Below are 72,089 nucleotides of genomic sequence, written 5' to 3'. Positions count from 1 at the left end.
CATCAGCTCACAGACGCCCTGTGCTGTGGACATCACTGTAGGAGTGATGTGGGGAGAGAGCGCCATCTACCCACCCAGAGGGAGCAGGGCCAATTTTGCTCCCTCTGACACCGGCAGCTTGATGGCAAAGCTGCATGAGCAGGGGTTCAAACCTGCGACCTCCCGCTTATAGTGGCAGCACCTTGGACAGCTGGACCACTCGGCGCTGTAGTAATCTATTTTAAATTTGGCCTAAATGTTTAAATAAGTTTTCATTCAAACCAGTTTATTGAATCAGATTTATCACATTCATTTTTGTCATGTATTTAAAGACAAGTCCAATGTGGGACTGTTATTCTGTGAACTTTTACCACAACAGGGCGGACCTCAGCTAAACACAGAGACAATTTGAGATAAGTGAATACTAATGTTCTTTAGTCCCTTGAAAATAAAACAGTGTGAATGTTGCGATGTCAAAGATGACAGGATGGGCAGTGAATCCCTGTAAATGTTAATAAATAGCTTAATATTTTATATACATAATTACATGGTTAATTTAAATGTACAATATCTCGAAAAAGTGAGTACACCCCTCATTGTTGTAAATATTGTATTATATATGTTATGTGTTATCATGGGACAATACTGAATATATGACACTTTGATACAATGTAAAGTAGTCAGTGTTCAGCTTGTATAATATGAACTCTCTTGGGCATAGAGTTCACTGTATATTCAGATTTTGCCACTAGAATCCTCTTGCACTCCTCCATGATAACATTACAGAGCTGGTGGATGTTAGAGACCTTTGAGGATGCCCCAGATGTGCTTAAAATTGGGCTTAGGTCTGGAGACATTCTTTTGCCAGTCCATCAACTTCCTCTACAGCTTTGTCTGCAATACATACATACATGTTGGACTTCAGCCCCAAAATTCCCAAGGACTTGTACAGCCCCAGACCATGATGCTACCACCACCATGACTGTAAGAAACAGACAGTTGCCTTGGTACTCCTTACCAGCACACCACCACACATGCTCAGCCAAACAAGTTTAGCTTGATCTCGTTAGAAGACAAAACACTGTAGGCTGAAATCCCACTTCCACAAGCTCTGCAGCAATGCTGGCAGTCTTCATGCATCTATTTTTTAAAGCCAACCTCTGAATATTACGCTGAACACTTGGAATAAACTTCTTTGGTCAACCCTTGGGAGGCCTGTTCTGAGTGGAACCCGTTCTGGAACACTGCTGTATGATCTAGGCCATCATGCTGTATCTCAGTTTTAGAGTGTTTGCAAACTTCTAATAGCTTATAGGCCATCTTTGTTTAGAGCAACAATTCAGTTGTGAAGTGCCATGTTGAATATTCAATGGCCAGTATAAGAGATTTGTACGCAAAACACCAAATTCAACAGTCCTACTCCCCTTTCACACCTGAGACCTTGTTATATTAAAAAGTCACATGACACTGAGGAGCGGTTTAGACACTAACCCTAGAACAGTAACGTTACAATTAGTAACACCATTGTTCGATATACACTATATGACAAGTTTTGAAACCTTTCTTTAATTTTACAACATACAACATCACATAAAATAATAAAGGTACCACGGATGACCCTATAAAAAAGCAGAAAAAAATAGGAAAATCTGGTAATCCTTAATAGGTACTAATCTTAAAAAAAAGATGCTGCTGGGAATTTGGTATTTGGTCCACCCATTCCTGATTTAAACACACAAACGTCACTAATCATTATCACTAACATCAACCGAATGTATACCTCTTAAAAATACATAAATGGAAGAAGGGAATCAACCTTAACATTAATGACATTGTAGCTACCCAAAATGCCATGCAACTCAGACAGCAGCAACACAATGAAAATCACATTAAAAATTTGTGTGGGTGAAAATTACCCAGCGTTAGCGTTCTAGGGTTAATGGCTGTGTGTGGAGTTATTTTAAAGGTGTTGTCCTATGAAAAGATACAAACATGTAAAGGGTTTACAATTTTTTGGGGATCCTGTACGTTTAGAAATGTGTTACTTAACCAGGCAGCACTGTGTCAAAAAACTAAAAAAATGAATTAAATTGTAGAAAATGTTCCTTAGAGAGAAGTTTATAATTCCTCAATATTTGTAACAATGTTTTAATTCAGAATGTAATATCACACAGTGTTTGTACGAAATGTAGCTAACTGTGATACAGACACAAAAGGCTGTGTATAGCAGTGGAGCCAGCAGTGAGTGGAGGATGTGTGTGTGGTCTTCAGTCTGTGGGAGACTGTGTGAGGTGCTATAGTGACCTCTTGTGTCTGAAGCTGATGTTTTCGGTGTGGTTTAGCTCAGTGTACTGGAGCTCAGGGGGTAGTAGCTTCAGAAGATGTTGAGTCCGGTACTGTTTGTGTAAATTATGCAGCTGGTGAGCTTCATTGTGAGCTCTCTTTGTCTGAGGACACGGTATAGCCCGCTCTTTGTGAGACATGGCGCTTCCTGTCACTCACTCACACAACGGCTCCTCTCCAGCTTGAGGACTTGGCCGTGTAAACCGATATGACTCTTTCCCATGACTCAAGCCTGGTTAAGCGATCTCGTAAATGTGCTGTAACTTAATCCGGGCCCGGTGATTAAATAAGAAAGGACCAGCACGGACTCCTGAACTCCTCGGACAGCCGGACTCTCTGTTGGTATGAAGAGGAGCTCTCTCAGAAACAGACAGCAGGTTTAAGAACAGGTCCTTCCTGAAGTTAGACAGGATTAGTGAACTCAGGAGAAAGTAGAGCATCCGGTCACCAGCAACTCCCCCACAGATATACATGATACAGGGTGAGTACTATTCTTTTATTACAATAAAATATCAAACTGGGGATGTAAATTTCACTAATATGCGTGTAAGGTAACGTTGCCACTTTTTTTCAGCTTCGATACGATTCTGATAAAAAAAAACGGCTCTATTAGTTTATCATTGGTACTATGATTAAGGTTACATAATGAGGCTGAAACAGACCACACAGCTCTTTGAAGAGTATACACTCTTTACATTTAATGTAAATGCTTACAAAGTCATTTATTTGACACATTTTATATACAAACACAGGGTTTCAAACTTTCATTTTTTTATATAAATAATATATATAAAAAATATAAAAAATATACATATTAAATATGTTAAATAAATACAGGGCTCTAGAGTAATCTTTCGACCGCACTGATTTTAACGCCGCATTTTTACAGGCTTTTTTTAGTACTGTTCACCTAGGCAATATTGACTTGTAAATAATTAACCAACAGTATGGTCAGCATAAAGTTCTTTATTTGAAACACAATTCTAGAAGAAAGGTAACATACTGAAAATGTGTTGGTGCTTAACTAAGCTTAAATATAAGCTTAAATCTCTCAAGATAATAAAAAAATAGAAAAAGTAAAAGTGTTTTAAGGGCTTCAAACTAAACATTTTATTAGCTCAATATCTTATGGATTCTCCTCTATAACCTAAGACCAGTTTCATAAAGTGTGATGCACCTTTATTCACCTAAATGACAAAGAATGTTGGCAAATTCTTGTAACCTTTGCTGGCACTATTCCTCATATATCACATTGAAGAGATAATAAATAACCAAAAATCTTTTTTTTTTATTCTTAATATCACACCATATGACATAGGGTCATGCCTTATGAAGAATCACACCACACAACAATCTGTATGCAAAAATGTGTATTAGCTGCATTCAGTAAACAAACAAACTTAGTTTGGCAAGTGATTGAATTCATTTTCATTTACAGCAGAATCACAACATTGTTGAAGAACAAGTGAATTCTACTCAACAAAGTGACGAATGTTTATAAGACATTAACTAATCCACTTACTGTATTCATTAGATGTTGCACTTTTTATTTTAATCTGTCAAATATTAGCTACAGGAATTTTAATAATCTTTAGTAAATCATTGAATTTTTTATATATTTAATACATCATTTCTTTTTAAAATAAGAATAAGCAAAACAATGATCTAAAGCTGATGATGTATTGTTAATAACAGTGTGCCAATAAACATCGTCAAACATTCGGCTTCTGTAACTGTCAGTTTCCTTCTAAAGGTGTTTTTCTTTCTCCTGAAAGAAGGAGGAACCCCACTCCCCAAACGTCTGTTTACATGGGATTAACAGTTCTGCAGTTCAATATGTTTAAAAGTCTTATTTTACTAAGACTTTTTTACTTTAAATAACTAGCTAACTATCTTTTGTTTTTTTATTTGTTGAGTTCAGGTTTTTATTATCTTAAATCTTCTGTCTACTTCAATCCTACCGTACCTAGTCTAGCTCCTAGCCTAGTGTTGTTTACTTTACAGGAAAAAAATGTGCCAGTGTAAATGTGGTTTTCCACATAAGTGCTCCATTGTGCTTATATTAACATTGTTGTTTACACTGTTGATTATTTTTAGAGTTTGTTTACAAAAACAGGCAAATGCTTTTTGTGTCTGTTTACCAGAGAGGAATTACGCCTATAGCCTATAGTCCTTTTATTGGGTAATCTCTATTCATAATGCTATTTAGTACAAGACTAGACTTACTGTTTAGGAAACTGCCCCTTCACATACAGCTTTAAAACAGTGTCTTCCGGGACTGGATGCCACCAGGCCAATAGGGGACAGCTGAATTTTTTTTTGTATCAACAGCATGTTAAAAAATAAATTATTTTTAGTGGGATCTTTAAAATAGTAAAATAAGTATTTAATACATATTTTTATACTGTAGTTTTGTATTGTTTTTAAGTCACAATAACAGTTAGGACATTTATTAAGTGGTAAAAAAAAAATGGTAAATCTGTTTTCAGCCAAATTTCGATATATGCCTAATTAATTAATTTCATTGTATATCAGCTGACCAGGCTCCAAATGACAAGCAAGGTGGCAGACGGCCGGCTGGAGGAGTTGCAGATCTACAGACTACTTCAATATGTTCAGGAAAGCAACAAGGGCCAGATAGAGAGACTGGTCAATATGGGTGTTGATGACCTCATCAATCTCACAGAGCCACTTGAGGGCAAGGGTGTCCTGTACTTGGCCTCCGTGGCCAACGACACTGATATGGTGGAGTTCCTCATAGGTCAGGGTGCCCGCCCTGATGTCCAGGACAAGCGAGGGCGAACACCAGTGATGTTGGCAGCAGAGCTCGGCCATGATGGTGTGGTTTCTCTTCTGGCCAAGAAGAATGCAGATATGAAGTTGGTAGATGTTGAAGGGAAAGGTAGAGTGACTCTATCTATTTTTGTTTCAAGTATGATGTGTATATCTATCTGTCTGTCTGTTTGAAGTCAGCAGCATTTCCATGGGGTTGGAGTATGATGCTTCTTTACTTGCACATGTTTCTGTATTGTGGATATTTAATTTTTTTTATAATTCTGCAAATTTAGAAATGTGTAGTTATGTGTAGTTTTCAAGCTAATTATACCTTATTTGGGATACATTACACTACAGTTACCAAAATACAACATTCAAAATGGAATGCTATAAATATAGTATGTATCGTATTAGTATAGTTGATATAAGAGTTAGAGTTTGTGGTGTATTCCAGCTCCAACCAATTTCACCTCAACACCACCCATTTCAAAAAAGTGTACACCTAGCAATTTATATATCATAACAGTTAGAAACATCCTGGTGGAAAGACTCATTTACTTCCCAAAAAATATATATTTAAAAGGAGATACCTAATTTCTTGATTTTATTGTTCTGTTAATGTGTTTAGTAACTGTTATTCTGAACATAAAAGTATCGATACTGTTAATGTTTGACTGCAATAGCACTGCAGGAAGTACTGTAATCAGTTGAATCATTGATGCTTCAAATACAGCAGCTCCACAGGGTTATACAGGGGTTGGACAATGAAACTGAAACACCTGGTTTCAGACCACAATAATTCATTGTTTCGACGGACAGTTCTGGTGGAAACAGGAGAGTTGAGGTGCACATTGAATTCTGCCGTGATTTGGGCAGCCGGGGTTTTATGTTTTTTGGATACAATCCGGGTTAGCACCAGAACATCCCTTTCAGACAGCTTCCTCTTGCGTCCACAGTTAATCCTGTTGGATGTGGTTCGTCCTTCTTGGTGGTATGCTCACATTACCCTGGATACCGTGGCTCTTGATACATCACAAAGACTTGCTGTCTTGGTCACAGATGCGCCAGCAAGACGTGCACCAACAATTTGTCCTCTGGTATGTCACTTATAATGTTGTGTGCATTGCAATATTTTGCACAACACTGTGCTCTTACCCTGCTGATTGAAGCTTCACACTCTGCTTTTACTGGTGCAATGTGCAATTAATGAAGATTGGCCACCAGGCTGCTCCAATTTAGCCATGAAACCTCCCACACTAAAATGACAGGTGTTTCAGTTTCATTGTCCAACCCCTGTACTTAATGCACCTTCAAACTCCACTGCTTGATGTCAAGCACTACCATAAGTGGAAAAGTAGTAAAGTAGATAGACTGTCAAAGGTAAAACCCCTGACATTTGACTTATTGAAATACATACTCTGTTCCACTGCTTAGATATTAATGAGGATTCAAGCACTCTTCATGAGACAGTAATTCTGTAGAGTAAGGAGCATTCCAAAATTTCTAATAGATCATCTGTCACATAATTTAAAGATTGCCATGCCATCTGCAGGGATCAGACCTGACAGCGTACAGCATCCTCCCTTTGTGCAGGAAGATGGGCTCTGTCTAATTACAGATCAGGGCAGGGCCCAGCAGAGCCTGTCTGTAATCCGATCTGAATTTGGCTGCTCTCCCAGGTGTACTCTTCTACTGCGTCTTTCCCACCAAGAGACACATGCGCTGCCTGCAGGCGGCGCTGAACAGCATGGCGGACGTAAACAATGTGTCTCAGGCGGGTGTGCCACTCCTCATGCAGGCCTGCGAGAATGCTCTGGAGTGTGAGGGCATGTGCCTCAGCCTACTGGAGAGGGGGGCTGACCCCAACGCCACCAATCAGGTAAAGAAGCCCTGGAGTGTGCGCTGTGCAGACCCAGTATGAGTAAGCAAATGGGAGAAGAAAGGGGGGGGTCTATGGGTTTTATCTCTATGGGTATGTAGGTCTTCTTGTTTTCATACAGAAAAAGCTTCAACTTTCAGAAAGGATAGAAAAAGGAACAGAGTTTTTAGAATGAGTTTAATAACATTGATCATATTAAATGTGTCATGTGAAGAAATACACAGTCTAGTCAGAATATGATAAAAAGAATAAGATTTCTGCTTTAATTTATATGTATTTACATCTGGATCTAATGTACAGTTCAGAAGATAGCAACATTTGTCTGGATCCACTCCACTTTTCCACAATCCACTTTTTTTGTGACCAAAATAATTTATTTCACTGTAATTAAGAGGCCATGCCCAAGTCCTGAAAAACACCAAACTTTAAACTTGGCACAGTGAAGTTAGACAAGTGCCATATACGTTTTCTTTCCCATTTCCCTTTTTTTTTTGTTGAAAAGCTATGTTTCTGAACCAAGTACTTAAAAGTAAAAGTACTAGGTTTACTAGTATCACCAACATCAACATTCCATTCAATGGAAATGTCAATATATATTGGTCTATACAATTTTAGTATTTTCATATTTATATTCAGATTCAAAAGTTTCTACAGTGTTTTGTTTGTGATTTGTTGAGATACAGTATAGATACAAAACATGTGATACTAAATTGCCAATACAGTCCATCACTGAATGGGGTCATGCCCAGTTTGAGATATTTTGTTGTGACAGCAAGTCACCTTACCAGATCATTTTTAAAAAATCTGACACACCGCATCAGACGTTGTGTTCTCAACAGTGCTGACAACATGTAACTGTCAAATTCCTGCCTGCAGAAAAATGTTGAGGGAAAGAGAGTAAGCAGAAATTGTACTTTGATAGCAGCAGGTGTGTGAAGATGGACTGTTGCTGTACTTTCTTATCAGGTGACAGGTTGCACTGCTCTGATGGAAGCGGTGAAGGCAGGAGCAGTAGGGCTGGTGAGAGCTATACTCAAACGAGGGGCGAACGTTAACGCATCAGACACAAAGAACTTCCAGGCAGTTCACTTTGCAGCTGAATTGGGCTACTTTGAAGTAAGTAAAAAACACTTTATTTTGTAGCGGTAATTATAAAAAACAAATATAGACAAACTCTTTTTGTGCAATTAGGCTTGAATTTTTTATATTTGTGTGAAAAAAATGATTACTTTTCAGGTAGAGAGACAGTAGGTACTTTGTAACATGCCTTATAGTCTGTTCTATTGTTTGTATATTTTTTAGCAACATATGCTAATGTTGGGTGTACTATCCCTCGGTACTTCTCTCCAGATCATCCGGGTGCTGTCTGCGTACGCAGCAGACATGGGAGGAATAACAGCAGAAGGGAACACGGCACTGCACTATGCTGCCCATGGTGGCTTTGCAAACTGCTGCAGATTTTTGGCTCAGAGAGGTGACCTGCTTTAATGATTTACAGCAAGTGATCATAAAAAAAATAAATAAATAAATAAATATATATATTTTTTGGTTAAAATTTATTATGAATATCTATGAATATCTATATAATCTATAACAGCAACAGTTCCTGCAAAATAACTTCTATTTTAGTCAATTTAAATTTCTCACAGACTAAGAAGTGAAACGAATTCATAGCTGATGTTCACGAAATATTAATAATAATAATATCAGGATAATCTACATGTATGTTAGTGCTGATTTCATTAGTTTCATTAGTTTTTGTTGTTGTTTCAGGTGCCATATATTTGTATAGCTTTAGCCTTTGGTTAGTTGTAGAAAATACACTTAATCGTTAATTACTTAATTGCTTAACCACTTACATATACACCTTTAACGCCACAACATAAGTTGTGTTTGAAACTATGCTCTGTTGCACTACATTGTGCTATTTTCTAGTGTTTGGGTGAGAAAAAAATAGTGCAGATTTTTTTTGTGCAATAGATATGTAGTGTAAAAACACGTAGACTATCAGGGATAGAATTGTTTTTTAAGATTTTAGAGCAGCTCTGAGAAAGACATTATTCAGATTATTTATGCAACACACTCTGCTGTATATGTTCGAGATCGTTCTCTAATACGGCTCTATATAATTAGATTTTTGCATGTAGGAGATAGTGAACAGCTTCGTACATGGATATAGATTTTTAATCTTGCCAAGAGTACTGGGAAATATGCAAATGAATCAGAGACTAAATTACATGAGATTTACCTTCTGAAGCAGAGCAAAATGAATAAACTGCGCTGAATTTTAAATTGAAATGACACTCATCTCTTTTACTTTAAATTAAAACCAGCTTATGTGCTAGATGATATTGACGATATAATGAGATGTACTTACTATTTGGTTGTATCCCTGCTAATAATGTGTTATTAACATACAGTGGTTCTCCACGGTTATTTGGCTGTAAAACAAAAGTATTACCAAACTGGAGTGTTAATCAGTAGTAATATTAGCTAGCCATGATGGTAAACATAGGGTAAGGTTTTGTGGTGCTCACATGTAGTAGTTCATAACTGACATCAATACATCACAATAATATTGTTCATTATGATATCAATATAAGCATACAATAATTGACGATACTTTACTATTCATTATTCTTAAAGCTTACTCTGTGGCTCTATGACAGTTTCAGCAATCACATTTTGCCTCTTTAAATTCCAAATTAACATAGCTAACTTGTTTTATCCCTCTAATTTTAGGATGCAACCCCAAACTAAAAAACTTAGAGGGTCTCTTGCCTCGTCAAATTGCTAAGGACTTGGGTCACAAGGCTTCATTGAAAGAGCTGAAAAGGGCGGAGCGATTGCATGGGAAGTTTTCAAAAGGCTCAGGTGGCACTAACGAACCATGGGCACTGACTCTCCATGACTGGTCTCATGAGCATGAAGCTGATCTCCGGAAAGCCTTCGATTCTGCTTCAGATGGAATTGTAGGCATAGAGGTGGTCTCCAGGCAGACGTTTGTCTCTGTTCTCAGAGGGCTCAAAGCACCAGTAGAGGATGAACATATCCAGAGAATCCTGATTGCTCACGACAGGCGAAGAGAAGGCCTGATTAACATCATTGACTTTCTCAAAGGTTTCAGATACCTGCCAAAGAGTTTTGTCATGGCCTCCTACGAACCAAGGAAGAAAAAAAGGGCTGCTAAGGGAGGAAAGACCAAGAAAATCAAGCTGAACCTTCCCCTACCGATTTGCGCTGTCCCTCCAGAGCTTCTCTACCGTCGCGATGATGGGGGACCACCGCATTTCATGATTGAGAACTATCACCTAATTACAGACCCTAACCGCTTTGACCGGGACCATCCACCAGGGCACCCTGTAGAGGATGACTCAGCATGGTATGTAGATGATCCAGGGAAAGTCTACGTAAACATTAGTTACTGTGTTAAGACAGGGGATATTGCCTCCCTGAAACTAGCCTTTAGTCAGAAAGTCCCTGGTGATGTGAAAGACCAGTACTACAAGACTCCGCTCATGACTGCATGCGGAAGTGGGAACTACGAAGTGGCCAAGTTTCTACTCGACCGCGGGTAAAGTTAACCATTACCATTCTTACAGTTAATATGCAACACTGAAGTTAAATTTTAAATCAAACCACAATATTCACTAATGTTGTTTTTTGGGGGATATAAACATGAAAAATATGTATCTCCAAAACAGCAATTTTACAGGAGAGAGATAAAACCTTCTTAACTTTAAATTGAGGTCAATGGAAAAAAGTTATTATGTATTTGCTTTTAAATTTGACACTGTTTTTTTAACAATGAAAGAATTTTTATTCTATTCATCAAAACATTTTTACATGGTATAAGGGAAAGTTTGTGTTTCCAAATTATGTAGTTAACTAAAAACATCATTGGATAGCAACGATATGTTTCTCATATGATAATTTTATTTTTACCTCTAGATACACAATGGTATGGAAATGACCTTTAATATAGGCAATTATATATCCTCCATGTACATATTTGCAAATACTAACTTTAATACATAAATTATTTATTATTAAAAAGAAAGCTAAAAAAACATCTGCCTGAATTTGACATACAGAGACATGTATCATTTATTTCTGTAGGGCAACAAATGCAGTAAAATTAATTAAATGCACATATTTTAGCATGATGGTCAATGTCACCTAAGATCTGAATATTCTAGAGAACCAAAAAAATCATTAAATGTTCATACAGTCTAATACCAGTATGATTCTGATATTATTATTTAAATCTTTACACTATGTAACTATTAAATACTGTATTTTTCACACAATAAGGCGCACTTAAAATCCTTTAATTTTCCCAGAAATCATCAGTGCTTATTATAATCCGGTGTGCCTTATACATGAATTTTACCAGTAGCAGTAAAACCACTCAGCTGAAGTACAGTTTAATAAAAGGCTAGCACTGCTGGAGCACCATTAGCAATAGGTGCTAGCTTTTTCACCATTCATAGGTGAGCCCTGCTGGAGCAGCATTAGCATTAGCCGCTAACTGCGCTAAACGGTAGCTTATTTGCTGGTCAGAGGTGAGTATTATCGGTAGTCTGCGTGTTTACCGCATTAAAACAAGCTACGTGGGACTGTAACACTCAGGGTCCCTCAGTGTAGCGCAGTGGCTGGCATTAGTGGAAATCTGGAAATCTAAGCTTACTGTAAATAAACAAAAGCACTTTACTCACCCAAACAAACAGTTAACTTAGTTTAGTTTTCACTACCCAGAGGCGAGACCTGCTGAATTAGAAGGAAAACGTGGCGACACCCCTGTTCCTTATTGGTGTCACATAATGCACCTTATAATCCAGGGCACCTTATAGTGTGAAAAATTTGGTATAAAGTTTCTCATATATTGTTCTATTATGTAAAGACCAGTTAACTGAAATTAAAGTGATTGACAGGGCTGATGTAAATGCACGTGATCAGTTCAGCTGGACCCCACTACATCACGCTTGTCACGCCGGACAACTTGATATCATTGAACTGCTGGTGGAAGCCGGAGCTGCTGTGGACGCACCAGCTCTCAGTGGGGCCACACCTTTAATGAGGGCTATTGAGAGCTGTAGGCCCTGCTGTGTGGATTACCTCCTCAAGGCTGGAGCCACTGTCACTGTGGAGAACAAGACAGGTAGAAAAACCCTTTACCATAGACAGTCTGCATTACAGCCTCACATACACTGTTTTTAATGTCACACAGTTCTAATGTAAAAGTTCTAATGTAAAAGTTTTATTTAACCTGAAGTCAGCATCACATGAGCACCACATCCCTATCACAGTATTGACCTTAAATAACCGTATCACCACATCCTCCTTCTACTGCCTTTACTGCAGTGACGCAGCAAGAAACCCCCTCTGCTTTATAATCTCCCTACACGAGCAAACTCAGTGCAGACAAAAACCATATATCACTGTTTCACTATCGAATCACTGCTACCTCATCCCAGTGAGGGGAAGCCACTCGGAGCTCCTGGAACTGTGATGTATTAAATCATTGAGATTGATCAACTTTAAGCTCAGCTGCTGTTGAAGTCAGGAACTTTTAATCTTTTAATTGCAGAGCAAAATTGCTTGGATATTGCCCGTGCTTACGCAGACCAGAGGATCGTGGAGTTGATCCAGGCTAAAATGAATAGCCTGTACAAAGCAAGGGACAAGAAGGACAAGGCTGCCAAACCACAGACCAGACCCAGACCACTAACCTCCATGTCCTCAAAGGAGAAGGTATAAAACAGCACAAATTTCAATCTCAGTATAATAGCTGAGTCATTTTCATTGTTTTACTCATAGAAGCTTTCGGTTATAAAATAAAATAGAAAATGCAATCCTAATCTAAAAATTCTAATCCAAAAATAAATATTGTAAATAAAGATAAATAAATAAAAAAAGTAAAGTAACATTTGCTGCACATTTTTTACTTTTAGATCTAATTTTGGTTAACAGAACATTTTAAGTTGAGCCACTTTTACTAAACATTTGTAAATGTGTTGCAGCTAAAACTATTTAGACAGTCTTTTGACAAACAGGCAGTAAATTTACAGAGAACCATTTTTTAAAGAGTATAAATAAACATCAAAAGTGAAAGAGCAGGCTAACTGTCTGCTTATCATAAGTTTAAATTCTAGCAACAGCTCAGGGTTCCATCATGAGAGCCTCCCAGTCTGGGAAGAGAGTTAGGGTGAGAAAATGAACAGTAAACAAATTGAGAGACGGAATAAAGACTGGACATGTTACAAAATACAGTGTATAAGCAATTTATGAAACTCAAGTGCTAATGTTGTTGAGACAAGGCTAAATATGTATGTACTGTTGCACAAACTATATAATAATAAAAAATATATGACTAAACTAACTCAAGAAATGTACTGTAATTAGTTTCTTTTTCATTTTAAGTTTACCTGACACAATAAGTAAGGTAAAGTAAAATTGTAAAGTATACTTTTATAATAAAGGCAAAATTTCCTGCTTAGTCATGTTATGATGCTGTTGCTTTGTAGCATTCATCTGTGGTTTCTTAAAGTAATTAAGATTAGAAGACTGGAGCCTGATTAGGCCTAATGTTAATAAAATGTTGGCCAGTGATTACTTATTATGAATTTTATATAAATTATTTAATATAAAAAAGTTGATGATTAATTTGTCGTTTATTTGTAGAGTTTGTAATATAAGCATAGTAATAATATAAAAATAGTGTTTTTCATTTGCATATTTAAATGACATTATTTTCACAGTTTATGTAGTTCAGATACTTCCCTACAGTGTCTGGCTGCATAATTGCTACAATGTAAACATATAATAAAACCTTATAATTGTGCAGAATATTTCACAATCAGCTCAAACAACAGGTCTAAATCTGACATGGGGGTTAGCAGATCAACAGGATCTGTTCCTTGACATGAACTCTATAAACACAGCACTCATTTACTGTAGATGTACTCTAGGTGGTTTGTTACTTGATACACAAGTTGTAATTGATCTGTCTCAGTGTAGCCACAGCCATACTACCATCCAACTATTCACTCTGACAGTGGAAAGAACAGAAGTAGGCTAAGTGTAAGCAAATGAGAACGAAAGTGTCAGATTACCACACACGCACACAGACACACACTCACACACACACACACACACACTACAAGGCAGCAGTGGTGCCTGTCTCATCATTGTCACTGTGCCTGGGGGAGCCCGTATAGAGCCCCTCATTAAATCCCACGCTGCGTCTATAGACGTTTCAGTGCAGCCTGACGCCATCTTGACTCCACGTCTTCCCAGTATCTTGATTCAGCATCTTCACAGCAGGGGGCGAGCTCAACAGCTAAGACGACAGTGAAGGCGGACAGCGTGATCCTCCACAGCACTCAGATTACCAGTGGAACCCTTAACAAAGTGGACATCAGCTTTCAGCCTAGAACGGTGGGTTGGTTAGCTATCAGATCACTGACACTGACTGTCTTTTTACAGCACAAAAAAAGTTTCCCACATTGAATTTGTTTTGAATTTATGCATTATTTAAAAAAAAAAACTTTTAGGGTGGTTTCAAACACCAATGTAGCAGGTGTGAAAGAGGCAACAAACCACAAAAAACCACTGTTCTGTCTGACCAAAAAAAGATGGTCTCAGTCCGGATCTACTGGACACATTTCTGCATAGTTCGAACTATGTATCCTGAAATGTATGGACACAAACGTTTAGACTGGAAATTCAAGTATTGACTGTAACAGTAGGCTAACCCCTATTTATAAACAGAAATAAAAGAAATCTAAAGACAATCTTTTACTCATTCTGCTTCTGAGTGCAAATGTATGCCGAGGGTAGTCTGATTCTGACAGAGAGCTAGAATTGATCACAACACCTGGCTAAACAACTTGCAAACCTCATAACTAACATTTTACAAACAGTTAATATGAAGAGACGAAGCCCATGTAGCTGAAGACGACAGGAGGTAGTAAAATATGTAGTCCGCTTACTGAAGTGGAGTGTGAAGCTAAAACCAACTAACCAAACCAAAGAAATGCAGTGTAACAAAGACATACAGACTTTGTACAGACTCCTAGTCAAATTTTACAGTGGATTTTAGTAGAATATATATAGAACGTAACAGGACATTTGTGTCCTTTTGAGGAGTTTTGTTTGCAGTGTATAAATTCTGCAAACTTTATTTGGGCCGGCCCAAAGATAACTTTGTGCATTTAAATCAGGTTGTAATGACAGGCACGTCATGATATAAAAATGGCAAAAATGTAACTATAATTACAGAAAATATCTCTCAATAGATAAAAAAAAAAACCTCTGCCACAATGAATGAAAAATAAGAACTTTGAATAAACTTCAAATAATCTAACTTTTTTGCACAGGATAATTAGGAGAATAAAACATACATGAAATGTCAATTACATCATTTTATCTTTGCTGCCTTGTATTCCCTTCTACACTTTATTTTGGTTTTAGCCGTTAATAGTTTCCTGTACAAATGCAGGTTGAGCTAACACTTGATTATCTTCATTGATGATTGGTTTATTGGAACAGTCACGCTATGGAAACTTACTATTTCCGTGATCAACATCACTAACGCCAATTTTATGTTTACATTAACGTATTAAAAATTATTCTGGTCATTCTGTTAACTAAATAGCTTATATTGCCCAAATTTTAGAATCCCTAACAAAGCCAACAAATCAGTGAACTAAACTTAGGGCCACAGCATTGCAGAGTTATCATTCTGCCCTGTTCTGCTCATCAGCTAATTGCGATTGCAAAAGCCCTGGATTATGTAACAGAAGAAGGAAAACACTCATCTCTGTTGGGGGCTTTAGCAGAATTCACTCTTTGAATCATAGGAGTTAAGAACATAAGGGTACTCCTGGTTGCAGCGCTTTGCGTTATTCTTGCCTAATACAGTAGTTCTGTTGCCTGATTCTCTGTGCTGTTGATTATTTACAACATTTCTTCATTTATTGAGTTCAGGATGGGAGTTGCTGAATGTTTTAGACTTAGATTTTCTGACTGTGTTGCAGGTGTGGGGTAAACAGCTGACCACTAGACAGCTGATGGAAAAGAAAGAGGAAAGGAGACAGCGCTTTACGTCTGAAGTGGACTTTGAAGACTTCAGGATGCCTTTTAATAAAAACCTTCGTAAGAAGACAGTGGATCTGACTGAGACCTTTGAGTAGAGCCAAGAGAGCATCATCACTCATCATGTCCTACATTCACTCATAAATATAAGCTTATGTCCAATGTTTGTGATACTGAATCAATAATTAAACAAGCCATAAAAGCTCAATCTATAATGTGCATATCCTGTTGTGCTGAAATTAAGTTTGTGAAAGAATTTTCAAGTGATTATGAATGTCCCTGTCATAAATTGTTTTTTAAATATTTACCTCTTCAATAGCCATTATACCTCCAAATGTTACAGGAAAATTGGTACATAGCCATATTCTTGTTTTGGTGCTTGTTTATGTCATACCAGCTATAAAGATTTCTAGAAAAGGTTTGGTAAAAGTCATATAAACATATTTTATTTAATTTTATAACATAGTATATGATAACTACTGCAAATTATACTGACCATAAATGCTGAAAGTGCCATATAATATACAGACCTCTAAAAAAACGTACAAGTTATAAGTTAGTCAGCTTCAGAATTCTGGGCACAACTGTGTTTTTTTTGTACCATATTTGTATATACCATCTATTACAGTCAGTTTTCCTACTGTATTTTTGGACTGTTTTTAAATGTTTTTCTCTACCAAAGTTGTCTCTACTGAAACTTTATTATTAAAATAAAGTGAATATATTGACCTTTACACAAACTTCAATGTGTATGATTTATAAACATATATAAATGGAGTGTTTCCTCATAAAGTGCATAAAGTTGCTTAATTTCTTAGGTGATAAACAAAGTAATTTCTCAAAAAAAATAAAACATAAGACTTTATTGCTAATTCTATAGACATTTCAGTGTTATATTTGTGTTATATTACAAACGTAATTATCAAAATTGCAATTTAAACTTTAAACTACCTACCCAATGCTGTATAGGTTTTTCTTTTGCCACCAAACAGCTCTGATTTTCTGAAGGTCTCCTGTTGTATCTGGCACCTACACTTGAGTAGCAGATCTTTGCAACCCTGCTGGCACGTAACAGTTTTAAAAGTTATCCTGATGTAATTTTTTTGTTAGTTGACATCATGACCAACATTCAACATGAATTAATGTCTATTGTTGATGGTGGCCAGATGGAAATATGGAGCCTCTATAGATCACAATTGATTGTCCAACAAACTTTACAGATACTTAATTGGAAAAAGAGGTCAATTTACATTCCTCAGACCATTCCAAGATTTTTACAGTAAAACATGAGCATCACATTGTATCTATTCTCTTTAGTTCTTCCTGTGGTGCATTCAATGGCCATCACTCCCCAGAAAAGAAAACATAATTTCTGTGGTCCAGGTCTGATGCTCACATTCTCATTGTAGAAACATTTGAAAATGGACAGTTCTCACCGTGGGCATTCTGGTCTGTGGCTACTTAGCTCAATTTTCTGCAAGCTGTGCTACACTGTGTTCCGACACCTTTCTATTGTGCTACAGCAGCTCTTCAGTAGGATCAGACCAGACGGATTAGTCTTCACTCTCCATTTGCTTCATGGAGCCCTAGGGCGCATGACCCAGTTACCAATTGACTGGTAAATTACTTATGGTAGGTACTGATCACTGCATAGGAGGTACACACCAGACAATCTGAAGTTTTGAGTTTGTTGTGGTGCAGTCGTCTGGATATCACAAACTGGTCCTTTTCTTACTCAATTTTTCCTGCTTCCAAAACACCATCTTCAAGAACTGACTGTTTACTGACTAATATGTATGTCCCACCTCTTGATAGGTCCCAGTTTAACCAGTATAGCTATAATCCCCATGGGAGTGAAGATGTTGACTTTAGACTAAAACAGCCTTCTCTAGTATATAAATATCAGAAAACCACATGTGAATACAATGTGATTTCACACAGTCACACTTGTCACATAAGAAATAGTCAAAACACATTATCTATTTTTCATATGGAGATCCTCTTGTCTTTTTAGGAGTCAAAAACCCTGTAACCTATATAATGCTTGTGGACAGCTCTAATAAAACAGCTGATTAAACAGCTCACATTTCTCCTGACTGATTTAAGACTTGAGAAAAAACACATTCAGTAGGATTTGTTTGCATCCAGCATCAAGAGTGTTAGTGAGGTCAGGAGGTTGCAATAAGTTAAGTTTAACTGTGGCAAAGAGTTCTATTTAACAAGCATTACTTCTCGACAGGGACTTAATGGGTTCACCTTTAAAGTAGCTAAATGCATTTGTTAGAAGAGGTGTCCTCAAACATCATATAGTTTGATATTTGCTGACTCCTAAAAAGACTACTACTTTAAACTAAAAAGCCATTCTGACTTTTGCTCTTTCTCTCTCCCATTTTTTCACACTGTCATGCTCTTTCTCTCTCTCACCATTGCTTTGTTGATTGGAGGAGTCCAAACTCTTCAAAGGTGGTTTTGTAACCTTTTGCATCCTGATGAGCATCAACAACTCTTCTTCTGAGGTCCTCAGAATCTCCTTTGTTCATGCTATGATACACTTCCACAAACATTGTGTTGTGAAGAGCAGACTTTGGTAGATTCCTGTTCTTTAAATTTAACAGGTTCTTCCCACTCACACCTGATTGTCTTTCCATTGATTTAAAAACCCCTGACTCTAATTTTACCTTTAAATTAACTGCTGATCCTAGAGGTTCACATACCTGTGCCACTGACAAACATGAAATATTGGATCATCTACTTATGTGAAAATCTGATGATGTTTAAATTCATATTTATGCAGAAATATAGAAAATAAAGCGTTCACAAACTTCACCACTACTAAACAATCTGTGTCATGCCATAAATAAGATAACTAATATTAACTCTTATTTTGAATTATTTATTATGTATAATAAATGGAATATACTACATGTAAGTTAGGACTTGCAATGCTAGTGTGATTTTAGCAGTAGCATTTTGCCAGCGTTAAATCAACACTGAGTGTTAAAATTTTCCACACTGAAGGTGTATACGAAGGTGGGGCAAGATATGAGAGAAGAAATGCTGTGTGTGTGTGTGTGTCTTGGCACACAGTGTGTCTTGTGTCTGGCCTAGCGTCTGTTCTTTGCAGGCAGCTCTGCACACACCTCCCTTTCTTTATCCTGTTTACCTGAGAACACAGGCAGCTGTGAAAGCTTTATTGAGTCTTTCTGAAACTCCCAAAACGAGACACTGAGAAAACGAGAGTATTTGTCTTTCCTCAGCCAAGAAATACACTCTGAAAATCTCAACACTGTCCCAACAACAGCAGGGGAGCCTGTGATGTATCAGAGAATAATTCGGTTTGAGGTAGAGTATAATTATCACGCAGTTCTCTCTCAGTTAAAGCAGTAGTTTTGGGGCATGGCGATGTTTTGGGCTTGTTTTCAGCTCGTCACGTCCACGTGTGGTAAAATGCGCCATTCTGCAGCACTATATGAGGCGGCGGTTCCTGCGGACGGCCAGCAGGGGGAGCAGGTTGACACCAGAGTCCTGGCTTGTTTTGGAGATCCGGCCTGGCTCCTCTGGGGTTCTTGTCTTACAGCTAGCACACAGTATAGCAAAAATGGCAGCCAGCACAACAGGGATTGTTTAGAGCTGCTGTCTGACTGCTTAGTGAGGCTGCACACAAATGAAATCAAAACACTGGGCAATCCATATCATGCTCCACATTCGCCATTTTAAGTTGTGCACCATTTGCTGAAGGCCTCGTGCATTAATGGCGCTCCCTCCCCCTCAGAACAATCCATATACCAGAGGTCAAAAAATCAATAATGGTCCCCAGGCATCAGCAAACTGGCTTCTTGAAGACGACTAATTTACAGAGAGGCTGTCTCATGTCGCATTCAAGCAGTGTAAAATAACAAAGGATAAGGTATGTTTGAAATGTCAACAGTGCCATCTGAGAAACGGAGATAATGGTGTCATCGAGCCACACAGCCAGAATCCGATTAAACGCACCCCGGTCTACTGATGCAGGGCTCTGCCACTGAATTAGATTGTTAGATTGCAGAGTCTTCAAGGTCCACTGGGTATAGTTACATAATCAAACAAATGGATGAAACCAGCGGCCACAAATCAGCCCCCTCCGAGGTCCTGATTCTCAGGTGTTTGCTCTGCTGGTGTTCAGAGGGGTAATCTGCCTGGGTTTATGATCTTCAGTTTAACGACAGCCTACGTGGCAATTACAGGAGCTCCGCTTACTGTCAGAAGAGAGAGCCGAGGACGATAATGTGTGTGTGTATGTGTGTGTGGGGGGGGGTGTAGCACGAGTGAGGGTGTTTTGAGGCCATTTGCAATAAAGAGATGCAGGAAGTGAAGTGGTGGAAGAGGCTGGAACACAAAGAGAGACAGAGAGAGAAGAGGGTGAGAGAAAGGGCGGCTGAGGCGAGCGCATGCATGTGAGTGCGTCAGAGAGGCTGAGGGAAATAAAGAGAGTAGGCTGGGATGAATGAGAACACTAGTGTCAAAGCGAGCCCATTGGTGACACTCAGCCCTGTGGATGGGTCTAATGAGACGTAGAGAGCAGCACAGGGTGAGTCAGGGATGCGGAGCTAGAGAAAGAGCAGTGGAAGGAGAGGAGGGGTGAAATTTTAATGAAATCAATGCAGGGCTGCTTTAGTGTAAACAAGGGCTGTGGGCAGTGCTGAAAATGATCTGTTTGTTATCAGTGTGTGTGTGTGTGTGCGTGTTTAGGTGTTTGCTTCGGTTGCTTTAGTATATTATGGATTCCTCATGGTATAAATCTTCTTACGTAAGACATCACCAAGTCCTGTTGTGCTATAATGCTTGTGTTTTGCTCTTGATGACAAGTTCTGCCTGTCTGCACTGTTTTCTGATGAAAGTCTTTCCCCACAGCACTGCAGTGCCTCAGCTCTACACACACACACACACACCTACACCAAGCTTACTCAGCATTGCTGCTCCCCCCGGGGACTCACAGGAGAAGGAGTGCTCAGACCAGGCTGGACCCATCTCTCTTTCTCTCTCTCTCTCTCTTTCTCTGTCTCTTTCTCTCTCCCTCCCCATGCCCTCACGCTCTTTCTCAGCTGTGCTTTTTCAGCGTCTGAAGCAGCCCTGTCTCACTGCCAACTATATGAGAGCAGCTACGACAGAGAAAACCACTGGGATCTTTCTGTGCTAATGCAAATCCAACGCCTCTAACTGTAGAGAAGAACTGCGAAATTAAGCAACATCTAAGCATAATTGTATAGATTTTGACCATACATTGACTACAGTTTTTTCCAGGTTCATCCTAAAGAGAGTATTTTAATCACAAAACAATTAACCCTGCAGTGTGGGGGCTGTATTTCAGCATGGCCCATCTAAAATGCAGCCTTCACCCTGCAAGGTTAGTAAGAACATACAACTGTATTGAATTAAATTGTTTGCTATATTTGAACAGATTCTTTAGTAACTGTTACATCAAGCCAGACCTGCTATCTGTTGTAATTAACCCCACCTTTGGTCTAATTTGTATATTTGTATTTGAATTGCTTTCAACAAAATAATTGGTATAATATTATAATATAGGTGGAGGAGGTTACCAGTGTCATGTAGATAGTTATGAGTAGATGGAGCAGTGGAAGGAAAGGGAATGGGGCCCTATGCGTAACTGCAGATGTTAGGTGTAGGGTTTATCATCTTACTGTATTATGTTACTTATTTTTACTTATAATATGCTGACATACCAAAAGTCATGGCATAGCAGTACGTTAACCACTCATTATGTGCGATTTCTGGACTGCTTTGGTGACTGTGAGGTGTTATGAGTGTGCTCATAGCAAGGTGACATGAATAATCAGTTGATATTGAGTGAGATGGGATGGGACATTTAATTTCTGATGGTTTCTGACTGGATTTATTTATTTATTCTGACTGTAATTATTTATGGCTTAGCAGAAGAAGCTCAACTTTAGAGATTGTGTTAGTTAGAAAAGTGTTAGTTAATGTATATTGTAGGTTAAAATGCTTAAAGTAGTCAGAGAATGGATACATTTAGATTAAATGAGGATGCAACCACTTCTGAATTCTAAACCAATAGCAGTATCCGTGTACATATCTGCCACTAGCAATATATCAATTTATAAAATACAGAGAGGGGAACTAAATCAGCATGGATTTGCATTAATGAGAAACACTACTGAGAAAGATTTCTTCTGTACGGTTACAAATGTGATAAACACTAAAAAAAAACATTGTCAAATACGTGTTAAGATATTGGTATGGTCTAAAGGTCTTTCTAATGTTCTTTAAAAAATCTGAAAAATCTGAACGATCTGAAAAATAAATCCCTATTATCACCCTTCACTATGGGAGCCATTATAATGACTAAATAATAATAATGATTTAGCTTGTATTGTAGTAATCCATGTTAAAGTTTTATTTGTGCATTGGAGAAGATATGATTTATATTATTAATTTACATATGTGATGATGCTTAGAAAAGTAGGGCCCTGCAGTCTATACTTGCAAGAACAAGCAAATGTACCTGTTGTTTATGCACTGACCTTTTAAAGTATTTGAAGAAGATTTATCATTAGTTGTATAAATATATATAGAATTAAATAAAAAATGGATTCTAATCAGGCTGCTCTTACTGTTAGCAACACCTTCATGATCCCTGTGTTCTGTAAACAACCCAGCTGGCACACAACCGACCTTCAACGTTGAAATGTGGTTGAAATATGACTAAAGTAATGTCTGTTGTTGTTTCAACGTTAAAACAGTGTTGAATCAACATTTAATGTTCAATGGTTGTGCTAACATTGAAATGTTAACATTGAATCAACATAATGTCCTCAACCTTCTGCCTTTTGAATCAGCATTTTAAATTTCATCACCATATAATTCCTAAAAAAACGGTTGGATGGAGGAATTAACGTGTTTTACTTCTATTTGCAGTAACTGCTTTTTAATTTAACACCATGTTCATGTTCTAATAGTTTTACTGTTTTAGTGTTTCTGAGATCAGATGTTGAATCAGATTGGTAGTGGTGGGTAACTTTCTTTATACTCAGCTTTACTACAGTGATGTATGTTTATTTTTAAGACTTTGTTAACCATAGGATTTTCTAATTTTAGTGAGCTATGGTTTATTAAAGGTTGAACATATGACGTTGAAACAGCGTTGCTATATCAACACTGATTCACTTTTTAAAATCAATAATTGATTCAAAGTTGATTCAACCATAACATCTACGTTGATCAATGTTGATTCATTGTTTATTCAACGTTAAAATGCCAGCTGGGACATCTTGTTCCAGAACAGTTTATAGCGCTCTGAAAGCAAACTTGGAACGACTGCCCTGCTGATTTTCTTGCTATGACCGCTGCTAGCTAATGAAATCATGCTAGGGGTTTGAGCATGAGCCCGCGCTCCAGCCCCTGCTCTTGAGGGCCACTCCGAGCAAGGAGTTTCAGTCGATGAGAGGCAGATGGCCGCCGTTCAAGTCCCCTGCTGCTGGCCATCTTTCTGCAACTAGTGTTGCACAGCTTCTGCACTTGGCACTCTCGCTTTGCAGCATCGCCTCCTCCTGTCTCCTGCATTCCTCATGCTCTTTAGTCTACCTCAGATTGCAACCTAGAAAAACAAAACAAAATGAAACAGGGTACAACAGCGTAGCCGATGCAGTGGACCAATGAAAGCAGCTCTGGCTGAGGAAGCTGCTTAAATGGAATGAACATCTAAAAAACCATTACGTAAGTGCAGCTGGAGGACAGCGTCTGAGAGCTAACAATAAACGGCAGGATGAATGGGGTTACAGCAAATTAGTGCAAAGCTAGTTTGGCATTTGGACCAAATGAGTGTGCAGGCAAAGATCAACAGGGCCCATCTATCCCCGCGCTCTGTCCTGCTAAGACCATTCAACCTCTGCTGACTGATGGAGTCCTGACTCATGATGAGCACGTAATCAAGCATTCGTCTCATAACCTTTTACACGAGCCCTCAAGCAGAAGAACGCAAAGAGTGTCTCGCACAGCACATACGAATGTCATCTTGGTGCAAAAAGTTGATTATGTAGAGATAAAACATACAGTGCAATCTCTGTACAGTAGGCCTACCATAGCAACACTGTAAATCATTATCATTCCATTCTGTTATGTCAAAAATTGGGCCTAGAAGCTTCTGCTTTTCACTATAGGGGATATCTTTCTCAAAAGCTTTGTAATTAAAAGCTTTGAAAACAATACTTTCCTTAAAACCTCTGTAACTAAAATACAATAAGAATGTGCTCACAATTAGACATCTAACTTTACCTAGTCGCTTCTCACAGTGCTTCTCCAAATGGGTTTTCTGCAGTTCAGCACCTCCAGGGGCCACTAATTCTCATGGAGCAAAAAAAGGGATCAGCTTGTTCTGTAGGCAAGTGCAGGAATAATAACTATGAATATATGTCATATTTAACAAATAAAAAAAAATCCCTCATTAATATGAGCTATTATTATTACTATATTATGCAACATAGAATATATATCCAATAATTTATTCATTTAGTCTGTGTAATAAGTACTTTTAAAAATAGCATATTTACAGTCTAAATAAACATCCAAGCACCCTTAGTTAAACTACATGTGTATTTGTGGTCACATCTAAACAGACCACACTTCAGCACTTATAAAGCATAAAGCATAAGGTTTTATAGACTTGAGTCAATGCTAAAATATTTAGCATCTACACAAGTAATGGCACATACTGTTGTTCAGTTTTTATGTGACGTTTTATTATTTTTTTTCCCCACATAATTACTTATGTTTCTTTTCAAATAAAAATTGTCCAAAAATGAAACAAAAACAGAAATGAAATGTAGAAATGAAAATATATATTTTAAAGTGCTTAACGGATTATAGATTGGAAAAGAACTTTAAAGGACACTGCATTTGTGTGAGTTTGTCAGTCAACATTTGAAGCAAAATATTGCATTTTGTATGATCTGTAAAAGACATTATATTCATCCATGATGTAAGTGGGTAATAGTAAGTAAATTAAAGTAATTTACCAATTACTATTTTTACTCTCATAACAAGATTTTTTTTTATCATTAAATGACTTTAATTTTTGGTTTGCTTTCACACTATTCTTTTACTTATGTATTTTTCCCGGTATTTTCTGAGTGAAAAATACATGTTGGAAAGTGACAAGTGACTGTAGGTCAGAAGAGCTTTGCACTCTGATGGTCCAAAAAACAGTACTCTTAAAGCTGTCCATCAACTTTTTTTTGGTCCTTTCTGTTCCTGTCTTGTCTGTTTTTTTCTTGTCTGTTTCCCTGTCTTCCCTAGCCTGTTTTTTGTAGTCCCATGTGCTCTTTAAGAACATGGTTTTCTTTTATTGTTGTCTTGTGTCTGCTCTAGCCATGCCCTGTCAGCATTGTTCTCACCTGTCTCTAGTTTGTTACCCTGGCCCTTATGTTATCTTCCCCAGGTGTTTCTTGTTTCCTCAGTTCTACTTATACCCCATGTTTGACTCTCTGTGTAGCTCTTTTGTAGTGTTTGTTATCTTTATGCTCTTTGTTTGACTTTAGGGCTGCAACTAATGATTATTTTGGTAGTCGACTAATCTGCTGATTATTTTTTCGATGAGTCGATTAGTCAACAATTATTTCTGCCATTTCCTTCATCTCTAAAAACAATAGAAACAGCTTAACATGAGATTTAAAAGGCATTTAAATGTATAGATGTTGTTTAAACATGGAAAGTACTGAATATTTAGTGAGTAAATATGTAATCTGTTGTGTTTGGGCACTTTTGGGGACACAGACTAAGTTGAGTGTAAACTGTGTGAGTGATCCATTACCCTTAATTATCTCCCATTAAACTTCTGTTCACAGCACTTTGTGTAATGTGGTACTCTTAACCAAATTAACCATTAGTCGACAATAAAATTTGTAGTCGACAATTTTAAATGGTCAATATTGTCAACTAATTGTTGCAGCCATATTTGACTGTTATTTTTGTTAGTGTTTTATTGTCTAGCTAGTCCTTTATTGCTTGTATGTTCTATATGACTTCTATTAAAACCTCATTGCACTTGCATGCTGTCTCCAAATTTTGAATTTAAGTTGTTACACTTATATTTGAGTTCACACTGGAGTATTACAGCAGTAACTATGAGTGATTACATTGAATTCCATTGCAAAGCATGGGTGTGTGTGGCTGTTGCAGTGTTACAGCAAATATGGTAGCCAATCAGTCAGTGTGTGGTGGTGCTTGGGCTCCTTGTTAACATCGATCCACCAGAATGGCACTGGACTCAGTTTCACTGCAGTGGAGTCGTCTGCTGTCCCACCTTGAGTCTCTCTTTTTTTTCTTTTCTTTCTCTCCCTCTCTGTCTCCCTGTTTCTCCCACACCCACACATACAGGCCAACAGTCCCTAAGCAGCCTTAAGGACAGCTGTAAGGACAAAAACTTGCTGTCACTCACTCTGGTAAAAAATATGCAGCATCACCTCAACTAGAGGTAGGCTATGCTGCAGGCATCAATTGTGCAAAGCTCCTGCAGTGTGTGTGTGAGTGTGTGTGTGTGTGTGTGTAGGCTACATGTCTCGACAGCTGAGATAAAGCAGCAGGGCGAGGTATCATAAGTCTCAATCTGACTGTTGACATGACTTGTGCTGCTCTGTGATTCCTCGACTCTGAATGCTGAATGCTGAGGCGGTACCACGCTGCAGTTGAAGAGGTGTTGTGGTGTTTTCTGTGCTGTGAGTGGTTGCGTCTTCATGCGTGAGCAGGAATGAATTGCCAAATGAGGCTGCAGGTGACGCAGGATCAGAGGAACCCCGTGTTTCCATGGCAACCTGCAGGTGAAGGCATGGAGGGCTGAAGGGGTGCTCTGCCTGGAGAGCTGAAATGTTGTCGCACTGCTCTGTGTATACATTCACACATGCATGAACGAACACACACACACACACACACACAGATTTGATGTTGATGATTTTGGGGCAATAAGACAATTTTCCACCAATTTTCCCCTCACCCTAATTGTAGTAGACAAGACAGACATACACCGGACAACATGCCCCTTTTAACTGAATTTAACTGAACACTTTTAACTGAAGTCATCAGCAAAGATACCAGTTATAAGCATCTGATCCAAAACATCCATCTCATTGGTCAAGCACAGTGGAGGTAGTGTCATAGGTTAGATTTGTATGCTTGGGCTACTTTTGGAACAGTCTCTCTAAACTTAATACACAATAAAGGACGACATCAGGGAGAACATGTGGAAGACAAATTAATAATGTGTATTTCCAGATCTTAACCAAACTGAGCCATGCTGTGTTTTCATACAATTAACAAGTAAAAGAAAAAATTAAAGGGATGCAAATTGTATACAGTTCCATTATTTATTCTCAGGTCCTCTTTTTGCACAACATTTCCTGTAAAAAAGCACATGATCACATCATATAAATTGCATTCTTCTAAATCTATCACAGTTTTTCATAACATTAAATTAATATACAAGCTGATCATGTGTGAAGGGTCGGTTGGTGTGGTTAAGGTGCAAAAGAGGAGGATATTAAATAAACAGCTGTCCATTATAGATGATGGTGTGCACCCAACACACACCACCATTAAGATAATATAAGATAATCCTTTATTAATCCCACAATGGGGAAATTTACAATGTTACAGCAGTACAGAAGAAAGGACAGAGAAACAGGTCAGGAAAAATATAAACAAATAATGATGAATCTATATACACAAAAAAAAAACTATTACAGGAAATATATAAAAGATACTTAAAAAATGATATATAGTAAAGAAAAATTATATACATCCAGTGCACAGAGATATGATTATGGTATTATGGCCTCACTTACACATTGCACTCTCCTCTACCTCGATCTGTTTTTCCAGAGGAACACAGATACATTACAACTATGCTAGCAAAATGGCCGATAATCCATTTTATATCTATACTTCAAAAATATATTTTGGTGTGCAGATTAAAATATATGTTGTATATATTTATTATATGTATTTTGTACTTTAGGTCATAAGGAAACTAACATAATACGATCCAAAAAGCAACTTAGCAATTCTACAGAAAAAAGAAAGTCTCTTAAAATTTAATAGGAGTTCATTTAAAAATGGTACATTGCATGGTACCATAGTACAGTGCAATGCACAAACAGCTGTCCATTATGGATGATGGTGGGCACCCAATGCATACCACCATTATTGACAGTAGGAGCATGTTCAGAAGCAGGCTGCTCTCACAGAGCTGCACTACAGACAGACTGAGGGCCATCATGCTCTTCATCTCTTCCCAATATGGCCGGAGGAGAGAGGAAAACAGCTAAGGACACTTTACTGTACATCCTGTACATCTGCACTCTGGGGCGTTCTAGATACTTTACAAAATACCAATTTACATCTGTAAATATTTATATTTGCACATCTATGTATCTACCTACCCTTGTGTAAAAAAGTATACTTAAATTATGCTAAAATAGGACTGTACTTAAGTTATGTTATTTTGAAACCACTTATTTGTACTTAATTACTACTTGTTTGTAAATAAAATGATATAAATTTGCACAAAATTTACACTGAGTATACTAGTCATTTGTTATTTTCACCATCATTCATTACAATTTAAGTATATTTTTGTGAGCTGTGTTCAACCAAACATTAAAAGCATATTAAAGGTGTGATTAAAATATAATTTAACTTCACATTCATTTTGAGGAGTGATATATTGGAGGAGTGACAAATTTGACTGCAAAAATATTGGCTCCTAGGACACATTTATCATAAAAAAGCACAATTTCATAAGATAATACTAAGCATATATTTTTATTAAGTACATCATAAGTACAAAATGAGTACAGTCAATTAAAGTATACTTTTACAAAGTATATTTATATACTGATAAAATTATGTAAAAATGTAAATATAAGTAGAAAAAAAGTATACTGTATTTATTCCGCATATAGTTCAAGTACACTGTTATTATATTTAAATATACAACTTTTTCACAAGGGTATCCATCCATCATCTATCTATAGATTTTCCAGCTAAAATCACTTCTCTTTAAATCCTAAAATTCTCTTCACAATGACCGCTCTATATGTAAATAAAGCTACACAACCGTTGTTCAAACTGCCTGAGAGGTAAAGAAAGCACAACACAATTATTGACTGCAGCCTATTAAAGGGCTAAACAATTGTTTAAAGAGAAGAAGGATTGGGGCATTTCTACTGGTTCATTTATCACAAAATTTCAAAACAGTATGAGGAACAATTGCCAGATTCACATGGTGTTGAATAGTCAAAAAAGGACAGTGATTAAATACACCAATCAGCCACAAAACCAAATATTTTGAAATGTCTAATCAATATTCAGATCAGGTCTCACACACACAGTTACAGTTACAGACCAAGAGGACTGAAAAATATCCAGTGTCCATTTATGTTTTTTATTTATTTATTTATTTTTTACATTTGCTGTTTGTTTTTGTACTTTTATACTGTCATAAAAATAATTTGGCCATATAAGCTATTAAGGTTATTAATTGGTTTTGGTAATGCAGCAGTATGTTTTTAAATGTTAGGTTTAAATGTTAAGTCTCTCTCACCCTCACACATAAACATCGATATGGTCCTACAACAACAACAACAAAAAAAACACAAACACCAACAAAGTGCTCTGCTCAGTAGACATGTATGATTGATGGAGTGATACTAAAGCCCAGTTTTTCAATTAAATGTTGTATACATGTGAAAAATTACTTGAGCAATACAGTAAAACGCATTATAAGTATACAGAGTTTTTTGTTGAACCTAAGAGACTAATTTACAAATAATTTTCAAATAATGAAAGCTTATCTGCACCAATTAGCATCATATAAATTGAGCCAATGTGCAGACTCACTTCCAGGCTTGATGATGTGACTACTTATATCTACACTGCATCCGTGTTCCATTTTTATTATCATTATAGCAGAGTGTCAGAAATCACATTAGCAGGTCTATTTAAAATTACTGAACACATTGGCACAGTTTAGCCCTGCAGTTTAACAGACTATAATTAGATTCTCCATCTGATTCTTTAAACTTGCACTGATGATACTCTAGCACTAGAAACACTGAGCTTGACTTACCAACCAGAACAGTGACCTCCAGAACAGAGAGAAATAGAGGCACCGTGTGTAGGAGGATTGATGGTCTTACTGACACACTGCACTCTCCCCTACCTCCATCTATTTTTCTAGTGGAACACAGATACATTACAGCCATGCTAGCAAAATGGCTATATATCTATATATCGAAAATATATTTTGGTGTACAGATTAAAATATATGTTGTATATATTTATTATATGTATTTTGTATTTTGGGTCAAATAGAAACAAGCATACTATGATCCAACAAGCAACATAACAACTCTACAGAAAAAGAAAGTCTCTTATACTTTAATAGGAGTTAATATAAATATAAAAATGTTTAGGAAAATTTAGGAAAGTTTTTGGATTTTTTTCTTTTTACACATTTCTCCTGAAATGTACATTCTTCATAAGATTTAAAGAACAGCTACCAGAATGACATCATATCAGCTATTGCACAGCAGTGATTAATATATGGTAGCTTATGGAAGCATCAGTGCATGGGCCTAGCTAAAACACCATATATATATATACATATATATATATATATATATATATATATATATATATACATATATATATATATATATATATATATATATATATGTATATATATACATATATATGTATATATATATGTATATATGTATATATATATACATATATACATATATACATATACATATATATGTATATATATACATATATATATATATATATATATATATATATATATATATATATATATATATATATATATATATATATATATGTATATATATATATATATACCTGGAACTGCATGTCTTACAATTTGTCACTTTAATTTAAGGCTTAAAATGACAAAATGTGATTCTGTCAGCTGTTCTATACATTATAACAACATTTTATCATAAAGTGACTAATAAAAAATTATCCAAAATTAGTTGAAATTATCTTTTTACATGATTTAAACTGCTCCAGTAACATTGGTACAAAACATTTGTGCTGCCTTGTTAGGCCTTGCTGTGTAAAAATAATAAATCAGATACTGATAATGTTACTTCATGGGAATGTGTCTCTTTATTTGATGGTTTGAAATTTGACGTTTTACAATCCACTATCCAGTCAATTTGTCAAAATGTAGAAATGTATTAAGAAAATATATATATTCTGTTCATCCATTCTTAGAGAATTTATGGTGGGACAAAAATACATGCTCCGATGGTGAAATGTGTCGGCCGACCTCATATGCAGTGTCTCTCAGATGCTATTTTTACAGTGTCTGATCTTCCTTGTGCTGATGGTGAGTTTGTTAAATTTGCTCAGCGATGCCATCAGACACTGTCCTGCAGCAAGAGCTGCTCAGCTGTGCTGGGTTTCATCGCCACATGCAAATGTGCAGACACACAGATACACACACGCACAGCCTGAACACACGAACAAATAAACACCCACACAAACACACACACACATGCACATATGGGAAGTGGAAGAGTACACATTTTGAGCTGGCTTGGCAATAATGCAGCACTTCCTGTCACTTGGCCAGAGGGGACATTGCATTCTGGCTCAGTGCACACAGGCATCCAACATGTGCGCATACACACACATACACACACACACACACACACACACACACACACACACACACACATACATACATACAAATGCACAAACTGTAAAATAGCCAATCCAGACGCACAGCCATCCAGATCTATCATATGTACCACAGCACAAATATAGTTTTTCACAAGCAATATGAGCTAGTTTAGTAATTGCATGTACACACACCCACACTCAACCTAATTATAAGTAGCATTCCAATTTAGTCCAGACTTAGTCTCAGTCTGGAAAATGATTTATTATTTCATCAAATCCATTTTCTTATGAAATATATCCATCAGGCACCCTCTACCCTTTCCATCACTGGTCAACTGGCAACAGGACAACCATTGACCACATGCTGGATGGCGGATTATTCTCAGTGCAGTACTGACACTGCTGTACTAATGCATAATGTGAATACATAAACTTTGTCATTAGTGAGGAAAGGACGTAATTAACAGCTACACTGCTAAAATGAAGATTCCATTAATGGTTACTTTGGATAATGCTGTAAAAGTGTGAGTTGTTGTTGTATAAAAAGGGATGTAAGAGTGTGAATAACACTTTGTAAAAAACGTGTAAGGCTATGAGACAACTACAGAAACCTTTATTTTAAACATTAAATGTTTATGAAGGCCTATTTCAGCAAGTGTTGGTTGTCATAAAGGCTGATTTCCATGTCTGTGTTGATGCCATTTTACCCCAGAGAGTGTGATAACAACTGACACCAGTTGGAATAAATAATACACAAATAGCTATTTAGATTTATGTCAGTTTTCAAGGTTCTTTAGGGACTCATGGTCAATGTTCTTTAGGGAATCAAAAAGTTTTATAAAAAACATTGTTGTGCCCTTTTTAAAGAGTGTCCAGTTCTGTTGTAACTAGATGGTTTGGAACAATTATAAATTTGAACTGGCTGATTGAAAATTAGTGTCAGAGGTTAGCCCATGCCCATGTGGGTCCTGTATGGGTAGCCAAGCTGATAACCAGAAGGTTCTGTCCACAGGTTTCCACATATTTGACCCCACATATGAATGTCAGTAATGGATCACATATCAATAATGGGACTAGGAGGGGTTAAATATGTATACTGCTCATGATGCCCAGATTAATGTGGACTGCAATGATGGGGCACAATTGGGTGTACAAACTCACCCAAAGCCCAAGGCCACTTTAAACAGTTTAGTTGCTCACCAGCCAAAAATATTTAACTACATGCAGCCTTGCACTTAAAAACTGATAAAACTGATGACTGATGAAAAGCTAGCCTAACGGTAGATTATACATTGCCTTAAATATGAGAAGTGGTTCTGGTAGAACATGAAACACCTCTGCCTCTATAAGATTGAACCTCTGTCACCTTTATAATCCAAAGATGATGTACACACAAATGGCCTAATGATAAAATAGCATGTTTTCCTTCCTCTGTTTCTTTTTATCTTCCCTTTTTTTTACACACTCTCAGCGAGGAGGCTTTTCATTGTGGCTGCTCTGAGCAGCTCGGAGGTGCACAGTCTCTGGTCGATGCAGGTCGATAGTAGCTCTGACACTTATCTGCGCTATACGCATCCAAGACCTTCAGCCTCACACTTATCAATGTCGCCCTCATCAATTATCAGACTGCATATCACCCACTCCTGCACTGCAGTCACACATCATGCTCGCTGACAGATCTGCTTTGCAGTCTTTTAAGTGCAGACTGGAAAAATTGATGGGTGCTCAGTATGCTTTGATGTCAGTCTCACTTTAAATGAAGACGATTAGCACAGACTCATTAGTAAACTTACTAAAATATACAATTCGAAACTGGGTCCCTTCTGAACAGATGCTACAGCTTGTATGTGACCTGTAAAATAGGTGTAGTAGACAAACAACAAACTATTTTATCCTGACAAGTAAAAACATTACATTTTAAAGTGCATTTTTTTTACTTATTACAAAGTTTAGTATGTTTAGTTTAGTTGCATGAAGTGAACTCTGAATACAGATGATATAGAAACACTGATAAAGATAACAAAGACTCTACTTCCCTTGACTAAATGGATCTTTCCTAGTGTGTATAAGGTATCATGTGTACTTAATATGCTATATATAATATGTCATATTCAGTATTGTGCAAATGTTTTAGGCACCTGTGGAAATTTCAGTAAAGAAAAAGCTTCTAATCTGGGCAGTATGTGTTTAATAGCTCAGTAAAACACTAAAATTACAATAAATACAAACAGCAATTTTACAAAAACAAGCATTTCTAGTTCTCCTCATATCAACACCTGGTTTGGTAAATTACTGGTAAATGTGGTAAATCAGGTGAGCTGCTGACGGAACTGAACAATATACACATGCTGGCTGAGGAGCTTCCAGGAGAAATCTGGAACTACACTTTGTTTCTCAGCTTGGCTCACAGGATATAACATACTTAGTTAAAAATGAGAATTCCTTGTTACAGTTTACTGTATGTATGTTTATTTGTATCTGTTTAAATCATATGTGGTGCTTTTTTCAGGAAAAAAACACTTGTATTGCTGAGATTTGTGTAAGTTGCTTTGGTGCCTAAAACTTTTGCTGTTATTTTTTGCTGTATGCAGAGTAGAGGTTCCTACTATAGACTACACTTCCTATGTTGCTGCCGGGGTGGGAAAAAGGAAAACTCATAGGCCATATGTCGTCATTGTCTAGCAGTTGATTACACATAAGGCAAAGCATGACGTTACATCTGTTCTGAGAGGCTGTTTAATTAGGCTGCTGTGTATGGATGCACGTGCACAGGGAGCTAAGCTTTGTGCCAGAAGCGATAAACAAAGACGCTGTAAGTAATAAAATCAAATCGATGCTGCAACGGATGGCAGTGATGTGGCGGGGCTGACTTTCCCCTGAGTCACGTCTCTCTCTGGCCTGTGCTGTGTGTCTGTCCACACTGGCAGGGTACAGACATGTTTTTTGGGGAAGATTGCTGAGTCACTGGTGGAGTCTCACTCTCTTGCAGAAACACTTCTCTCCCTCCCCCTCTTCCTTCTCTCCTTTCCAACAGCTCTCCTCCCCCATCCAGTTCACTTTCTCTCTCTCTCTCTGCTCTGCACACCTCCTTCCACTTTCTCTCTCTATCTCCATCTCTCTGTTTCACCCACTCTCCCACTCACTTCTACAGTATCGCTCTCCTCTAACCCCTCCCAACTTCTCATTTTTTACATGGATGCTTCCGTGAGCTCTCTCTCCCCCCCCCCCCCCCCCCTTTGTTTCCTAAAAAATCAATTCTCTCTTTTTTTTCTGGGTGGTTTATCCCCTCTCCATCTCCTGTTCTCTTTTGGTATGCTTCTAACTGTCACCCTTTTCTTATTATTTACGTTTTATAATAAAAGAAATGGATGTACAGTGTATAGAACTGTGAATATTTAAATAGCTATTTTGATGTATATCATAACTACTTATCAAATTGGTTCTTCTCTATGATTAAGAAACTTGTCTATATGTTATGATTGGGTAACACATTTTCTATTAGACTCTATAAACATGGTCATACATATTTATAAAAATGTATAACACATTATAGCCATGTTTAATATGCATCATGAATTGTGACCATAATGCATCATCAGCTTTGTTTATACAGTGTTATACAGTTGTATATAAGATGTGTATAATATACCTCAATGTAGCTGCCTTAGCAAAGAATGGTATACTTATTTTTTTTTTTTTACCACTCATGAATATTTATGTTAAATATTATAATAGCTTATATTAATTTAAAATATTTTATTATGTGTTGTTTTACACTCTGAGTAAAGTGACAGATGTCCATCATTGGTAACTAACTAATTAATAGTAAAATATATATGATCTGATATGATTTAATCAATATGTGTAGCCTATTACAATCACAGCTTATGATACATTATAATAACAATTGATAATGCATAATAAACATAGTTGTAATGTGTTAAACATTTATTTTAATAGATATTTATAGCCATGTTCATAATGCCTTATGAATGTGTTATAATGTATTTTCAGTATGTCAAATTTTAAGTATGCCTTTACTTATTATTCCATAAATCTCTATTAGACAATTATTTACAGCAACAAAGATTATGTGGAGTATAAAAGCTTTTATGGTAATATTTAGAATATTTAGTTTCTTTACTAAAAAAGTATTTTATTTTTTAATGTCTCTTAAAGTTTGCACACACACACACGTTATACAGTACGTATGTCGGTATATATAAGTGTGGATTCAAAGCCAGGGAACACTTTGAACTCTTGTTCTTCAATTCCCAAGAAATCTGTGCAGTGTGACACATCCTCTCTCTCTCTCTCTCTCTCTCTCTCTCTCTCTCTATCTCTTACTCTCTTCCGCTCCCCTTTCTCTCTTATTCTCTTCCTCGTCCTTTTCACTCTTTCTCTTTTTGTCCTGCTTCTCTATCTCTCTCTCTCTCTTCCTCACTCTTTCTCTCAGTCTCCTTCCCTCTCACCCTCTCTCTCTCTCTCTTCCTCACTCTTTCTCTCAGTCTCCTTCCCTCTCACCCTCTCTCTCTCTCTCTTCCTCATTTTTTCTCTCAGCCTCTTTCCCTCTCACCCTCTCTCTCTCTCTCTTCCTCATTTTTTCTCTCAGCCTCTTTCCCTCTCACCCTCTCTCTCTCTCTCTCTCTCTTCCTCACTCTTTCTCTCAGTCTCTTTCCCTCTTACCCTCTGTCTCGCTCACTCTCTCTCTCTCTCTCTCTCTTCCTCACTCTTTCTCTCAGTCTCTTTCCCTCTCACCCTCTGTCTCGCTCACTCTCTTTCTCTCTCTCTCTCTCTTCCTCACTCTTTCTCTCAGTCTCTTTCCCTCTCACCCTCTCTCTCTCTTTCTCTCTCTCTCTCTGGTTTAATTATGGAGAAGCAGGCTGTGAGAGCCGGGTCAGAGAGCACTGGGCAAGTGCGCAGAGTTGATAATGCAGCTGCTAATCTTCTTTAGACTAGACGTCTCTGCTCTGGAATGAAAAACAGAAGCAAATCTAACACTGTGGCAGAGGAGAGAAAAAAAACTGCTCCAAACTTCAAAGGCTGATTCTCTGAGAAAAAAGTTTAAAGATTCCCTTTAATCTCATGATGGCGGCCCAATAAAACAGCCATTTTAGGAGGATGTGCTGAAGTACTGCTATGAATAGAAAGACACAGCACAGACAGCTCCAATACAGACTTCATCTGCAGAGTAAGCCTGACTGAACTGAAACTGATTCTGACTTTACACTGTGCTTATCTACAATATGTGCATCTGCTTTCCTGAACACAGCTGTTGAAGATATCCAGCTTGTTTGCTCCTGATTCAGAAGCAGTTGGTTATTACATTCACTGTCTCTCTGTTGTAATCACATTTGAGTAGCACTGAATTAAGTAAGCCACACAGTTTTCAGTTTTCACATGCTGGCGCAGATCCGTGTCCAGAAGCGGGAATGATTCAGAGTGTGGGGGAGGAGAGGAGCATCACTGAGGTTTGGAAGGAAAACATTTGCACAGTCATTGTGCACTTTAGAACATGATTTTTTATATTATACTGATCCCTTCAAAACTGCATTTCACAGAGCCGGTCTTTGGGTGCTCGTTTGGGGCGATGGGCTGAAAAAACGCGATGGTTTAAAACAGCTGAGCCGGCACTGTTTTTATCCTTCGTTAAGAAATGCATGCTGAGAATGAGTATCCAATCAGATTGAGAGCATGGGTGTGTGAGAAAGACCCTTTGACCCAGTTCAGTTTATGCAAGTCATTCCTCCTTGTTTTAAGCAGTCACTGTATTTACCGTGAGCTGCTGCTGCTGCAGTGTATCGCAGAAGAATGGCAGCAGCTTCTCCTCAACCTTTACTGTCAGTTCACGGCATAAATAACGCTTCACACTGACTGACAAGTTCAGCAGAAGAGAAAGATGCTATTTGTATCCTCACCCTCTCTCTCTCACACTCTGTTCTGTGCTCTCTCTCTCTCTCTCTCACTCTTATTCTCTCTCTCTTCTCTTCCGTGTTCTCACCTTTTCTGGAACTGAACAAATCCAGATAATGACTGCAGAGAAAAGACTGAGTGCACAGAAAAGCCAGCAACAACAACTGTGTTCTTCCAAGCTACAAATCAATAGCTTAACTGATCAATAACACATCCTGACTACTAATATCCAGATTTAGGTTCAACTGTATTTACTCTAATCTTGTATAATGATTTACAGGTGAGAAAACTGCTGATATCATGCTTTTTTTAAATCAGGTCACCTTTTCCTCATCTAACTATTTATAGTAACATCATGTGTGGATAAGGTGCAGAACAAGATTACACGTTTACACACAATTAAAACCATCAATACATACAGTATTTTGTATGCAGAAAATGCTTTAAAAAAAATTAATGTTTACAAATATGTTGTACCTTATGTACAGAGAAAACACTTTAACTCATATTTTAATACATACATAATAAACAGAGCTGTAGGTTATCCTAACATTAGGAATAACAATGAATTTAAAGCAGCAATCTTCGAGATTTCATCTTTTAATATTCTAGCAGTAGTATTACTGAGTGGGATGGGGACAAAACCAAATACTGTAGATTCATTCAAAATAAAGCCTGGTCTGGCCTGGTTTTCCCAGTGGGTTCTGTTGACAACAGCCTTTCCTGGTTACCTAAGCAACCGTGTTCCTGCTAATGATGCTCATCCAAGAGTTACTATCAACATATCAGAATTGAAACTTATCCTTTTCTGTTCATTCACAGATTGTTACAAGCAAAAACACAGAATCAGAACTGAAGAGAGCTGACAAGCTATAAGAGGGAGAGAGAGAGCAAAACCAAAGCCCATGCTAAAATAATAAATTAAAGGAAACTGCACCATATTGCACATTTTACAAATAAACTTTTTCTCTTGCTTAGTGCAATTACACATTCTCACCAGAAAGATCTCTAAATCCCTGAAATCTATGAAGTGTCACTTTAATTATAACAAGTTATAATACATATAACATCCAGCTGAAGCATCCAACAATACTAAAGAGCAAATCTCCAGTCAGACAACTGCACAGAAAATTACACAAAATTACTCTAAATGGAAAATAATAATTATATTGTTTATAGTTGTTTTGTTGTTGTTGTTCACTCCAGAAAATGTAAAATGTCTAAAAATAACACTTGTGCTGCATTTGCAACATTTTACTCTTTAAATATTCATGGTATAATTATTATTTCTTGAACATGAATACGAAATAGTGATCTACAAGCATGTGCGATAAGCAGTGGGTCAGTTTTCACATTTGTCCTGCCGATGTAAAACATGAACCATTTAAATTTCTAACAGCAGCAATAACTAAGGAACTGCAGCCATATTACATTACAGTGTGAGCTTGAGAAGCCTCGGTTACAGCAATGGTGAAAGCAGGCAAGACCTATAGAACTAGTCTGCTCTTGAAAACAGATAGTGTAAACATTCCTTCAAATCAGACTGCTGGTCATTTACATGTGATTGTAAAGGCATTATAAATATTGCAGTCAAGTTAGAATCAGCTGCAGCTCTGTTCATCATTCAAAAGACATTTCTTTATACTTATTAACAACCTAAACAATTATTAAGCAAAAACTAAAAGTATTTGGGGAAAATGTAATAATATCTGCACACAAACGGCTTACACAAAAACAGCTAAATGTGTGGAAACATTACCTCTTAACTGATATGTAAGTGATAGTTGTAACAGGCAAAAATGCTAGCTGTAAAGTTGCCAGAAAGTCTGGTAAAAACTACAAACTCAATTAATTATTAATAACAAGCTGTTTAAAACACGTGAGCTTAATTTAAAATACATAAAAATATCTACATCTAAAGAGTTGCATCAAATCTGATAAATAAAATAAAATAAAAATACCGCACAACACAAATGAAATGTATCTTATTTATAAATACAAAAAAAAAATTACCTCTATAGTATGTTCCTTACTAATCTATGGGTAAGGTTTACAAAATATAACTATTTCAGGATTTTTGTATGGGGATATGGACTTTTTAATGTTTCTCTGTATCTCTGGTTTTCATTAAATTCATACACATACAGCTGAAAGTGGAGCCCAAGAAATAATTTTGCACAAAAATTGCTTGTCATGAAGAAAAATGGACAAAAGAGTGTTGTTCCAGCTACATTCATCCTATTCCCATGAAGTTTAGGCTATGTTCAGGTTTAGGTTTTAGATTAGGTCCAGATTAGGTTTAGGTTGGGGTCTAGGCTAGGTTTAGGTGTAGGTTAAATTGAGGTACATATTAGATTTAGGATGAGGTCTAGGCTAGGTTTAGGTGTAGGTTAAATTGAGGTCAAGATTAGGTTTAGGTAGAAGTCTAGGGTAGGTTTAGGTGTAGGTTAAATTGAGGTAAATATTAGGTTTAGGTTGAGGTCTAGGCTAGGTTTAGGTGTAGGTTAAATTGAGGTAAATATTAGGTTTAGGTTGAGGTCTAGGCTAGGTTTAGGTGTAGGTTAAATTGAGGTCCTGATTAGGTTTAGGTTGAGGTCTAGGCAAGGTTTTGGTTTAGTTGTATGTTGAATTGAGCTCTAGGGTAGGTTTACAGTAGGTTTAGGTGTAGATTAAGTTTAGATTTTATTAGAGATGTAAGCGTGGGTTAAGTTAAGGTTTAGGTTGAAAAGCATGTTAAGTTTTTGTTTAGGTGTAGGTTAAGTTGATGTTTAGGTTTAGGTTGAGGTTTAAGCATAGGTTAAATTAAAGTTTGGCTTAAGAAGTTTGTTAAGTTTAGGTTTAGGATAAGGCATACTTAATTTTTAGGTTTTGGTATAGGTGTAGGTTATGGTAAGGTCCAGGTCAGGTTTAGGTAAAGGTGTAGTTTAAGTTTAGGTTTAGGATAAGGCATATTTAAATTTTAGGTTTTGGTTTAGGTGTAGGTTATGTTATGGTCCAGGTCAGGTTTAGGGTTTATGTTAGGTTTAGATTAGGGTGTAGTTTAGTCTAGGCTACGTTTGAGTAAAGATTGAAGTGTAGGTTTGGGATGATAGTTTGTATTGTACTTTTTTGTGTTCAATTCTCTTGTGTTGTTGCTTGTCTTATTAAAGTCTTGAATACACAAGAGTGTCCAACTATATTTAGTACACATACATTATAACGTACACTTACATGATCTTTTAGTCACATAATGTATGAATTATTGTAGGAGGCTGTACTTGAGTCTGACTAGATCTGATTATTTATATGCATTAAAATGATGAAATATTACAACTATTCACTATGTGAATCTTGATTAATGTGTGTAAGAATACTGTAAACAAGCACAGTGTTGCTAAAAATGTGGGAATCTGAAGTAAAACATGTTCTGTTAAACAAAATGTATAAAAAATGCTTTATCTAGTTTGAACTCCACTGTCCTGAAGTGAACTTCTTAATATTTACCATGTCAAACCAGACATTGTTCAACTATGTTCTTCAGCCTTTAGTCAATTAAGTAATGCATACTTTTATGAATAATACTAATAAAAAATAGAAAACTAATAAAAATGATGGTTAATGATTAGAAAGTGTCAGCTTTGGAAAGAATTGTGCTGATGTAACCATGCTTACACATTTAAACCCTGTACATTATAAAACACAATTTGAGGAGTGTAACATTTAAGCAGAATGCAGGACCACATGACGTTTGGAGATCTGCATTGAGTGACTCTGCAGAAAGATGGTAATCTTTGTGCACTGTGCTCCTCAGCAACCAATGACTTGTTTTTGTGCCCAGCCATTTCCACTTTGTTGTACACTGTAAACCCATGCATATGTTGTTTGAACTCAAATGATTTAAATCTGTTTTGCATAAAATTGGATATTTTTAAACAATACTCAACTATTTTGAGTTAGCTGAACATGTGTGGACACATAAACATTCAAACTGAAATCTTTGAGTTGCACCAGCTTATAATAACTAAGTTTGGTCTGTTGCCAGATTAGCAGCTTCTTTTCCATTGGCTTCTGTCACAATCTATTTGCATACTGGGTGTCTCCAACAGTTTCTGACACTCACCATCAGTGTGTAGTGATTCCCCGGCGCTACCTTAGAAATAAACAAACACGACTGGACTTGTTGCTAATGTCAGTAGAAGCAGTCTGCATGTCTTGGTTTTTGGTTTTATAGACCTGTGGCCAAGAAAATGGTGGGATCTTGAGTTCAATTATTTGAACGGTAGAGCAAATACTTTTGGCAACATACTGTAATGCAATTTACTTTAGTACCTTCTACCATACAAATAGCAAGTAGTCCTCTACACTACAGTGTTTAATACAGTCTGGCATTTATACCATGTGATCAAATCAAATTCAAAAACATATTGCCTATGTATATTTACTATAATGACGATTATGTTTTGCTATGTCATAGGTTTATGGTATAATACGCCAAGAGAACAGCTAATTATAGTCCAGCATGAACTGACACTGAGGATTCACAGTTAAGGATGTGTCGCAAATAGGAACGTTCAGTTTTAGGTATCCTTCACCCATCCATCCATCCATCCATTCATTCATCCATTCACTCACTCACGTGCTGTTGTTCCTGCTGTGCTGGTCTGAAGCAGCGTTTTTGTGCTGGTGTTTTTTAGTGCGTGTGGTTTGGACTCTTCCTCATCACATAACAACCCCCCCCTTCCACACATACACACACCTCACTCACATACCCCCCCCCCCCTCCCCACTCCCCACTCCAGACTGCTATTAAAAGGCGCTGACGTCAAAGCGGCGGCCATCTTTGGCGAGGGCAGAGCTGCTTTCCATTGAAGAAGAACTGAAGGGGCATCAAACGCGCGCAGTGCCTTTGCAGCAAGTCAGTCCCAGTGCGAGGGGGTCGAGGTAGCCAGTATCAGTGCTAGTGGTTGAGATACGCAGAGCGCGTCCGCTTCATTAGGCTAGAGACGGCGATCCGCACAGCACGGGATCAGGTGAGGCTGCGACTTATCTCTCTTCTGTCTTTTGTTACCTGGACTATTGAAATAATCCAAGGCTTTTAATAGACATAATTAGCTGCTCGTGTTATTATGATGGTTATGAAATCTGTGTTAGACTGATCTTTGGCTTTTGGCTCGTGGACACGTTGGCAGACAGAGGGCAACAGTGAACGCGTCTCTCTCTCCAGCGCTGTGGCGCAAATCAGCTCATTAAAACGACGCGTGTCGTTTTCAGCCGTTTGGATGCGGTGTTTTTGGTCCATTGTGGTAAAGGACTGTGTTCGACGTTCTTCAGACAGGGGTCTGGTTGTATCGTGATAGTGATGAGAGAGGGATGGAAGTGCGCATTTGGAGCCGCGTTGTGCTGCTAGAGAAATGCGCACGATGTGGGCGGTTTCTGCGTTTCAGCACCGCGGACAGCAACCGACGCGCTTCAGCACAATGCTGCTTCTCGCCGTCCATTCACACACGATTAATCTGAATTCGGTTTAATACACAGTCAGAAAAAAAGTAGAAACAGTGCAGATGTACTCTCAACGGTACAACATGATCTTGTGGCTTCAACTGAAATTCAGGAATACAAATGTGCGATTTTACAAAAGGTACTGAAGACATAGCCCTGATAACAATACCACCACAAATCTGACAGATTGGTACCATTTTTCTGTCACTGTTCTGAGAGTGTATGATACAAAACCAGGTCGGCTCCTTGTGAACGAAGGGTGTAAATTTATCTACGTATAAAGCCTGCTTTAGTCTCCTTTGAAAATTTGTTTTGTTTCCTATATCTCCTTTATATTTTCTACAGGACTGGTCCCTGCGTTTGAGTGTCAGTCAGTCACATGCTCGTAGTCCCTCGATAATACAGGTTTACTGCAAACCATAGCCTATGTCTTTCTCTCTCTGTTCTTCTTTAGGGGAGTAAAAACAGCAGTCTGTGTTTTAGTAAAATGTTCATTTCAGCCAAACGCGAAATCAGGGGGCTATCAGCTGGTGTTGACAAGCTGACATGACACTGTTGAGAGAAAAAAAAAGACAAGAGCTCGTATCTAAAGATCGTGGAAAATGGGGTCTGTCAGCACGGTAAACTGCGACAGAGCGAACAGGAGTGTGTGTGTACGTGCGTGCGTGTGTGTGTTGGGGGTTGGGATGGGTATGTACTGACAAGGGTTAAAGAAGCCAAATTCACTCTAATCAAACTTATTGAGTGGAGCGTCAAACGCATTCATGTTCGCTGATTGTCTTTATTATTTCATAAAGGGGAGAAAGAGAGAGAGAGTGAGAAATAGAGAGAGAAAGAGAGAGAGAGAGAGAAAGAGAGAGAGAGAGATGGCCCCAGCCCTGCCGTGTTTACGTGACGAGGCAGTGTGATGGGCGATGGGCGGGAGCCTGCATTGGCAGAAGCGCGCGGGGGCGGACGGTGGAAGATACCCGCACTGATGGGGCATCTTCTTCTATGCTCATCTATACCACCCCCCTCTTTCCTTCCCCCGCCTTCGCAACCCCCATTCTCTTCCTCACACACAAACACACACACACCAAATACACTTCCCATCCAGAGTTATACGTGAACCCCCCCAACACTGTTCTATGGTCTATGGTCTATGGTCGACCACCGCCTCGCGCGCCTCTCTATAAGCGCATTACGTGTGGCTCATGACCGCATATTAACATCAATGTCAGATCCCTCCAAATTAGCTCGATGCTCCTCACAAAGCCCGCTTCAGCCTACAGCGCGTTAAACTGCGCTGCAGATGGCAGGGCTCGGGTCACGTGCCTGGCATCCCCACACCTGCACGCACGCGCTGCTGTCTGCTTCCCATCCGCGCCGCATGTGTTCCCGATCCGGGGTCTTTCAGAGCCTTTTTACACCCAGCCCAGCTTTCAACAGTGATTAGTCATTCCTGACGCAGGGTGGAGAGAGAGAGAGACACTGAGAGAGAGAGAGAGAGAGAGAGAGAGAGAGAGAGAGAGAGAGAGACGTGCCTGCTCGCTCGGTCGATTTCTCAAACCCAGTCCGCATTTAAACCCAGCACGAGCCCAGCTCTGAAACTGCGTCATTAGGAAGGTGTGTGTTGTAGCCCCCCGGTGGTGTCTGGTCCGTCACGCTGCTGTTGGGTGTTTTTGGGGGCTGTTGTCGCTTTAATGCGGCTGGGCTCGGGCTGCTGGCCGGACTAACACTGCAGAGCTGCTGCTGCTCCCTCGATAACTGGTGACTCATGATCTGACCGTCGAGCAGCTCCGCTCTCCAGCACACCCATGATCCACCATCACCATCAAACCCTCACACTACACACACCTAACACACTACACGCACTCCTCACACCAGCGCCGCGCTGTTCACACACATTTCACCATCTCCACTGCGTCCCTAAACTCATCAGCTCACAGCAGCACAGATCTAACATTGAAAACACTCAAACACCAACAGCAGCAGAGCTTTATCATGCTCGCTTTATAGCTAAAAACGACACCGTATTGTCTATTTTTACTAGGCTGTTAAGAAAGAACAATACTAGTTTTTATTTTGCCATTATATTTGTTAAAATGCCAGCTTAAAAACCGGATAATCAACGTATTTATTTGACTCAGCTTACACAGAACTTGTAATAAAATATAATCAGATGACATGTATTCCTATCCTTCCATGTATTCCCTTCTGTGGAAAATCCTGTAGCATTTCTTGGGAAATTTCTTTCTCTAGAATTTCAGATACAAAACAACCACGTTTTTACATGTAATATCAAACCAGTTTATTATGTGGTCTGTTAGATCCACTCTCATTACTTACATTGATAAGACATCATATGGTAGACTATGTGCCAAGACACATGGCTACCATAAATGATAGTAAAAATAATTCAAATTATATATAATTCTTTAAAGGCCTGTTATGATATTTTTTTTTGGACGATATATAGTTATGTTAAGAAATTGCAATAAGCTATATTATTTTAATTCTGAGACCATTTATTATTCATATTTGACATAATGATAATAGAATATCATAACCAAGCATTCATACACAGTTTTAATACATAATTTTTGAGTTTGGGAAATATATACTATGTACATAATATATAAATATATATTTTTTTCTTCAGCAACTTCAGTCCACACTCTGTGTAAATAGTCACAGTTATTGATAAATTGGTCCTTACTTGACTGGCTAAAATATTGTTCACTGATTAATATGTGAACAAACATACAAATAAACACAATAGACATTATGAGGTAATGTCCATTTATTGTACAATAATGTAATTATTGTGGCAGGCCTACTCATCAACAATTATTTTTGCAAGTACAAATTTCAGATAATTGACTAGGGTTAGGGGTCCACATTAACATAAACTAATTTTAACTAGTGCAAACCATATTATAAAAATATGATTAGTATTCAGATCTATTTGTACATAAAAAAATAGACATCTACAGTAAAACTGGAGTATTTTTTATAGAAAATGTAGTTATACATAAGAGAGATAAGAGAAAAAGAGATTCCATGTCAATTAATAGTAACAAAAAATGAGACTTTACAGCTTTATATATGGTAGCTTCAGATCTGATATAATTCTCACTGTGTTTGACAGCTAAGAATTCTCACAGTTTAATTCTAACACACCTCTAAGACTGGGTAGAAAATATTTTAATTGGTTGTGGCTGGTATCTTGATGTATTGGTAAACACTGATATATTTTTAGAAGATAATTAAGAAGAAATTCAACTTAAATATGTTTAGGAATCAGTGGTTTTAAAGGTAACAATGTATTAATTAGAGTAGGGAATTATATCAACAGCAGTGCCTAGTTAGTCAAACCTGGATGAACATGTTCCTCCTTTTTTAAACTAGATCTCTCATGATAGCTTTGGTAATTTAGAATCCGCACCCCCTCCTTGCCCCAGGCTGAATTTATTTGGATTATTTTCTTAGACTGGGTGTTTAAGAGCATATATGTGACCTGCTTGTGTATCAGCATAGAACTGTAAGAGCCCAAGCCATTTGTGAAACATGAGCAGCCGTTTGAGGTGAGAGTGAGGAAGATCAGATTAAAGAAATGGTTCACATATGGCTAATCAAATATGCAGTAGTAATACCAGAATGACTGATTTCCAGCTGTCTCCTTGCTCATTACATTACTTCAAAATACCTTTTAAAGACTCCCTTCAGTCCTCAGAGGCTGTGTTTTTTCACCAAAGGTAGACATTTACTTATCTGTTGGTCCATTTTGAAGGCCACTAGGCCTGTTCTTGGGCCTTCTGAAAGTTTTAAGATGCTTAAAATCCCTCTTTGTGATGATTAACAATTTACAGGATATAGCATATTTCTATATACTTATATATTTAATTTGTTTTGTTACATACCTGTAATGCTTTCTCCCACTGTATTTTTTAATTTTTTTTAAGACCCTCCAAGACTATTGTGGTTCACACAAGTAGGGTGTTGTTATGATGTTGGGGGAGGTGTAGCCCTTCACTAAAGCATCAAGTTTAGCTTGAAGAAGCTTTTTTTGCCTTTTGTAGTTTTTTATAGTTTCATAAATTCATATCAACACCCCTATCAACATATTTCCACTATTTTGTAGTGACTACATGATTTGCATTCTAGTTCAGTATCTATGTCTATATTTGTACCTATTTCTAGAAAAACTTTCACTTTAGTTTAAAGGGTCTAATAAATCTCTTCATTTCAATGGTTGATAAATGCAAAAAAGGAACACGGGTTCTGATTTATATTCAGACTCTGAGATTGTACTAGTTTGTAAAGGTACAAGTAAGTACGAGTTGTATAAATAGAAAGAGCTTTGCGTATATTTTGGGAGATCTCCACCACCAGTGCCCTCTGGTCAAACGGTGCAGCTGTGATGCAGTGGGTGTTAATGTCACGACTTCCCGCATCCTCTGCTTTGTTTTAATGATGCCTCACTACTGCTGATCTCTCATCCCACATAGAGCGGCAAAGATTATATTTCACAAACGATCGTCTCCTCTTTTCAGTGTTTACTGATCGATGCTGCACAGGAATGCTTGATAGTTAGGTTACAAATATCATATGACAAAAATAGCACAGCACATTCACAGTGGCAGAAAGCCAGACAAATCGGCAAAAGAAACAAGAAACAAGAAAAAATTGTCGAGTTTGTTAGAGAATGTACAAACGAATTCCAGAGCCATTTTTTTAATACACCATCTTGTTTTAGCCCTGTACTTGCCTTTATCAGAGCAGTTTGACAATGATAAATCTGTCATGAAGACCAGCAAGAATGAATGGATGAGTAAAGAAAACCAGAAGCAAAGAGAAGTCAGAAGAATGCCCTCATTTAACAATACACCCCCCTCTCTCTTTGGAGTACTAATAATACTTTTTTATTAATTTATTTGTTTATTCATTTGTTTAATATTTATATTAATATTTATTAAAATTTATATTTATAATATATATATACATTTTTAAAGCAGATACAGTTAGGGGGTTCAGGGTTGGAGGGGCTGGGAAGTGATTTGCAGAAGGTGGTAAAAGGAGAGAAAGAAAAAAAACAAGAAAAAACAAGCAAACAAAAAAAAGGAAAAAAAAATAGAAAAACATAGGAAAGAAATAGAAACATACATATCTATACATATACACCAAAATATACCTAAACAGAGAAGAGAATCATGAACTTATGCACAATTTTACCTAATGATTTTGTTAATGGTTTATCTTGTAGTGGATTATTGTGATTTACTGTACTGTTTGAATTAGATATTTTTAACAAATTTTAATAAATAACAATAATAATAAAAATAAATTTTAACAGGACTAAAGATTGAATAAAGCTGTGGGAGGAGAGAGTGAGAGAGGGAAAGAGAGAGAGAGGGAAGGAGAGGCATATGGTAGTGCTTTTTAGTTTTAAGTGTGGACCAACACCTGCCTGCATGAGTCACAATCAGATTAGGAGAGGTCACCGCAGTCAGTAACAACACAGTCTTAAAATTATTATATAAAAAAGGGATTAACTGACGGCTATGTTACCTCAGCTCTGCAAGACATTAAAACATCTGATGTCTATGTTGAGCAATTTGACCAGACAGACTAACAAACCTAAAAGTATCACTTTAATACCATCCCCCTGTGAAGTCATCTTTACCAACTCTTCCTACTATATGTGTCAACAGGATGCTGAGATTGAAACCTTAAGATTTTGCTGTTATGATACTGTATATAGGCAGTATGTGTGTATGAGAGGGCAAATCTACTTGACTGAGCTCCGTCACGGGCCATGCTCTCGTCTAAAGCCTGTGTGCCATGGATTAAAACACCACCCGCTAATCCGTTCCTCAATGGACACGTTAACCTCCTAATCTGCATCTGTCAACATGACCATGCTAGGCCTTCGAACAGGCCACTTACTGCTCTGTTCTTCACAATTTAATCTAGTCATATCTTGGTATATTCTCTGTTCTTCACAATTTAATCATATCTAGTCATATCTTGGTATATTTTGTTGTATGTTCTTTTTGATTCGGTTGCCTTGTATCAAGGCTATACAAAACTGGCTTTATTAAAAACTGAAATCTTTTATTTTCTCATAAAACATAACTACTGGTAGCTGCTTACTGTCAAAGAGCTGGAAAATTGCTTGTCTTTTTACTATGCATATAAAATTAGGAATGCATGCCAATAAATATAAAAGCAATAAAATATTTACATAAAAAGTGTTTCTTAGTCATGAGGTACAGTAAAACACATGGAGCTCACAGAATGAAGAAAAGATTACTATAAGAGAAAATGGGGAGAAAGGGGGTAATTAAACAATAGAATTAAATGGTAAATAAAGATAATCAAAATATTTGTGCAGAAAATTTATTGTGCAGTGTTTTTATATCATATTAAATCATTTGTGTGTTGAAAATGTCCTGATTCTTAAGTATGTTATGTCTTTCAACCAAAAGGGGTAATAAAATAGATCTAATAACGATCTCTTTATACCCATTCACACCTTGTCACTTTATCATAATAAACATTATATTTTCTAAACCACACACAAATGCTATTGTAAACATTTTAAACCTAAGACGCTTTTGAAACAGACGTCAGGAGGTGATCCGAGAGGCATTTCAGTTGCGTTATAGCTGGGTAATATCATCCAACTCCCCGCATACAACATCAAAATTATCAACCAAAACCCCTCCCAGTACAATCAATTTATTTGCATATTCTGTCCCACACATCAGTCAGATTTCAGTGTGACTAACCAGAGATGCATTTAATCACCAAAAATAAATGGATGTGTAAATTTCTCTTATCAGTATACGAGACAGACAGTAATCTCACAAAGTAACCATGTGGCAATGGGGTTTTCTTTATATAGCAGCACCTACATCAAAAGCACAAGCCTGTACTGGTTAGGTGCACATGAAGAGCTTCTTTCTTCATCAGAAACAATCGGATCAAACATTTGAATCCAGGATCATTCTTTTGAAGATTGTATGCAGTGGATAGGCTGCGTCTACCGTCCACTTGACCTTTTGAACATCACAGACTCAACTTCCATGAACTGCCTCTACGGATTTAGTATGCTTTGATTAATCTGAGACTGGTTTTGAATGACAATAGGGAAGCAGTAACTTCTAAAAGGCTTGATTATTTTCTTGACAAAGTCAAAATCTCCTTCATTTAATTAAAACAGATCAAAATAGAAATAAAAAACAGTACATAAGTAAACCTAATTACAAAACCAGGAAGAATTTTGGTTACAACATAGATAGTTTTAAAGTTTAATACATAAATAGTTCAGAAGTTTATAATAATATATTTTTAGTGAACATGCTTTGATTTTTTTTCTTGCTCCAGCATCTGTACTCTGATTACATGTGTATGTTTTAGTGTGAATGTGCTGTTGTGGATTCAGTCATGCATGTGTTGGTACACATGGTATGATATGCTGTAATTTGATAATGATACAGGCATTGGCTCATTGAGCTAAATCCCCATGCTGCTGGTTCGATATCAATTAGCTTCAAACTAAGGGGCAGGACCTTTCATTTATTTTGCTGAGCAAACTAGCAGGACGTGCTCCCCTGGCCACTGTATTGAGCAGACAGCAGAATCTCAGTGTCTTGAGCTGACCTGTAACCGATGTCGAAGTGGCCACTGATTGCTCTGCTAGCATATTGCTTATGTAGAATTGAAGAAGATTCTCTGGAGGTCAGAGGGATGGACATAAAGGCTCCTTACTCCTTATGTATGCAGCTTAATACAGAGTATGTTTATGTGCTGTAATCCTGAGCTTCTGCTGAGCGCAGGCTCTTATCTGTTGGTAGGGCTTGGCTTTTGGCCTCCCTAATTGCTTTTTAATGTCTTTTGTTTTTTGCCGCTCCTCAAATATTTATCAGGCACTGATGCCATGACTTGAGTGCCCCGCCTGCTATTGCTTTCAGCTTCGAGCTTAAAAGCTCCTGCGTAGATTCTTTTCTCTACTCAAAGCAGAGCTCGAAGGCAGGTCTTCATCCTCATCACTGTGCCAGCAGTTTGGCTTCTTGCAGTGTGGATCCGTGTTACCTTCGATGGCGCATTTGATAAGTTGCTAATGCAATTCGTCTTGGCAACATGTAGGTCATGCAGCGTAAACGTGCAGAGTGTACAAATGCTTGTACATCACGTACGCATAAAACATTATTAAAGGAAAGTGATATCCAGAGGGCACGTTTTTCGAGGACAAGGGTGTGGCCTGTTCTGGGGGGAAGGGAAAAATAACGGCAGGCTGGGAAATGCCATCACATCTTCATTGCGCATCTGGGAAAATAAAAATGGATTGATGTGCTCGCCTCCACTGCAGCCACACTCCTTTCTATTTTTTTTTATTGCCACAACACCATGAAGCGGCAGTAAAACGATGAGAAGGTCACGTTTTCAATTTTAAACATCTGGCCAAGCTGCAGAGCTGCAACAAGCAGCTCTGCAAGACCCCAACCCATCCTTGTCATGTCGAACTCATCTCTTGTCATTCTCAGAGGTTCTCTGAGGCAATGAGGCAGCAGGGAGTGATGGAGTGGGGGTGGAGGATACAGGGGTGCTGGCATCTGCTTTAATGGAAGTGCTGTTAATAAATCCGTCCCGGGGCTCCCCTATGAGAAGGCAGCATTAGTCTGGCCCAGTATCAGCACACTGCAGGGTGTTGGGGGTGGGGTTGGGGTTACATATTGCTGAAATGGACCCCTGTTAGATCAAATGCGTAGACCCTGAGACCCTCACCAAATCAGCAGCCCGCGGGCACAGCCTGTACGAGCTCCAGGCATGAAGTGTACTGCATCTGCTCAGGCCAGTGACGCAGCAACATAAAAGAAAAGAATAGGAGCTGAAACAAATGCAATGATGTTCTGCTGAATGATTTTAATCACAGGTTGCGTGATTGATTTTATTGAGCTGAGGAAGACATACAGAAGGTTGCACTATGCGAAATACAATATTCCCAAATGCAGTATAACTGAGAATAGTCACAAGGCTATGTCGTTGTGAATCTGAAATTGAGCACCCTCTAAATCCACAGCTCTGTGTTTTAGACTGCGTAGTAATGTCCTTCTGAAAACACCTTGGTTTTAATGCATATTTAATACATTCAATATAAAAACAGATGTCCCGGATGTCTCTGTGAATGGCATGTGGCATGCTGCTCGTCCCTCGTTGGCTAAATTACACATTTAGGTTTGTAAATGAAAAAAACACTGGATCAGAATTGGCAAATATATACTCATGGAATTCCCTTATGCAAAAGGACAGCTTGTAGAAGATGCCAGCATCTTAATGTGTATGATACGATGCTTTAAAGAGACTATTCTATAGTATAAGCCTATTAAAGAACCAGTCTCGTATTGCAAGGCTGTTTTTGTTAATTGTCAGTGTCACTGTGGACCCTATTTCTAATGTTGCTTACTGGAACTAGACACTGTCTCAACAGGATCTTGTCCATTTTTCAAAGGTGCTTAATAGTGGGTGCTATTTGTGCTATCGCATAACATAATTCCCAATTCCCATTAACTCGGCATGTCATATACCTTTAATATTGTATCGCTTTCTTAATATTGTATTAAGAATACAATATTATTGTATCGATGGGAAGGAACTGACTCCTCTTCACTAACAGCATAGTAATAAACAATAGCAGCTATAGCCACAATGTTCACATGCTGACCTCTTTTTGGACACACCATGGGCAGAAAATGAAGAAAGTGGTCCTACAGTAAACTTTTACAATTTATGTCATCCTCTATAGCTATCAGTTTATAACCACAAATCAACAGTGGTAAACTGTTGATCTTGGAGGCTGTAGTTTGAAAAATGTCCAGTATTATATCTTATTAGAAGGGGTTAATTTGTATTAGCATACATAACCTGAGGGAAGGTCATATCCTGATCTTAAAGATTCAGGGATCAAACATGATGAGTTCATCACATTTGAGGTGATATAATATGAGGTCTGAGCAGGTTAGAGTTATAGGTTACAGATCAGACAGGGAGTGAAGAAGGCTTGTTCTGTTACCGCTAAAGGCTGTTTTCCTATATGTGGTAGCTTTTGCTGAGGAAATGCCGAAGTGCTGCTGCAGAGACAGAAGCTGTGTTTCTCTGGTTGGGGGGTGCATTTAGGGAGCACACCTCGGCCTATAGCACTGGTCCGCACTGCGTTTTTACAGCAGACAAAACCCAAACCTCACCCTTGTCTGCTGGGCAAAGCTGTTTTTAAGCTAAATCAGTGCCCAATTAGCTGTCAATTAGACTGTTTCTTCACTGAATTCAATGTAACACTTTATTCAGCTCATAAAGAATTTCTAAGGGTAGTATTTAGTTAAACAGTGTTGGATCTAAAGTGTGCAGGAATGCAAATCCCCAAGAGAGAATCTGTGACCACTGTCCTGAATTCTATTTTTTACATAATAGTATGCCCCAAGATTATGGAAATCATTCAACATGTTAATTTTATGAGCTTCCCATGTGGACTATTGTATCTAAATAATCTAATTTTCTGTCAATCTTTTAGTTAACCTGTTAAACTTATTGAAACCACTGGTGATTACTGGCTTTTTTCCTCACTTTTTTTCTTTATCCGGTTTGCACTGCTTTGTATGTATTAAGTGATTAGTAATAAAAGTCTGAGTGCTGAAGTATCAGTGTCAGGGCTCTCAGGAATAGTATATGTATACGTTGTATTGAACATGTATTATTTCACAAACTGTAAACTAGAAGAATGTTCTCTTGTACATACTTCTGGACCCCTGATCTACACAAAATACAATCATTTTCTTTCTAATGTTTGCACAGTTTGGTCAGTGGCGTGATGCACACATCAGCAGAGGTGAAATGGGATTTGCTTCTGGCAGACTGATCTTGTATGAGTATGGGTGCCTGGGGAGTGGGATTGGGACAGGCAGGTTTACTGCCAGCCTGCTGTCACTACATGAGGAAGGAATAATGGCAGCTGTCAGGGGACTGGAAATGAGAGCGTCTCTGTATTTTTCATCATAGCACGCTGGGTGATTGTGTTTCACAAAGTGATTCCTTTTATGACTGCGAGGCAGTGTAATGACATATTGAGACCAACAAGAACTAAGTAATACATCTATAATAATGCCAGGTCATGAGGCTGGCTGAATCTGAATGTGTTTTATCACTGCCAAGTGTCAAATGAAAGGGGTGATTAATAAACCTGGAGAAAAGTGTTTACACTTTCTGAATGAAATAGGAATTAATATGCCACAATGCTGCACTACAGCTTGATAATTCTGTTCTTTAAAGCTACTAGTGTGTTGTGGTGCGTCAGTGCACTACTCTGAGGTGCCATCCTCAGTCTATAGAGAATAACTACTGGGCAAGATCGGGTCAATAAGTCAGATGGTACCTGCTAATAAAACAATAGGGAAATCTTAAAGAGCTTTAAAGACAGTTGATGCTCTAAGAGTGTCGCAACACTCTAAACTTGACAAAACAACACTGTAAACTGATTTATTTATCAATTATTTAACAATTGGACATTGTCAAACATTGTTCTCATAAACTGAACAATATCAAAAGAAGAAAAAAAATGTGAATGCCAGAGTATTACTGAAAACTGAGTGGGCAGGTTTTAAGAAAAAGTTCCTCTAAAAGAACCATTCACGATTAAGGTCTGGCTGGTGATTAAGAGATGCCTGAACAGCCCATAGCCAGCTGAGCCCTTTACCGAATAGATGTCCAAAGAACAATGGGCAATCAATTTGAATTGATTGAGCTTTTCAATTAGAAACTTAAATTCATTTAAAGGGACCAGTCACATTTAAAATGACTTGGAACTACTAATTGAGCAGGGTTGAATTTACTTATTTAACAGTGCATTAGATGCACATGTGTTATTACACAAAATGGTACATCTACAGTCCACAGCCTAAAGTCCTATATACATAGGCTTTTCCATGGTTGTGTTTTAGTCATTTACCCTCATGCAGAGTTCCATTATACTGTGATATCAAGCAAAAACCAGTCAGGAATCTGCAGAATGAGAGAGGAAGAGTGGAATGGCAGGAGGAAGAGGATGAAAAGATGAGCAGATGAGCTTTTCAGCAGCTGTTGGGGGGTTGGGTGGGGGGGTGTGACGGTGAAGTAAATTAGCAGAGAATGAGTCTGGAGGTTTCACTGACCTATTTAAGACTCCGCTCTGATGTTGATTTTTCCCCCCCTTACAGTTAATACTCTGCATAGGTAAGATAGAGCATTCTTAGTGGTGGGCTTCTCAGTCCGTCTAGATGGGATTCAAAGATTCACTCTGCCCACAGGTAGATAAATCTGTCTGCCTGAGAGACACTGGCTTTTTGAGCTTTTTTATTTTAAGTCTGCTGTCTGCTGAGGAGTGTTTCAACATCATTCCTCATTCGCAGGTCTCAGTGTCAGTGATGAATGTGCCTCATTCTTCTGCATTTTGTTGAAAAAGGAAAAAAGGATTGATCAATAAATGATCAGCAGGATGTTCTGATTCAATTATTTTATAAAATAAGATTTTGGTGCAGTGGTTCAGTGGTTGGTTGGCAAGTTACATTTTTTTTAGAAGTTCTTTTAGGAAAGTGTAATTAATTATAGAATCTGACTGCTGTCAATGGATCTAAATGTAAAAGTTTTAGCACCAAAAAAAGGCTCCACTGTATTTTGAATGTGTGTAGAATGAACCGCGTTGAACCACACAAACTGACCACATCCGAAGGTTTGAGTGTGATGATGGAGATGCCATTCAGCATTCCCAGTGCAGTGAAAGGTCAAGCAGCCACGTTAAATCTAATTGCTTGAGTTTGGGTTACGCAATTAATGGGGGCCGTGCTCTGCTTTATGACATCTTTAATGCTTTCGTAGACCTAATTTAATTTTTTAATTGTAAAGGCCTCATCCACAGGGAGCTGTAAAATTGCACAGCTGTTGTTCACACTTGACTGTAGCATTTGGAAGAGTAGAGTTGTTAATGTACTCCCGATGTACTTTCATTCATGAACTACTCTCTGTATATGTAGGAGTCAGAACAGGACATTGGGTCCAAAAAAAAAGATGTTTTGCAAGCTGTTTCCTGCGTACCCTGGGGATATCCAACCCACTGGCTTCCTAGCAATGTCCATGATGTGAGGAAAGCTAACACTGATGGTACACTAAGGTCCTCGGGGTTGAATTTTTATCAGCTGAGTCTGACAGTCAGGAAGATGTTTCTTACTGTACCACTCTTACTGCACTTTCCCTGTTTTTCAGTCTTCTGCTGCTTGGACTGAGTCATTGTTAGAGTGAACTCATTAGATACTGGAACTGCCTTAAAAAATGCATTGACAAAAGTGAGGTTTCTTGTGACCAAATATCTCAGTGTCTATAAATTGCATTTAATAAGTCTGAATAAATATAATGCCTTTGTCTTTATTACCATCAGAGAACTGACCTGTTATTCTTCATTCAGAAATGGTTGGCTGAATCATAGATGTATGAATCTAACAAAATCTTTCGTACAGCTCCAGTCTTTAAACATCCCAACTGTGGACTAGGCTGATACCAATTCAATAGCTGTCCAGGCCAGGATTCAACTGCACAATTAAACGGCTAACAAATGTGAATTTTAGAATTAATTTGTTTCTCACTGTCATTCTCTTTCTCTCTTGCTCTCTTTCTTCTCGCAGCCCTTCCCGGACACCCAGTAGGACTTCTCAGTTGGAGACCAGCTCCACCCACTCCATCCAGCAGCCATGGCAGATGACGCAGACATGCGCAATGAGCTGTCAGACATGCAGCAGCGTGCTGACCAGCTGGCCGATGAGGTGAGGGCCAGTCACCCTATGCTCAGTGCTTAAGTAGTTGAAATCACAAGCAAGCAGCGTATATTGCCAGTAAACAAAGAGACGAACTGATGGTCCAAAAAAAACGAGCACTTAAGTCTGGTACTGTTATACAGTATTTTGTACTGTTGGGTTGTAGACATGGATATATTTAAATAAAGGACACGTTAAACTACTCCAGAGTTAACGAGCCATTAAACACCTTTCACTTCTACAATTCTGAAAGATTTTATTAAATGTATTTAATTTAGTTTGTATTTAATTTAGTTTAGTGTGGAACTGTTTCATAGTTAAACATATATCTGTATATCTGTATTTCCTCCAACTTTTTCTGTCATATTTTGGAAATGCTGCCAAAAGCATGTGTAAAATACACTACTGCAATGTCTTTCACTTTTTGAGTTATGGCTAGTTACCATTTATCAATGGAGCAACTGACTTTTTTACCTCATTAATCTTTTTTCTATCACCAGATGCAATAATGGGTGCAGAGATTGTTCCCACACTGCTGGCTTACTTACAAAACAGACTGATTAATGACAAAAACTACTGCTGTATTCAAATAACTATTAACAATCTTCTGACTTTCACAGTTGGAAGACAAAACCAAAGGTATAAAAGCTTGTATTAAGCAGTTAAAGCACAGAAAATAAAAGATACCTGCTCAAAGTCTATATTATTATGCCAGATTGCTACTAGAATGAAATTAGACTATGTTTTCTGTGAGTGGCAGCACATTATTAAGAATCAAATGAACTAAAATCTCACTATCATCATGAATATGTGATTTATTATCCAGTTGATCAAACTTAAAAATTCAATGACTGTTTAAAACTGTTGCTATGCACAGCCATTTGTTTGTCCTATATCTGCGCACCAGTACTTAACTCTAAAGCTACAACAGCCACAAAATATGTGGCTACCTGAGGACCTGTAAAAGTGAAAGTCTGTCTCTGACAGAGGAGAATTTATCATTTTATGAATATGAATTAAGTTGAATTTAGCTTCTTATTCCCTAGTCTTTAATGACATTTTTGCTCCCTTTCTAAGATTCTAAGAATAAACATTGGTTTAAAAAAATCATAATTATATAAAAACTGTGTTTTTCAAAAGCTGGTAATTACAGTGCTCTTTTATTATAAAAGATTAAATGATTTTAGCCTAATTCTTCTGATTGCATTTTAAATTTGCTGTGCTGTTTTTTCTTCACACTAATGTCCAATTTGAAAGCCATTGTGTCGTCCTCACTAGGCAAAAGTTGAGCATGTCACAAGTGCTTCAAGTGATTCAGTGTTGACTGGTTTAATTAATGATAAATGTACATAAACCTAGACCTGGTTATGGCTGTTCATATGGTTGTTCAGTCTCGCTTTTGTATGCACTAGATTAAGTAGGATGAATACATGTCTATGTCCTGATGCTGTGATACTGAGACATATAGTGCATGTAGAAAATGCATTCTGAGGAAAAGTCTTACTTTTATAGGTCTAACTAAAATGTATGTCTGCCTACACCCTTGAACTATGTAGATAAGTAAAATGTACTGTAAATGTACTGTAAAATAGACTGTACTATAGTACTTTGAAGTAACTGGGAGATAAAAAATCAGGAAGGTGAAGTTTCAGTCATTTCAGTCATTTAATAAGAAACTAAATCAATCAGCCCAGAATGTCCAGTTATATTCAGTTATGTAGTCATTTCACATCACTAAACTGTGTGTCTGAAAACATAAAGATGGTATTGGCATGATAGGTATTGACCATCCTTAGATTCTCTAGTTGTCAGTATTGGAGTTCACGTAAGCTCTGTTTATTTTCTTAATTTAAATGACAGGTTTTTGGGTTCATATCTTCTTCAAACTGTGATTGTGCAACTGACCCATCTGTTTTTGGGCGTGTGTGTGTGTCAGGTGTAAGGAGGGTCATTCTGTACCCAGACTTACATAACGCTGCAGCTTTTGTTGTTTGTGTGTGAAACGAGTATGTGGGAGCTGGGCTTGTGTGTGCGTGTGTGTGTGTGTGTGTGTGTGTGCATGCGCAGTCTGATGGAGCTCCTTTCTGCCGCCCCACACTATGATTCACCCTCATAGCGGAGCAGAATATTAAAATGCCAGCGGAACACAGCTCCATGCTGCAAAACATCCTGCAGCCTGCTCATCAGAAGAAATCAAAAAATCATATTCCATATGCCCCCCCACACAATCAAACGTCAATATTACAGCCACATATATTTGCACCATAATGTAAAATCTGAAGAACCTTGCTTTAAAAAAAAAAAAAAAAATTAGGGGCTTTAGATGAAAAGCGTGAGCTGTAACTGCAGGGTTTTTTAACAGCGGCCATTTTGGATCTTCCTCGGCTGACTGTGATGCGGGGGTGTCTCAGCAGGCTGCGAGGCTGTGCTGGGTGTGTGTACCTCACATAGGCTCTGTTTTTCAGGAACCTAGAGTGCAGAGGGCTGCAGTGGGTCTCTCAAACACTCAACCTGTGTTAAGAGTTTACAAAAACAGCCCTGCAAAAAACAAGAACATTTCTATAGTGTATTATAGTGTACATGTCTATCATTATATAGCGTGACTCATACTGTATCATCACTCCCTATAGTACTCCCTTTTAAAACATAGGTGTACATAATTATGTAATGTTCACATAATTATATGTAAAAAAAAAATACTATTGTGTAGAACCTATAGCAAAATATTGATCTTCCATAGTTTCCCCATCTCCTATGAGGAATAATGGTTACATAGGGTAGTATAGCTCTTTTCAGCTAAGAAAAAAAAAAACCAGTAACTAACCTGTAATGACATTCTAAAAACATAAGTAATAAAGAACAAAATTTCAGCCTCGTAAAATATTGCTAGAATAAAATAAAAAGTCATCAAACTCAAAAGGCAAGAGCAGGAATGAATGCTGCAAATCACACTAATTTATTACATATTGATGAGCCCATGTTACCATTCTCTGACCTGCTTCTCTTGCCAGGTGATAAAAATCATTACCCGCTGCCTTTTGCTTTTTTTATATCATTTCCTTTCTATTTTTCCACAGTCACTGGAGAGCACCCGTCGTATGCTGCAGCTGGTGGAAGAGGTAAGTCACCTGACACTCTACTTAATAAGCTCTATAATAATAAGTCATGTTATTGCTTACTGTATCACAGAGATATGCACTAAATGTTAATGTATAAGTAGTAAAAATAAATACAAGGAAATGTGGATGAAATATATTCAGAAAAAAATAGCTTATAGTTTTTTTTTCTCATACATTTCACAGTGTACAAATTGAAGTGTAAACAAAGTCAGTCGTCAGAGTGGTTTAAAATGAAAAAGTGATTTTCTTATAGTGGTGGTGGATAGCAACCAGGGTTTACAATGTCTACAAGACAAAAAAAAACGTTTTAATTTTTGATTTATAATGATCAGTGAATCATAAAAAGAGTTGTATGTGATATGCTGATAAAAAATGTGGTATATCCGGGGGTAACACTTTCCTTACTTTTTTCAGCACCTTATTAGGGAATTTTATTACACCATAATGATTTGCTAATGACTTTTTATTAAATTAAACACTGTGTAAGTTTAACACCAAGAGTGTTGATTTGGTGATTTGACATTTGATTTGTATAGTATCTAATCTGATACATGCTTTGTATTTTAATTGAACAATGGATGTATATCATGTCCATTGAAAACCAAGTATCTCCATTTATGTCATTTTTTAATTTACTACAGAATTTGAACAGAGAAACTGTATCTTACAATGTGGCAAAATTTCTTGATGAATGGACCAATAGAAATATTTCAAAATGACCTGAAATAAACTCATTTTGCATTGACTTCCACTGAAAGTTTAGAAGGTGTTTTCTCTCTCCTGTAAAGTTGCTGTTTTGGATATGCTTGTATTTCATTGGACAGCGACGTTATAATATGTATTTATTATTATAAACTAGGCAGTCAGTACATTTTTTTTTTGTTTTTTGGTGAACAAGAATTTATTAGACAATTATGAATATTAAATAAATGGATTCCAAAACATTTTTTAAATCACAAAGTATTCCAGACTTTTCCAGATTTTAAATCTTATTATAGCATTACAGCAGCAAATTAGAATCATGTTATGTATATAAAATATTTGAATAATACTACACAAAATCAAAACCAAAAAACAAATAAAAGATACACTGGCATTTGGGGAAGATTCACTGTGATGTACTGTGAATCGAGAGCCCTGTTTTTGTTCCTGACTCCTGTCTGGCTGTGACCAGCCGACAGACGAGCTGCGTAGCCAGGAGCAAGTGGAGCTGTTCTAAACTGGGCTAGACAGTAGCAGGGCTGGGGGAGAGACAGAGAGAGAGAGGGACAGAGGGAGAGAGGGCAAGAAAGAGTGGGAGCATTGTGTAGGAGGGGCTGGCTATTCGAGGCCTCTGCGGTATATCTCAAGGTCATATTGATAATCAGTGACCGTAATTGCTGCAAAGTACAGCTCCCGTGCCTATTAACGAACAGAAAAGAGGACAGTGATAAGTCAATTGCAAAGTGGCAAACGGTCACCCCAGCTGATGGAGGGGAAGTGTAAACGAAGGGTGGAGGACAGGAAGCTGACTCTAGAGAGTTTTTTTTTTTTGCCGTGACTGGAGGGTCAAAAGTTTCTTGTGTCCCCATATTAAACCTATGTACTTAGGTTTATGTTAATCCAGTGCGTTATATTACTCATCTGGCAGCAGCTAGAAAGCCGGAGGTGAATTACATGCATTATTTACCCCAGGAAGCACATTGAGTTTATGCCACGTTTTCTGGCACTGTGTGGAGATTCAGCAGAGCCCAGTGCTTACACATTAACCCCCAAGGATCTGTTTAAGTCAATTTTAGGGTCCCACTGGAGCAAAAGCTGCTACTGCTGCACGGTCTAAGGTCTGATTTATGCTACCATGCAGCCACCTGATTGCCCAAAACATCAATGCTCAGTTTCCTCCACAAAATGCTGATGTAGCAGCTCTGATTTACACTCTGCAAACCCAGGTGCTACATTTATCAAAAACCTACAAACAGAGCAAAACAGGACAGTGCAGCAAAAATGCCTCCATCCACACTACTAAGACGAGTTACATAATTTTGGACTGTATAAAAATGAAAAAAAAGCATTCAGGGATTCATTGAACAAGCGGATATGAACGCAGGCAGTGAGAGTCAATAATTCCATCAAAACTAATCAATAACTAATACACTGAGTGATACTATTCTGAGTATAGACATCTGGGATTCAGTGAGTCACAGCCACACCCTAGTGAAGCTTTGGGAATTTACTGTTTAAGTTTATTAGTAATCATTGACTGCAAGGAAATAGATGATTTAGTAATGTAGAAGTCTGTGTCTTGATCAGGTTCTACTAGATGAATCAGCATCAGTATTTCTGATCACACAACAGCAAGAAATTAAATGATCTGGGTTATATAATTCTTCCTAATTCCATCTAGCTCATTAACTTATTACGTTTTTTGGATGACGGTAAGTTCATGCATGGAGAGTGCAATACTTAAAAGCACCGGTGTTCTGATTTGAATCCTAACTGAGGCTTCCTCGTTGGCAGTGAAAGGGATTTGAGTTTTAAGGTCTGCGTGCCTCGCCAGTTGACGGCTGCCACTGAGCCCTTGAGTTAGGCACCTAATCCCTCCGATTTAGCTTTAGAGATACTGGAAAACTGCACTCCTGTCTGGCCTGTCAACACTAACCTGTGCAATAAGTAATGCCTGCCCAGCATTCCTTCTAGAAAAAAACAAGACATGCTATTTCTATAAAAAAAAGTTTGTTGGCCTTTAAATATCTTGTTTCTGTTATATTAAACCATATTTACTTTGTTTATCTAATTTGGTAAATATTATCTAATCTCAAAAAGACTAAGACTAAGACAGGTTGCCAGATACACCAATCAGCCATAACATTAAAACTATCCACCTAATATAGTGTAGTCCCACCATTTCATTAAAAACAGCTCAGACCTGTCAAAGCATGAATTCCACAATAAACCTAAAAGTGTCCTGTACTATCTGACCTCAAGACTTTAGCTGTAAGTTGAGAGATTGGAGCCTGTTGCCAGTTCACCTATTATGCTTCCTTGGACCACTTTTGGTAGGTACTAACCGCTGCATGCCGAAAAAACACCTCACTAGACCTGCCTGGTATTTTGGAGATGTTCTGATCCAGACGACTGTATAAGATCATTAGTTAACAAAGTTTTATGTACTGGCTGATCAGTATAAGGTTTTAATACAACAGCAACAATATAATGAGTAACCTCATAGTAAATTAGAGTAAAGCTGATTTTCACAAAAGTACTGCCTGAAAAACGTTGCTGAGCACTTCAACAAGAACACATTTAGGAAGAAGGCTGTGTGCTGGGTGTCTACATATCCCTAACTGCTGACTGCTCATGATCCTGTACCTTCTTTTATGATTTTCCTTGACAAAAAACCTTTTTCTTGACTCCAACTCTAACAGAAATCCTGTACATTTCTCCGACTGATCTTACCTCTGTTAGTGTTTCTTCTCATTTTCTATTCTTTCCTCCTTTCTTTCCCCCTCACTTCCATGCCACCTTGTCACCTCTCCATGTGCATAGAGTAAAGATGCTGGTATCAGGACTTTGGTTATGCTGGATGAGCAAGGAGGTAAGTCCAAACACATTACAGATGGATGATGACAAAGCATGCCTTTCTAAAACATGATTGAATTGATTTGAATCAGGGTTTAACATGTTCTCTCTAGTAATATTTATAATATCAGTATATTTTCACTACAGCTTCATTCACAATGACTGGTATCAGTAATTATATAATATTTCCTTGTGATAATTTCATCTGTTTTCTATCGACTAACAACTTTCTAAATCTTTTTACACTTTCCTAACAAGTTTGCCTCTTTCATTACTTCAAGACATTCTCTATAATTGTTTTTAATTTCTATAATAATAAAAAATACCACGTGGCCACTGAGACTCTCCATTAATTGTCTTCATAATTTCACTGGTCAGTTAAAACTGTACCATCATGGTAAATAAGGCCAACATTTTAACTCTTGTCAGTTTCTTTCTCTGTGTGGGGAAAATGAAAACGATCGATTTAGCTGGTAATGACAAATGCCACTCTTTCCCATAGAAAACACTAATTCCCTTTTTTGTATAATCCCTGGTTGAGTGCCTTAAAATTGTGCTGTTAAGCTCATTTAAAAATACATGTTTTATTGGGGTGTGCAACAATTCTTATTGCTTGTAATGGGCTCCACATTAAACGCATACATTAGCTTGTTTACCTCAGTGCGATTTAGTAAATTGTGTAATTGGCAGTATCCTAAGTTAGGTGCTCTGATTGGCTGCTGTGTAGGAAAGCCCCTTCTCTGAAGCTGATAATTACCCCTGCTCGGTCTAGCTATGAAAGGGATGAGGTACTCCTGCACCAGACCTTCAGGATTGCCTCTGAAAGCCTATTTAAACAAGCCCCTTAGCCACAAGGTACTGTTAAGCCAGGCTGACTACTTGACTTTTAAGTCTGACAGTGTCACCAAGAAAGATCACAGAGGAAGAGCATACCTCCAGAACAACTTCTTCCTTGAGTGCTGCCACTGATTTCACTTTTTTCAGTACTTTACTAAGCTAAGATCAGGAACCAAAACGTTCCAGGTTCAGTCCCAGGGATTCTACAAATCTGACTTCTGTAGTAGGTTTTCTTTTTTCCTGAACCCATCCACAATTTCTCTCTAACCCTAACAACCTAACCAGACTTCCTCTCTATGGGTTGTGAGTTATGGTCAAAACGCCTGCATGGCATCCCTGAACATCCCTAGACTGCATCACCACAAGTCACACAGTCACCTCTGCCATGTTCATCCTTTACCCCCACCCAGACAAACAAACCACGCCTTACATTGCCTTATAAACAAGCCTCTGCTGAGTGACTCAGCATGGTACAGCCCTTAAGCCTTAGGAGAAAGATGAAGGCAGCCTGTAATTCTGTCCTAAGGTCTAATTTAAGTCACAGAGCTTTGAACTGCTGCCCTCTTATGGTGACCCTTCAGGGACAAGTAGTCTCTATCTGGTATCAGTTTCAAATGTGCGTTGGAACTAATCTTTTTTTGCCTGTTCACTGGCAACAGCTTTTTTTTTTTTGCTTTTTGTGCTCCAGCCCACAACTATGGGAAATCCAGAAACAGAAATACCTTTAGATATGGATTTTTTTTTTCAGAAAAGAGATATTGACTCATTTTTACACCTTTATGACATTTGTCGATCCATTTAAATGCATGTTTTTCCCTGTTAGGTACATTGTAGCAGAGTCACGCCCAGCTTGATAGTATTAATTTCTCCAAAAAAAAACAAAAGGCAATAAAATTCATTCCACTGCTGTCATCCCTTTGTCCTAACCAGAACAACTCGATCGTGTTGAAGATGGCATGAACCATATCAACCAAGACATGAAGGAGGCCGAGAAAAATTTAAAAGATTTAGGGAAATGCTGTGGCCTTTTCATATGTCCGTGTAACAAGTAGGTACTGACCATGTGACGGAGGGGTCTTTTGCGTTTGTGGTGGCGTCCATTTTTTTCCTTTCCTTTCGTTTTCCTTTTGTCACAGTGACTGTCTGATTTTTTTTTCCTTTCTGTCTTCTCTTCTTTGTCCTCTCTTTCCTCCCTGTTTTCTTCTCACGTGCTTCGTTCTGTGGGGGATAAATTGCTTGTTGTTTAATCAGAACAACTGGAGCGCATCGAAGAGGGGATGGACCAAATCAATAAGGACATGAAGGATGCAGAAAAGAATTTGAACGATCTAGGAAAATTCTGTGGTCTTTGCTCCTGTCCATGTAACAAGTAGGTGCTGCTTGCCTGCCTGCCTGCCTGCCTAAAAAAAATAAAATAACGACAAAAAACTGCAATAGAAATACTCCCTAGAGGTTCTTTAATGGCTAGATGCCTTAGCCTGCAGTAGCAAGACTCACCACCCACGCTCCTCAGTGTGACCTGCCCCAAAGGAATTGATGAGCATGAGGCATGGTCGCATCCACACTTTCTCCCACACACACAATTGCCCTGCAGCCTTGATTCCTGTTCCTCTGAGACTGAGAGATAATCCATCAGATTTATAAAGTAAGGCATGCTGCACTGATCCTATAAGGTCTGACCTTTCCATAGACCCCTGTTCTAAAAAACGCATGCAAAGCTGAACAGGTCGGACCTTTAGAGGCCAAAATCTGAATTGCCATGAAAAAATGTATGGATGTGCCAAAGTTGAATCCTCAATATTACATAAATTTCAAATATGAAAAATTTGAATGTGAAACCAGTTAAATATCAAACGCTGCACAATATTTACTGGCTGTAGCTCTATTGGTGAACATGTTTAAATTAATAAGATATACACAATCAATTCTGACTGTTGTTTGAATCTCTAAATATTAAAAGATACGAGCACAAAGGCAGATTTGAGGAGCAGAGCACTTGCTCTGCAACTTTGAGAGCACATCCATCAATGCCTTTAGCTCGTATGACTGGAACAGCATGTCCCTGAATGCCACATGCATGCTGATGCAACTCTTGCTATTAATGACAATGTTGCTACCTGTTAAGACAGTTATGCATAACAACCCCAACACCTCTGATGACCTAGACATTTTAGATGTGTGAGATTTATATGGGTGTGGTAGAGGGACAGAGCTTTGAGACAGACACAGAGACTGTGAGATCTGGCGCTTAGCCGCAGTACAGAGGATAGAGCTGTTTTCACTGTTATCCCCAAAGGGAAAAGAGACCAGATCTAGGTCAGGCAGAAAGAGCTACAGTGGAGATATATATTCTGTTTTAATCTGATAGCCCCTTTTGCCAATGTCCTCAGTTGATACTGCTGAATTAATTAACATATTAACAACACCTTTTCTTAAAGCCTAGAGCTATTGGTAGAACCACAATAATACTGAATATCTCTAAGTTGTAATTAATTTTAATCTGGGATTGTTATAATGTTTGAGTTTTGTATTTGTTTTCTTATCTTTATACATTTTAATCGCCTACTTCTATTACCCTAGTAGAGATGGTCCTAAAGATGGAAAACATTAGCGTCCCAGGCAGCACGTACCGCCTAGAACATTAGCTGCCCTGCCACATTACATAGAGCCTAACACAGTGCAAAGATAGAGAGTAGGAGAGACGGGGGAACTGTAGCCATAGTCCACATCTATAAATAACACTGCAGTGGGAGGCCTGGCCATCTCCGTTTATATCAAATCAAATAAGATCTGGAAACAAGGATGCCTGAGCTTTTATCAAACAATAGAATAAAATGTTCCGTCTCATTTTAGATTAAAGACATTAAGCCAAAGAGTGCACTAAGAACCCCCAGTCTGTTATAGCCACTGGGCAAGAATTCTCACAAGCCACTGATCTAGGCAACAAGATCTAGGCTAATGTAACCTTATAATAGGTTTAACTGATTTTCTCAGCAGTGTGATAATGCATGACAGCAGTATTCAAAAGTGTATCTACTTTTAAGTTCTCAGACAACTTTTACCAAGGTCTGGCTATGACTTTTGCACATTGTTGTTTTTGCCACATATACAAATTCAGCTTCTAAGGCAACTGCTATTAGGAGTGCAAGAACATTAATCAAAACCCCTGTATGATTGTAAAGGACCTTCAGGAAGATTCGGCAGACTTGTAAATAGTGGTGAAAGACTCTTAGTTGGGTACAAAAAGCATTTACCAGCTGTGATAGCTGTGATGTCTAAGCTGGTTACTAAGTACTGACTGATAATGCCTAAACATTTACTTCAGGCACTTCTTTTAATTTTAAAACTGTGACAGAAAGAAATAATAAGCAACGCTGCTTAATACTGTAAATTAAATAAATATGTTATCTTAAACTGTATGCTTTTTACAAATAATGTTTTAGTCATTCAAATATATATGAGACAAAGCATAGCTACAGTTTATTATTTTATTCTCATGGCCTAGCCAGAGTAGTCAGTCCTGTTATAAAAAGGCAAAAAATACATATAAACAATATTATATCAGGATTTTTTAAAGAGTGGAGCCCAGATAAAATTACCCATCCCTCCAGTTTCTTTATTTTTCTTTTTTACAGTTGTTTGCGCTTGTCTCTGACGATGTGGCAGTCCTGTTACTCTGTGTTGTCTGTCTGCCAAGGCCTGTCGTCTTTGTTATTTGTCATAGTCTGAGAAGGGGAACAACTCATAAGCACCGGGAGGGGAAGCAGCCCAACAAGTAAAGCAAGAGTGACCCCAGAGTCCCTTGCTTCTTTTGCTAGTTGCTCAGGTTCCCCCATGTATTTCATTTCTTAAAGAAAGGTATGTGTTTGAGCAAACCAGCCCTGTATGTTTTATGTCTGCAAGATAGAACGTCTCAGATAGAAGTGATAGGAGAATGAGTCTGTCCTTGTTATTGCTTGCCTGGTAGTCTTTCCCATTTGCCCATGTTGTTTCTGTGCCTTTCTGGTCTGTGTGGGCAGAAGCTCTGCTCATTCGGAGGCTTTCCGGTCTCCTCAGTGCTTATGTTCTCCTTGACTCCTGTGCAGAATGAAGAGCGGAGGCAGCAAGGCTTGGGGCAACAACCAGGATGGCGTGGTGAACAGCCAGCCTGCCCGCGTGGTGGACGAGCGGGAACAGATGGCCATCAGCGGAGGCTTCATCCGCAGGTGAGAGGGACCTCTTGGCTCCAGGACACATGAACTGAGGGAAACTGAACAACATGAACTTAAAGAGGTCATGTTGTATAGGGTCATGACGGACTGGTCAAGAAAGCTGTGTGGGCTGTAAGAGGCCAAAGGATGTCAAATGTATAGCACCTCTGGGTTAATACATAATCTTATATATTCCAGGTTAATATGGTACTTGAGTAAAATATGGAGAATCTCTGTGTGCTTCTGTACAGGGTAACAGACGATGCCAGGGAAAATGAGATGGATGAGAACTTGGAGCAGGTGGGAGGCATCATCGGTAACCTGCGCCACATGGCCCTCGACATGGGCAACGAGATTGACACCCAGAATCGCCAAATCGACAGGATCATGGACAAGGTAAGTACATTTAAACATAAGTGGTTCATTAGTTAAGGGATGAACAAATGTAAAAACTGTACAATGTAACTCATTTGCTCTCTCTTTGTGATCTACCAGGCTGAGTCCAACAAGACCAGGATTGACGAAGCCAACCAGAGGGCCACAAAGATGCTTGGCAGCGGCTAAGCATCTCAACCGCCTGCTTTTACCAACCGTGCAGTTTGTCAAAAGGCGCAAACATGCTTTTATCATGGTATTTACCTTCTAGGTTTGCACACATGCACATATCACCTCCCCCCATTGTAAATGTTGTTCTGTGTGCTGTCTGTCGGCTTTTTCAATGATTGTCCTCGTAAATTATTTCTTATACTCCGTATCATTCTTTCCAAAGGTTGTATATAGTGCTGACTCGATGGCTCTAGCTCACTTGTGAAGTTTTTATTCTAACACCTATATACGTATGTATATGTATATATGTGCACACACACACATGCTTATATATATGTGCGTGCACATATACATATATAAATATATATATTGCCTCTTTGCTGGATGAAATATATAATAGGAATGCTATACAAGCTGTCTTTCCTTTTCAGTATCTCAGTATCGTCTTAGTAAAACTGTGTCATTCCATTAGGCTACTGTCATGCTCCTTATTTTGATGTTGTCATGACAAATGAAGAAGGGGTAAAAGATGACTAATTATATGATGATGCTGATACCAATACAAAAAGCACTTAAAATATCTGTCCTTGGTTCATTTCCCTCATCACAACCATAATCAGTTACTGTTTAGACAATGTGCAACTAGATTCTGTAGCTGTAATAGACATTGCATTCCAAGTGATGTGAACTGTGCGTTATGCATGACAAATGGTAGATTTTAGAGTCTTATAAATAAAACTTGTTTTAAAAATAAGAAAAAAAAAATATCATGGCAGTAGCAAAAACCGCAAACGCATGCTCAGTATTAGGACACAGTTGAACGTTCCATATTCCTGCAAGTTTGCAATAGTGCAACTCTTTCTGTCAATATATATTTACAGACTGTGACCATCGTTGTAAAATAATGCAAAATGACCTAAAGAAGAATTGTAACGGAGATGACAAAAAAGTGGTGGTTCTGCAAAAATGACCTGTTTTCTAAATGATTATGCAGCTCAGTGAAGATAATGACTAAGTGCTGAACGGTGGGGACTGGTTGTTTACTGTATCATAGGTTTTGGATGCTCTGAAAAAAATTAAATAAATAAACCTTTGCAATGTAAAGCAAAGACGCATATTTCTGAGAGACCTTACTTTTTTAAGAAGACTGTATCCTGTTAGTATCCTGTTACTTTCCCTGTGTGGTTTGTTATTGGTAAAAAATGATAATAATCCATAAAAAAATGAGAGATTTTTTTTGTTGCTTCTGTACTTAGAGCTATGCACACCAAATCGCTGAGATGTTCAATAGTCAAGAAGACAAATAAATACCTTACCTGAATGACACATAGGTTAAACTGTGAGATTGATGTCCTCAACGCATGTAATATTAAAATCTCCCTCTGTATCTTGTCAGTCTGTGAAGTGGTTGACATTTTGTAGCTAGCTGAATTGATTAAAAGTAATATACCCCCTCCTCACGATGGGTTCTCCTTATTCTTTCACATGGATGTGTGGAACTGACATCTATCAGTGCAGTTTATTTTGACAGGTCCTGAGTGGACAAAGTTTAGAACACTGTTAAAACCCATGGGGGGTTTAATGGATATTTATAAGTACACAATTTAGAACTAGATATCCTATATTGTCTAACACCAAAGACCTAAAACATACCTGAGAAAAACCACTGAGATTAGGAGTAAACTGCTTGAGGGACTGTGTAGCTGTGAGACATCCGGTAATGTAAGTGGGCTGTGCACAGGAGCTGGTGATTAATGAGTATCAATTTGCTGCCACTGTATAATAATTAAGATACATCATTCTCATTTACTTTCATTAGAAAGTGCACCAACACAACACATCCCCTATCAGTCCTATTTTTTTTTTTTACAACAAACAAAATAACACGGCCGTTTGAAGTTTACCCAGAACATTCTGCATATATAAGGGTATTTGGTAAAAAATTATGGTAAAAAATTGGATCGCAAAAGATGACCAGACTTTTAAAAGGCATTAAAGGTAAAGATTACACATGTCTTTAATAGTTTATGCATATTTCATTTTTATTAAATTAAGATTAAGATTAAGATCTGGGCATCCTACATAATCATTAGTTACTAACAACCACTTTGACAAGAGTTACAGATGGTATGATGTTTGCTTCTAGAATGGTATATTTTTTCTTAAATGTATTTTTCTCTCCATTAAAATATTTCCCATGTTACTGGACGCAATACAGGCCCAAAACAATTCACCCACAGCTTGAAGTTGAAGAAATGTTCTTGTCATGAATTTTTGTACCCTTTATCCAAACATACCTATGCACATTGCTGCCTTAGGGGTCTGTTTAAACTTAACAAACCAAAATGCATCAGGAGAGGAAAGGACATACAGTGGGACTCTTCGTGCAGGTGATATTTGAGCAGAAGTTGCTACACAGTAGAACAGGATTCCTTCAGTTCCATTGGAAAGGTTTATGGGTCTTTCAGATCTCAACCTCCACTGTTCCTGTCAACTTCTCAATTATAAAAAGTTTTGTGGTCATCAGTTACTTTAGAAACCTACATAGAGGAGTGCACAGGGCATTAAGAGCATTTATAATGCTTTAAAATCTGCATCAACTGGCCTTTCTTGACGATGACTGCACTGTAACAAACCATAACTCCAACCAGCTAATAAAAGTCCTCTGTAAAAGTCTGAGTTTTTTTATTATTTTTAAATTGTTCAAATTAATAATACATTAAAGTGATAGTCTATTCTTTTTGAAAATGTTTAAAAAGAAGGATGTTTCACCTTTAGGTCTAAGCCTTTTGGAGTCAGTATAGTAACATCTTCTATAGACTTATCGTTGGCAAGC

The 72,089-nt window shown here is 37.8% G+C and overlaps 2 protein-coding genes across 7 annotated transcripts in view; both read left to right on the top strand.

Annotated features, from left to right (window-relative positions):
* ankef1a (ankyrin repeat and EF-hand domain containing 1a) overlaps positions 1–16,577 on the top strand; it is a 257,727-nt gene extending 241,150 nt beyond the window's left edge. Inside the window, exons 1-10 of one of the 5 annotated variants that reach the window (XM_022686035.2) lie at positions 2,620–2,803; positions 4,858–5,224; positions 6,777–6,976; positions 7,943–8,092; positions 8,327–8,450; positions 9,719–10,550; positions 11,911–12,137; positions 12,567–12,730; positions 14,303–14,416; positions 16,018–16,577. In XM_022686035.2, the coding sequence (XP_022541756.2) occupies positions 4,873–5,224; positions 6,777–6,976; positions 7,943–8,092; positions 8,327–8,450; positions 9,719–10,550; positions 11,911–12,137; positions 12,567–12,730; positions 14,303–14,416; positions 16,018–16,173 (2,319 nt within the window). In that variant the 5' untranslated portion in view covers positions 2,620–2,803; positions 4,858–4,872 and the 3' untranslated portion in view covers positions 16,174–16,577. Of the gene's footprint in view, positions 1–2,619; positions 2,804–4,857; positions 5,225–6,365; positions 6,977–7,942; positions 8,093–8,326; positions 8,451–9,718; positions 10,551–11,910; positions 12,138–12,566; positions 12,731–14,229; positions 14,417–16,017 lie in introns of those variants that run through there. The other 4 variants (XM_022686034.2, XM_022686033.2, XM_022686037.2 and 1 more) reach the window with 4 other exon arrangements.
* Positions 16,578–42,528: 25,951 nt separating this feature from the next.
* On the top strand, positions 42,529–70,713 carry snap25a (synaptosome associated protein 25a). Of its 2 annotated transcripts, none has more exons than XM_007245354.3 (8): positions 42,529–42,717; positions 56,875–57,012; positions 60,081–60,122; positions 63,648–63,696; positions 65,769–65,886; positions 68,603–68,722; positions 68,959–69,103; positions 69,203–70,713. In XM_007245354.3, the coding sequence occupies exons 2-8, from the start codon at positions 56,941–56,943 to the stop codon at positions 69,269–69,271; spliced, it is 615 nt and encodes a 204-aa protein (XP_007245416.1). In that variant the 5' UTR covers positions 42,529–42,717; positions 56,875–56,940; the 3' UTR covers positions 69,272–70,713. The 2 variants fall into 2 exon arrangements, with proteins under 2 accessions (XP_007245416.1, XP_007245417.1); XM_007245355.4 differs by lacking the exon at positions 65,769–65,886 and adding an exon at positions 65,448–65,565 and having other exon boundaries at positions 42,538–42,717.
* The last annotated feature ends 1,376 nt before the right edge of the window (positions 70,714–72,089 follow it).

Source organism: Astyanax mexicanus, chromosome 1 (assembly GCF_023375975.1).
Source record: "Astyanax mexicanus isolate ESR-SI-001 chromosome 1, AstMex3_surface, whole genome shotgun sequence".
NCBI lineage: Eukaryota > Metazoa > Chordata > Actinopteri > Characiformes > Acestrorhamphidae > Astyanax > Astyanax mexicanus.
The sequence above is the reverse complement of the archived record's forward strand: the minus strand, read 5'-3'. Positions and strand labels throughout refer to the sequence as shown.

What these genes read in the sequence shown, in the direction of transcription:
- snap25a (XM_007245354.3), top strand. Translation starts at nt 56,941, where the DNA reads ATGGCAGATGACGCAGACATGCGCAATGAGCTGTCAGACATGCAGCAG. An exon ending in TGCTCCTGTCCATGTAACAA is followed by an intron (nt 65,887 to 68,602) that starts GTAGGTGCTGCT and finishes ACTCCTGTGCAG; the next exon opens with AATGAAGAGCGGAGGCAGCA. An exon ending in TCGACAGGATCATGGACAAG is followed by an intron (nt 69,104 to 69,202) that starts GTAAGTACATTT and finishes GTGATCTACCAG; the next exon opens with GCTGAGTCCAACAAGACCAG.